General features: G+C 42.9%; 3 protein-coding genes across 3 annotated transcripts; all 3 read left to right on the top strand.

Moving 5' to 3' along the window:
• Positions 1-1,595: 1,595 nt before the first annotated feature.
• LOC138367752 (uncharacterized) lies at positions 1,596-35,374 on the top strand. Its single transcript, XM_069329703.1, has 5 exons — positions 1,596-1,619; positions 3,872-4,189; positions 4,407-4,536; positions 28,265-28,401; positions 35,291-35,374. Exons 1-5 carry the CDS (start codon positions 1,596-1,598, stop codon positions 35,372-35,374), a joined length of 693 nt encoding a protein of 230 aa, XP_069185804.1.
• A 6,223-nt stretch (positions 35,375-41,597) lies between these two features.
• On the top strand, positions 41,598-42,134 carry LOC138367753 (antifreeze protein Maxi-like). The gene has a single exon (XM_069329704.1). The coding sequence runs from the start codon at positions 41,598-41,600 to the stop codon at positions 42,132-42,134; it is 537 nt and encodes a 178-aa protein (XP_069185805.1).
• A 3,121-nt stretch (positions 42,135-45,255) lies between these two features.
• Positions 45,256-45,765, top strand: LOC138367754 (SUMO-specific isopeptidase USPL1-like). Its single transcript, XM_069329705.1, has one exon. The coding sequence runs from the start codon at positions 45,256-45,258 to the stop codon at positions 45,763-45,765; it is 510 nt and encodes a 169-aa protein (XP_069185806.1).
• Positions 45,766-72,089: the final 26,324 nt, after the last annotated feature.

Raw genomic sequence — 72,089 nt, forward strand, 5'->3', positions numbered from 1 at the left:
ACACGGATTTCAATTTAGAGTTCGAATATTTCGGGGCTGGCTAAATTGCTGGAGTATTTGGTGAAGATTTCCGCCTGCAGGAGCTTCTTTGACACCGACCTTCATAAAGGCATTACTAGACGCCCCTAGAGACCCGCATTAACCCTCGACGAATACCAATTAAGGGCAAGTCTAAAGAGCGGAAGCCATAGGAGTCCCCTGAGGAGGAAAGGAGAGGGGGGGGAGAGAGAGAGAGAGAGAGAGAGAGAGAGAGAGAGAGAGAGAGAGAGAGAGAGAGAGAGAGAGAGAGAGAGAGAGAGAGAGAGAGAGAGAGAGAGAGAGAGAGAGAGGTGCAAGAACCGGGTAAGAAAACTTACTTCTAGTCTTGACCAAGTCTAGGTAGGCCAGTTTAAACATCAGAACCTCCAACACCGTCGAGATGTTAGTGGTCTTACAGTTAAGTACAAGGCCAACGTTCTTAAAGTTCCGCACCTGGCTCTACTTAGTGGACAACCAGTAGTCGGTAACCGAAACACAAGGCTCTCAGGCATCAATGGCCTCATGATGGTAATGCCTTTCTCAGTAACATAACTATATGAGCGATTATTCATTCCTACGCTGACTCGCATCTGGAACATGTTCGCTCAACATGTTGGCACACTGGAGATCAGGGGCCAGATTCACGAAAGCACTTACGCAAACACTTACGAGCCTGTACATCTTTTCTCAATCTTTGGCGGCTTTGTTTACAAATATTAAACAGTTTATGAGCTCCAAAGCACCAGGAAGCTGTTTATAACAATAACAATAGTTGATTCGGAAGTTTTCATGCTTGTAAACTGTTTAATTATTGTAACCAAAGCCGTCAAAGATTGAAGAAAGATGTACACGTTCGTAAGTACTTACGTAACTGCTTCGTGAATCTGGCCCCAGGTCATTTGATCACGCAATGGTTCTGGCACACAGTTGGCTACGGGCTCATCCTGTTCGTTATATAATTATTACTTAGCGTTAAGCTAGTTTATTCCTACTGGATACAAGTATTAATCTTACGAAAAAAGTAAGTCTCTAGAGGCTGGCTTCAGATGAGCTGATGATAATACCTGCTGCTTGGACCTTCACTAGGAACCTCAATGACATGCCTAGTGAACTTTAGACAATTAAAGAAAAGGTTAGGAGTTAAAGAGTCAATAGAGGAAAAACAGGTAAATGTGTCCCGCAGACAAACCGAACACAAATGAAAATGAATAATTGTGTTTTTAATCCAAAGCATAAAATTACGTGTGATACATGATGCTTACCTCTCTTGTCCAACTGGGCAGGCGGGAGTTGAGCTCCAGCTCCTCAACTGGCTTGTCATATCTCCTTTTTACTCCGTGCTTTGAGTCTGACTCAACTACCTCCCTCGTTGACTCGTTACTCATGGTTCATGTGAGTACTAAGTTTAACTTAGCTCTCTCGTCCTGATCCCTGATCGTAATCTCATCTATCGATGATATTGAAGATCTTGTACAACGTGATCATGTCTCCTCTCGCTCTTCTCTCTTTTTTTTCAGCAACGTGTGGTTAAGTATTTTTAGTATTCCCTTATATATATCTTCTTTCAGTTGCAGGCGATGAGTCACAATAACGTGGCTAAAGTATGTTGACTAGAGTATGCTAAAGTATGTTCTTTCAGTTGAGTGGCAAGTCTGGTGACGAACCTCTCAGTACAACAAGGCAGCGTCCAGCGGGACTGGGCAGGATAAAAACTTGTAGAAGGAGGGATGCAAATTGAAAAACTTTCTAAGAGTGTTTCACCTCTTTGTCAACACTAACATTGCTCACTGAGAGAGCCAGGTTCTGGAATTTGGATTTTTTAAACAGGAGGAGGAGGAGGAGCGGGAGAAGGGTAAGAAGGGGGCGAGACATGGGGTTCAGATGGGGAAGAGGGAAATGGGTAATAAAGCTGCGAGAGAGAAAGGAAGAAAGGGGATAAGTGAGAGGCAATAATAAGTCATTATGATTACCAAGTGACTCCTACCGACGACAGTGTTCATGTACACACTGTTCCCAAAACCTGTGTTTTCACTACACCTGCTCTAGAATGACAATTGATATGTGCTTCACAACAAGCAAGTGTTTTACTTGTCAAAACACAATATATATATATATATATATATATATATATATATATATATATATATATATATATATATATATATATATATATATATATATAATCATACGCAACATTTCATAATTATTTATTGCTGTGGCTAATAGCTGGTTCAATTACCGAGATAAGCAATATTTTTTTTTTTAGCAAAAGGTAGTGCTCAATTTAGAGTTTAGAGCGGCACCAGGTAACGCTCCTGAGATTGAGAAGAACATTTTCTGACGCAGTCAACTCTCTGACCTTTCGAGTCCAATTGAGCTCCTCTGAGCTCAACTCTAAAGACGAGAACTCTCATATGATGTTTGCTTGCGTCGTACTGATACATAATAAATTATATATACAATTTCTCAACTTTCCACCAATAAGAAATGGGACTAGTAACGTGAATTATGAATTCAGCCCAAGGTAATGTTTCTCAAAAGGGGGGAGATGTCAAGAATGCTAGTGGCTTCATCACACTGTTCACTATGCTGTCAAGTTGTGGTTGATGCCATGTTGAAGGTAGCTTCCATGAACATAACCCAGATTTTAGAATTATAAACGTTAATCTTGACTTATGCAAGTCATGATAACGAAGGCTAAACTAAACAGGTGTATGTCAGTCAAAATCAAACACGTATTTGGCACAAATTGAGTAAAATATATTTTACATGATGTTATGTAAATATGAACACCCATTTTGAACAATTTACAGTAACGGATTCTGACGGTATCGCGAATGAAAATCACTCCAAACACAGCAAAAGACACCAAGATGACCTGGATAAACTGAAGGAATAGTATAACAAATGGCTATTAGAGTTTAACTCAAATAAGTGTAAAGTAATGAAAATAGGTGTCGGGAGCAGGAGGCCGAATACCAGGTACCAATTGGGAGATGAAATCTATCAGGAATCAGGAAGAGAGAAAGATCTGGGGTTGATATCACGTTGGACCTGTTCCATGAAGTCCATATCTAAAGAATATCATCAACGGCATATGAGAGGCTGACAACCGTTAATATCTTTAGAAACTATTGCATGGAGTCATTCAGAGTCTTGAATATCTCATATGCTATATCAAACCTAAAGTATGCACTTTCATCGTTGGATTCCGTATCAAATCAAACACAAAATGAAGCTAGAAAAAGTTCAGAGGTATGCCACCAGACAAGTACCCGAGCTGAGAGGCATGAGTTACGAGGAAAGACTACCGGGGTTAACCCTCATGACATTGAAAGAAGAGTTAAGAGAGACATGATTACCACCTACAAAATTTTCAAAGAAATTGACAGAGGAGATAAAGACCAATTATTTATCACGGGTGGTGCACGAACAAGGGGGACACAGAGGGAACTTCGTACTCAGATGAACCACACAGACATTATAAATAATTTGTTCATTATCATAACAAATGGAATGCTTTAGTTAGTGATGTGGTGGAGGAAAACTCCATACACAGTTTCAAAGGAAGATATGATAGAGTCCAATTGACGATGGAAATTGTACACCAGTTGGTTGACACGTGAGAGGCGGGACCATAGAGCCGAAACTTAAACCCAGCAAGCACAACTAGGCGAGTACTAGGCATTTGCTTATTAACATGTTTCTATGAAGGTGTAGGCGTGTTCAACGGAGCCACAGCTGACAACCTCAATAAGTGACCAAGGGAATATATAACAGCAAGCATTGGCGAGGGATGTTAGTGGCCCTGGAGAGTGTGAATGAACACAAGAGCTGAGTAGTGAAGATACAGTCTTCTGTAGAGGAAATACAGTCTGCTGTAGAGGAAATACAGTCTGCTGTAGAGGAAATACAGTCTGCTGTAGAGGAAATACAGTCTGCTGTAGAGGAAATACAGTCTGCTGTAGAGGAAATACAGTCTGCTGTAGAGGAAATACAGTCTGCTGCAGGGGAAATACAGTCTGCTGTAGAGGAAATACAGTCTGCTGTAGAGGAAATACAGTCTGCTGTAGAGGAAATACAGTCTGCTGTAGAGGAAATACAGTCTGCTGCAGGGGAGACGCAGCCCCTGGAATACCACCTGAGGGGCTGCTCTCACCAAAGCAATACCGTAAATAAACGTATTGTACTCCACATGTTACATCAGAACATGAGAATAAAGGGAACTGTATTATTAACCCTATTGGCCTATACGAGACAGTTTTATTGATGTCCACCTAAACTCCTCCATGTGGCTAACGCTGCTGTCATACAGCAGATGGTTACAACATAAATTAATATAAAACATAAAGATGTGGTAAACTTAAGATCTGGTAAAATCTAAGAAGCTTATTAGACAATCAGATTACGAGATAATTAAGAAAGTCCCAGATGCATCAGAGCTGAAGAGAAAGGATTCATCAAGCCAGTTTCTTTCTAGTGAAGAACCTGTTTTATACCGGTATTTAAAACAGTACGGTATATACACTGTATGCGCGACGCTGATCAATGAACCCGCCCCTTGAGAACAATTTGTAAACATACAAAAATATTAAATCAATATATTCATTTCACTAAAAAGATTGGAGAACAAATTCAGTACAAATTAGAGATATGAATTAGTAACTAGGTCTAGAACTAAATACAGATTATGTTAACTTATCCACTCATATCAACACCATTACTCACTATCCTCGCCCTCACCATTACTATCGCCACTTTCACCATTACTACTGGCACCCTCGTCACTATCCACCCATACTACTGACGTTATCATCAGAATCATCTCCCTTACGACCTGAACAGCTCTTTAGCCAGGCTGGTACTCACACGGGTCGACGCTGGGGAGACAACACCATTGATGACAATAACCTGCAAGTCAATCACCTGTTTTCTCCAATTTCCCACCATCATCCTTCCCTTTTATCCACCCCTCCACTCTCATCAGTTTTACATCCATCAGCCAGCCTCCACCACCTTCATCCTCAATCCTTCCATTAGCCATCCCCCTCCCACCCAATGCCCTTCCCCCCATCCCAGAGGTGAAATACACAAGACGTCGTTGATTGAACAAATTCCAACTTTTTCTCAAGAAGTTACTCTTACAGTCCAATGGATAGTTGTTGTCTTCAAGGGTTCGATAAACGGACACAAGAGTCATGGAGGAACTGGCCCTTTCCATCTTTATGTTCGGAAAGTCTGTGTGTAGTCACGTAATTGTGCTTGCTGGGGTTGAGCTCTGGCTCTTTGGTCCCCGGTCCCTTTGGTCCCCGGTCCCTTTGGTCCCTGGTCCCTTTGGTCCCTGGTCCCTTTGGTCCCTGATCCCTTTGGTCCCTGTGAAGTCACCTAAGGATGGCTTCGTGCTTTATCCTGACCTTACCTCGCCTAGTTGCGATTACCGGCTCGAACAATAGCTGCCTAAATGAGCCAGGTCAGTTAATACGATGACTTTCATTCCCATTGTTCATCGTCGTAATTCGCTTTAATGCTGACTATGGAACTTGCTTCAATGATAGCCTCTTCTAATCCGATTTTATTTACTTGTGACCCAGACAAAGGAATTTTTTCCGTACGTCTCTCTGGTTTGTGTGTCTCTCCAGCTTCTACCTTTTCCTCTCTTGTCCTCCTGTTTCTCATTCTGAACGTTGCCTCTTTTATCCACCCCTTAATGTTTCTTACGTTATCATATTCCCTGTGATTGCCCTTTCGTCCAATGTGAGTTTGAGGTCATTCAGCCTTTTACTGTAGGTCAGTTCTCTCAGGTATGGGGCAAGTGTAGTTGTATATATGTACTTCTACGTCTTCATTTCATGATTCTTCACGTGTGGACTCCATACCACTGTTGCTTAAGGTCTATCCAACGTTGGCTGGAAATATGTAGCATTCTGAACGCCTCTCTGATGACAATTTAAATTTTATATATAATACTAGATCCTATCTAGCGACTCCATCTTACTCCTCGCCACTTGAGTCGTCTCTTCTACATTCCCTCAGTCATTCGTTGGGAAGGTTCCGTTGCTCCATTTACACTGAATGTGACTCGTTTACAAATGATTCCTGTAAAATTTTCTAACATTTTTCACATACTTTAAATTTTGTGTGTAAATGCCCATTAGTGTGATTATCTGCTTATTCACCGGTAAAATTCTCCTTTTGTGACTGAGCGTATGTTTGGGTTAATTGGTCCACTGCCTTAAATACTGTACCAGTTTCTTACTGCTGCTGCTTTGTTTAACTCTTCGTCTCGCCTAGATGTTGTAGAATTCTTCTATTTTATTCTCTAATCTCTCCATTCCGGAACTCTTATCTGGTGTTCCCTTATCTGGGTCACGAAGGTATTAAATTAGATGACAGACGAACGTTTATGGATTCAGTGGTCTAAACGTGAGATTAAATTGCATTAATTTAAACAGGAAACATGATAACAACGATAATAATAACAAACATCAAAATTTTAATATATTAAATAGTATTATTTCATATAATGTTGAGCCTTATTACCAGTTCTAAACTTCTACATTATCACAACATAAAAGCTTATCTTACATTAATTTTGCTCACCGGCGCTTGCCTTCCGTAATATACATCCTGATTAATAACGAATAGTTATTACCAATGTTTTCATTCGCGAAAGAATATAAAAATTGTGTCAAAATTGAATCTTAAAATGATTGGATATTTGTTATTTTATTATCAAACAAATTAAATCATATCAAGTAAAGATCTTCAGCACGCCAATATAAGCGAATTCTATAAACAATATCTAATTCACGACTCTAAATAAAACAAATATATTTTTTTCATTCTGGACTTCATTGCATGTTATGGCAGGTTTTGGCAAATTTTCGACCTCTTAATCAAGTGTGCGGCCAGGGATCGTATGTATGAACAATAACATTGTGGTGTTCTATCAGGAATCGTATATGTATGAAGGATAAAACATACACACACGCGCGCACAAACACAGGATCATAAACATCAGTTGATTGACAGTTGAGAGGCGGGACAAAGAGCCAGAGCTCAGCCCCCGCAAGCACAACTAGGTTAGTACAACTAAGTGTGTACAGGAGTTAACTGCTCGATCATGCAGGCACGAATAGTAAACACACACACACACACACACACACACACACACACTCACACACACACACACACACACACACACACACACACACACAGGCTGATGCATAAGCTGGAGAAACAGGCAGGAATAACTGATAGGGTGCTCAAGTGGATAAGGGCGTACCTAAGCAATAGGAAGCAGAGAGTTACAGTGAGGAGTGAGACTTCAGATTGGCGTGAAGTCACCAATGGAGTCCCACAGAGCTCTCGAACCTATCCTGTTTCTTATATACGTAAATGATCTCCCAGAGGGCATAGACTCATTCTTCTCAATGTTTGCTGACGACGCCAAAATTATGAGACGGATTAAGACAGAGGAGGACAGTTTGAGGCTTCAAGAAGACCTGGATAAGCTGCAGGAATGATCGAAGAAATGGTTGTTAGAGTTTAACCCAAGCAAATGTAATGTAATGAAGATAGGTATAGGAAGCAGACCAGATACAAGGTATCATTTGTGAGATGAAATTCTTCAAGAGTCAGAGAAAGAGATTGACTTGGCGATTGATATGACGGCAGACCTGCCCCCTGAAGCCCAAATCAAGAGGATAACAATTCAATTTATTTCCTTATTATGCACCCCATACCCATCCCGTGTGTGGTGGTATAAAGGATTACAGAGGCACATAATCGGTTCAGGAACTGAACCCAGAGAATAACATCTGCGGCATATGCCAGGTTGGCTAACATAAGAACAGCCTTTAGAAACTTGTGTAAGAAATCATTCAGAAATTTGTATACAACATATGTCAGACCAATCCTGGAGTATGCGGCTCCAGCATGGAGTCCATATCTAGTCAAGCATAAGACTACCAGACTAGTACTCGAACTGAGGGGTATGAGCTACGAGGAGAGACTACGGGAATTAAACCTCACGTCACTGGGAGACAGAAGATTTAGAGGGGACATGATCACCACATACAAGATTCTCAGAGGAATTAATAGCGTAGATGAAGACAGACTATTTAACACAAGGGGCATACGCACTAGGGGACACAGGTGGAAATTGAATGCCTAAATGAGCCATACAGACGTTAGAAAGATTTTTTCAGAGTCAGAGTAGTAGACAAATGGAATGCATTAGGAAGTGATGTGTTGGAGGCTGACTCCATAGACAATTTCAAATGTAGATATCATAGAGCCCAGTAGGCTCAGGAACCTGTACATTAGTTGGTTAACAGTTGAGAGGCGGGCCAAAATAGCTAGAGCTCAACCTCCGCAAGCAAGCAGAAAAAAGAGTAATAGTAGTTAGTATCAGTTGATTACTAGGTGAGTACATACACATACACACAGATACACACTGGACACGTGATCCTGTGGCCAGGGTTCGATTCACGGCGCCTGCGAGAAACGATGGGCAGAGTTTCTTTCACCCTGATTTACCTGTTACCTAGCAGTAAATAGGTACCTGGGAGTTAGTTAGCTGTCACTGGCTGTTTCCTGGGGTTTGTGTGTGGGCGAAAAAAAATAGTAGTTAGTAACAGTTGATTGACAGTTGAGAGGCAGGCCGAAAGAGCAGAGATCAACACCAGCAAGCACAATTTGGTGAATACAACTATGTGAATACACACACACACATACACAGGAAAATCGAATTTCCCTCTGCCTATTAACAAAATGAATTCAATTTTCAATAATTGCATTCATTTACAACTTCATCCAATAAAAAATATATTCTGCCAAATGCAATAGCATGTCCGCCAGCATCAAAGAAAATATCATACAACTTTAGCAACAATATTAATGCTTAAAGTTCCGAGATATGACTTTACTATTTCCTTATCAAAGTAAAGGATAATGATTTTAGAAAAACGAGTATAAATATATATATATATATCCATTCCTTATATCCAGAGCTACATATATATATATATATACACACCGTACCAATGATCATTGGTGCGGTGGTCACGGTACTGTGTACGTTTAGGGGTGATCCTGGACGGCATGGGTTCGAATCCTGGCCGGGTCAAAGAGTTCTTTGTGATATATAAATATATATATATATATATATATATATATATATATATATATATAAATATATATATATATATATATATATATATATATATATATATATATATATATATATATATATATATATATATATTTATATATATATATATATATATACATATATATATATACATATATATATATACATATATATATATATACATATATATATATATATATATATATATATATATATATATATATATATATATATATATATATATATACGGAAAAACCTCATGTGAAAAATAAAGAATGCTTAACGCGTTTTCGGCTTAATTCGCCTTCATCAGAGTAAAGTTGAATGATGGATCCTTCATTCTACTGTCCTAATGTGCGTCTTAAAGGGAAGGATATTATGCACTCAAGACGTTCACTCTGTGAAGAATTATCTTCGTTTGGTATTAACGTTTATATGAATGTGAAAAAGTCTGCTTGTGGCAGGATTGTCCTGGTGTATATCTCAGTGACGTATTACAGCCATTTTCCATCGCCAGTAGCACATACCTATTCCTTATATCCAGAGCTACATATCCATTCCCTATCGCCAGTAGTTCATACCCATTCCCTATTGCCAGAGCTACATATCCATTCCCCATCGCCATTTACATAGTCCCCTCAGGCATTTCCCTTTTTTTTAAATACAAACCAAAAGTGCAAGAAGCCTCCATTGCACACACAACCCTACACTGCTCACCAGAACCGGGGAGTAAGTTTTTTGTTTTTCATTTTTCGAGAAAATATAAAATAATACTATCAAAGGAAACTTGAGTTACTGCGCGGAAGCTAAAATTTAACGCAGTGACGGTCGGACTAAACGCCAGGGGGAGACGAGGACACACACACACGCACACCAAACAGTCTGTTTGGTCCGTGTATGTATTCACCTTTTTTTGTGGATTGCGTTCCGGCGGCCAGACCCAAGCAATTTTGAACAATCGGTCTAGACGCCACTGTACCTCTAAATAGTAATGTAATCCGCCTTCCTTTATGAACAGAACAGAGTATAGCAGTTTCATGCTATACTCTATCTCATCTGAACTTTATGTTTCAACTTGGTATCTCGTGTTATACCCTCTCGTCTGAGCTTGTCTATACTGTCAACATTAGTAAATATCTCTAATATAGTAATCATGATGCCTTCTCTCGTTTTCTGTTCAAATGTGTAATTTTATTATTGTTGCTGCCTCTCGTATCTCTGGTCCCTCAATTCCGGGATCAATTGTGTCAAGTTTCAGGCATTGTTAGTTTTTAGAATACACTTGGGGGGAGAGAGAGAGAGAGAGAGAGACAGAGACAGACAGAGACAGAGAGAGAGAGAGAGAGAGAGAGAGAGAGAGAGAGAGAGAGAAAGAGAGAGAGAGAGAGAGAGAGAGAGAGAGAGAGAGAGAGAGAGAGAGAGAGAGAGAGAGAGAGAGAGAGAGAGAGAGAGAGAGAGAGAGAAAGAGAGAGAGAGAGAGAGAGAGAGAGAGAGAGAGAGAGAGAGAGAGAGAGAGAGAGAGAGAGAGAGAGAGAGAGAGAGAGAGAGAGTCCAAGTTCATATCTCAATAAAATGTGAGTCTCGCATATTGGGTGTTCAGTGTTGTGAGTTATTCACCTCAAAATAGACAGTTCTTTCATTTGCCAGATTTGCTTTACAATTGTATAAGTTGCCTGTCTGTCATGTGGAAAGCTTACTCTGGTCTCCTTTACACTGTTCACATCCTCATAACATTGCATTTGCTTGAAACGAATTCTCGTAGCAATATATTTGATCAACGTTTTAGATTTTAAACTTGGCGTGTAATAATCTGGTGTCCTTTTCACCCCGTGACTCTCGCCAATCTGAAATCCTTAACATAAAATATTAATTACGACCTGCAATACGCAAGGCCGCTCGTTTACTTATTGCAGGAACGGTACTTGCCCGAGACTAGTCATTGCGGGACTCCGCTTGTTACTTTCTCCCAATCCCGGTAAATGACCATTACTGTGGCTGCCTTCTGTGCATGGTTATCTTGAGGTTATCTTGAGATGATTTCGGGGTTTATCGTCCCCGCGGCCCGGTCCTCGACCCGGCCTCCTTTTGTTACACACCCACCAGCCCGTAGCAGCTGTTTAAGTCCCAGGTACCTATTTACTGCTAGGTAACAGGGGCATAAGGGAAAAAGAAACATTTTGCTCATTTATCTCCGCCTCCACCGGGGATCGAACCCAGAACCTCAGGACTACGAATCCGGAGCGCTGTCCACCCAGCTGTCAGGCGCCCGGTGCACGTTGGTTCGCGTTGTTATCTCACGTCTCTTCCATCGATTTAACCAATATTGTTCATGTGTTCACATGTCACCAGTGTCGAGGTCTTTCTTGTAGGCTATATGTATGCAACCCGTTCTCGCACATGCTTATATTCAATATTTGGCATATGAATAAGTGCATATATGATATACTAATTTATTATGAATATTTGAGTTTACCTTAAAATGCTGAATACAAAACACCAACCTAACCTAACCTTCTTAGTATGTTAAGATATTACAATTAGTACTGAACCTATACCTGTATTTATATTACAGTTTTATAAAAATAATAAAACAAAACTAAAATATTTAAATAAATTGTAAAGTAACTCAGGATATTGTCAAATTTTGTATATATCTCTATTGTTTAATAAAACTGAGAGGAAGAGTTAGTGCCTTGAAAAAAATATGGTTTGGAATATTTCACATATGTACTTATTTATAAGCGAAATAGTGACTATTAGCAATAAGTCATATATGTGCTGTCTTGTGCGAGAGCAGGTGGCAACATGCGGTCAATCCAAAATTTTCCTTCTCTGAATCTATGCGAATGCTTATAGTAAAGATATTGAGTAAGTGAATGGTATGTGTGTGTTTTCACCTAGTTGTATTCAACCAGTTGTGCTTGCGGAGGTAGAGTTCTGCTCTTTCGGCCCGCCTCTCAACTGTCATTCAACTGATACTAACTACTAATTATAATTTTTTGTACACTCACACATATACCCAGGAAGCAGCCTGTAACCGCAGTCTGTCAGGTACTTATTTACTGTTAGGTAACAGGGGAATCAGAGTGAAAGAAACTCTGCCCATTTTGTTTCTGCCATAACCGGGGACCGAACCCGGACCCCTAGGATTACGAGACCAGAGCGTTGTCTACTCATCTGTCAGGCCTCCCTTTGTGTGTGTGTGTGTGTGTGTGTCGCGAGTGCTGAGAGAGACAGAGACAAAGTGACATTCTCCCAAGAATGTCTTACCATCCTCCCTACCAAGCAAGCTCAGCATCTCTTCCTCAGCTTGAGACGCGTTCGGATTAGAGGGGGAAGGTGTCTTTAATATGTTTGGGAAGGGTGGTTAGCGAGGCGGCCCAGGCAGGCGGAACGCGGTGAAAATGACGTGAAAATGAAGGAAAGGCGATGTGAAGATGACGTCCTTCACGCCCCGCTCACGATCCTCACATATTCACCCGGCATCAGCCGGGTTCATCTCATTAGCATCGCTCGATTTTTAGCGTGTTGCCAATTTTCAGGCAGCCAGCGCCACCTGGAGTCTAGAGAGGGAGTAGTGGTGGTGATATAAGGGTATGGATGGTTATGGGGAGGGAGATAGTGGTGAGGTAGGATAGTAGTGGGTTTGTTATAGGTGGAATAATCGTGGCTTGTAGTAGCGGCTACTAAACAGGGCCAATACTTAGCTAAGAAGATAAGGGGGAAGAAGCAAGGTTGCTTATACATACTTGTGCTTACTTCTCAGTTACGCAGTTATGGTATAGTTGTGGGACTGTTGAGAGTAGTTGTAGTTACGGAGACTGTACGGAGTGGGGTGTGATAGGGAAGATGATGGTGATATTACTGTTTGGTTTTGCCTCCCTTACCACAAATGGGACGATTCGGATATAATTCTAACCAACATATACACATTTGTATCTCTCCTCCATTGTTAGGGATAGAGAGATCTGTTAAACCACATGACACTGTGGTCAGTGATATCACTATGGGCTCGCCATAGCCCGTGCTACTTGGAACTTTGTTCCAGGTACCGAATCTTAAACAACAGCAACAATGTGGCGAGTGATTGATTCGCTATGCTAAATAGACAATGCCACAGAGGCTCTACAGTATATGTTGAGCCACAGAACACTCAGCGACAGAAAGTGATTAAAGTGCCTCTATAAATGATTCTCTAATCACATGAGTGTTGCATTACATACACAATCTCTGCCACAGGTCCAGCATGTGTCAAAATCCTCATACAACACTGACATATCACCACATTCATCACATAGTGGGATCTAAAGTCAGATACCGTGTTGGGTGTGTGATAACATGAATAGTGAGAGAAAATACAACAAAAGAAGAACAAACAAATCTAAGCAAATAAGTAACATCAGGAATGTAAATACAAACGAGAATACAATTCTAACAAACCAAACGCAATAAACAAAAAACAATTCCAAACAAGAAGTCATTGGTGACGCGGAACGCGTACACAGGCGGGAAGGTGATAATCAACACTGAAAGGAAAACAGGAAAGGCAAGAGGAGAAGAAATGTGCAAGTAATAACATTAAGGCAGAAAGATGAACGGTGAGGGGAGCCAATAGTGTGAGGGGAGCCAATAGTGTGAGGGTAGCCAATAGTGTGAGGGGAGCCAATAGTGTGAGGGGAGCCAATAGTGTGAGGGGAGCCAATAGTGTGAGGGAAGCGAATAGTGTGAGGGGAGCCAATAGTGTGAGGGGAGCCAATAGTGTGAGGGGAGCCAATAGTGTGAGGGGGAGCCAATAGTGTGAGGGGGATCCAAGGGTGTGAGGGTAACCAACAGTAAGCTGGAAAAAGTTCAGAGGTATGCCACTAGGGTAGTCCCAGAACCAAGAGGCATGAGTTACGAGGCAAGGCCACTTCACGTCGCTGGAAGACAGGAGAGCTCGGGGAGACATGATCACTGCCTTTAAAATTCTAAAAAAAATCGACTGGGTAGATATAGATAAATAGTTTCGCAAACGAACAAGGGGACACAGGTGGAAACTGAATACCCAAATGAGCCACATGGACGTAAGAAAAAACATTTTCAGTGTCAGAGTAGTTAATAAATGGAATGTATTAGGCAGTGATGTGGTGGAGGCTGACTCCATACACAGTTTCAAATTTAGATATGATAGAGCCCAGTAGGCTCAGGAATCTGTATACCAGTTGACTAACAGTTGAGAGGCGAGACCAAAGAGCCAAACCTCAACCCCAGCAACCACAACTATTTGAGTACAACTAAGTGAGTACACGGGGTCCAGGAGCTAGAGCTCGATCCTGCAGGCACAAATTGGTGAGTACACACCCAGTAGATTCCCCGTTCATTAATACACAACAATATCCGCTCTACCCCTTTAAAGCCGCTGGAAAGTTTTCATTATTAATCTTTGTATTTTTGTGTACACAAATTATTGAGGAAGTCTTCAATATCAGGGTCGACATTCCCATTCATACTCTGAACACACGGCTTGAATTCCTCATTAGACATTGCAATACAACTCTCCATGCCATTAACCAAGTCGTTACTAAGTAATTGATTCATCAATGTATTATTCTCCCACTTCCGAACACTGAACGTAATCTAACGTTATACCTTAGGAATAGCAATGAACGCAGTCAAATGATATTTTAGGGTGAACGAATGACTATATTGTCCTTGGTAGGCTAGATGCGGGCGGAGTGAAGAGATTAGGACGTCACTCTACCGACGAGCTCCAATGAATGGATTAAAGAACAGTGTTCAGTTAGTGGTATGAATATTCTGTGAGCGTCATAACTTACTTTCTTCCTTGTGCTGAACAAGACATCACAGCATATAGCACAATGCTGTGTTATAGAACATAGCATGTGCTATGTTTTATAACAATGAGATGAGCTACATTTTTTTTCTCTATTTGCAGATGATAAGTCACAATAACGCAGCGGCAGATATGATAACCATTCCACGCCTCTGAAAAGCTAGAAACAGGCGACGTTTCGACCCATCCAGGACTTGATAATGGTCCAGGATGAACCGAAACGTCGTCGTCTCTGCATTATTTCAGATATGACGTTTGGTCAGCATTCGGTTATTTCCTTCGAAGCGTCATAGTAACGAAGACCAACACCCTTAAAAACAAGGTCAAAATCCGAATAACGAATGCCAACGTGCCAAATAACGAAGGGCCAACATTCCAGTAACGAAGGTCAACATCTCAGTTAATGAAGACCTTGCTGTAATAAAGCATGTTGGGGTAGAAATATATGTTTTAAAACAGTGACATCAGTTGCATTTATGTTGCTCTACTAAAGTGAATACCCGGCTGCGCCCAGGTCTCTCCCCGCCTCTCCCCCCCCCCCCCCCTTGTTTCATCTCCACTATCTCTAGACCCTTCTCCCTCCCTCTACCACTCCTCCTCTTTCTCATAAAAAATATTTAACGAACTACTAAAATTGTTTAACGGTAGTGTGTTTGACATGCCGATATTTCATATAGTGTGGCACTGGAGACGACTTCAACTGGCCAGTGACATGTGCTTCGTGTGTGAAAGTTTAGTGGAGTTAGACCCCCAAGTATTTGTCTCCAGCTTTAACACAATATATTTTTTCTTATCGATATAAATTCCCATCGCAGAATCCTAGTAACGAAGACAAACACCTTAAACTACAAGGGTTGACATCCTTATAACTTTGATCAACATTCAAAATAACAGAGAACAACATTCCCATAACGAAGACCAAATTGCTACTAACTTGTTCCCTTAATCCCAAGAACTGAAGCAGAAATAAAACTATCTCGACCACTGACAAAAATCTTCGAGTTCAATTGCCCTCAATTGTCTACTCCATTGCCTTCTTCCTTCCCATCTTGAAGAAGACGAAGGATAGGTCTTCGAAACATTTCGCCCGGGGTTCCTATTGTTTCCTCTCCCTGGAGCCTCAGTGAATTAACAGCTTCAAAGGCTTCAGAGGAATTAACAGAAGCATTATCGTCAACACTTTTGGCTCATTCATGTTTTAAAGTTCACTTTTTTACTACAATAGATCCTAATTTCAGTGCCAAGAAATCTTAGAAGTGTTATGAGTTTCTTGTCTTTGGTGAGCCAGAATAATTAGCGTTAATATTTTGTTTTCTAAATATTGTAGGTGGAAATATTGCCTATTACAACGTTGCAGTTAGCAAACCGGCAGGGGGACAATCTTGCAGGGGAGACAATCTTGTAGGTGTAATGTGACCCCATAGTAGTCTGAGGGGAAAGAAAACAATTTGTGACCTCATTTTACCTTCACAGAAAGATTCCAGTGAGTGCTGAACTTTCTCACCTTTAATTCGTGTTTTATCTATATTTAACTTTAAATTATATTAACTTTTATCATTCATAAAAATTACCAAAAGTTACAAAGGCGTTAACTTTTTCAGGGTTTGCTAAATCATAAATTAACTCAATTTTAATCCCAACCACCCAATGAATTATTAACATGGGGATGTTGAACTCTTGCATTTAACTGTAGGTTAAGTGAAAATGCAACACATCCACCTTCTCAGTCTTGTCTTCAGTGTTGGGTCGAATGGATTGTGAGGACAATATAGGAGAATGTGGCGGCGGTTATCATTCACTGTCGTACCCTGAAACTTCTCGCGGCCTGGTCGACGACCGGGCCGCGGGAACGCTAAGCGCCGGAAGCACCTTAAGGTAACCTCTCGTTGACCTCAGTGTGTTCTGACCTCCTCTCGTCGACGTGTAAGTATAATCTCGACACTCGTGTATTCTGGTAAGTATATTCATTGTCGTGTAACAATATTTTCGTCGTCATGGGTTGCGTGCCAGCTGTGGCCGGCAGGGTATGCTCTGTGGATGTCAGGGTATGCTCTGGGGATCTCTGAGAATGGCAGGGTATACTCTGGGGATATACTCCGTCAGTAGCAGGCGTGACAAGGGCCGCCGGAGCCAAACTGCCCAACAATACCCCATTGTGCGGTGTTTGCTCCACCACAACGAGCGCTGGCGGCAGCGACTCGCTTGATTGTAAGAACGACAGTAAACGAGTAATGGTCGTCCGCGTGGGTGTTGACTGCTTTATGGTCCCCCGCCCCCCCTTCAACCCCCACCCCCACACACCCTGCCCTCCACCCCCAACCCCCTCATCTACACCTCCCTCCCCCTCCACCTTCCAGAAGTCGCCTCTAATATATCAAACGTGGAAAATTTGGCGCAGCATATTTTCACAACCCAGTAAGTTCCGCAGGATGTTATATGTTGACGCAGACGTTGTCTGGGGTGAGCGTCCAGGTGTGCCGCTGAGCCATGACCTGCCACACCATCCCCAGGCTACTACGAGGGAAGGCAACCATCAGCGGAAAGCGCCAATCCATCACGTCTATATAGCACTAGGTAGGGGCCAGGATAAGGACTTAGGATGGGACGGGGGAAAGGAATGCGGTGTTCAAGCAACCACTTGGAAGGTCGGGGATTGAACGCTGACCTGCATGAAGCGAGACCGTTGCTCTACCGTCCAGCCCAAGTGGTAAAAGAATAAAGCGCGGGGTTAAGTTTATTTTTTCATGGTAATAGTTCCAACCCTTCCAGTTAATGACTAGCTCGCCGTTTAACTACAGGTAAACAGGTGGTATGACACGTCGCCCTCACAACAGTTCATGAGAAAAAATTATTTTAATTTTGCTGTGTAAGACGTGTTTATTGGCCGGCGTCTCCCATCCTGTAAGTGAATACCCACAATCTAAAATTGATTATATCTATAAATACATATTGTGTGTGTGTGTGTGTGTGTGTGTGTGTGTGTGTGTGTGTGTGTGTGAGTGTGTGTGTGTGTGTGTGTGTGTGTGTGTGTGTGTGTGTGTGTGTGTGTGTGTATGTGTGTGTGTGTGTGTGTGTGTGTGTGTGTGTGTGTGAGTGTGTGTGTGTGTGTGTGTGTGTGTGTGTGTGTGTGTAAATCACGAAGAAATTAACACGTGATGAACAATGTGACAATGTCAGACCACGAAGGATTAAGACAGGAATTTCCTAACGTACTTTCATACATAATAATACATCTTCAGCACTCTCAAAGGAAACAAAGGATCAAAGGGAACTCCTTCTGAAGATGTCTTATTAAATACGAAAGTACTTAAGGAAATTCCTATCTTAATCTTTCCTTCGTGGTCTGACACTGTCATAAATAAATATATACATATATTATATGTATATATTTGGTGTTATATATATATATATATATATATATATATATATATATATATATATATATATATATATATATATATATAAAACACCATTCAGGCTGGTTGGCAATATATTATATATATATATATATATATATATATATATATATATATATATATATATATATATATATATATATATATGTCGTACCTAGTAGCCAGAACGCAGTTTTTGGCCTACTATGCAAGGCCCGATTTGCCTAATAAGCCAAGTTTTCCTGAATTAATATATTTTCTCTAATTTTTTTCTTATGAAATGATAAAGCTACCCATTTCATTATGTATGAGGTCAATTTTTTTTATTGGAGTTCAAATTAACGTAGATATATGACCGAACCTAACCAACCCTACCTAACCTAACCTAACCTATCTTTATAGGTTAGGTTAGGTTAGGTAGCCGAAAAAGGTAGGTTAGGTTAGGTTAGGTAGGTTAGGTAGTCGAAAAACAATTATTTCATGAAAACTTGGCTTATTAGGCAAATCGGGCCTTGCATAGTAGGATGAGAAGTGCGTTCTGGCTACTAGGTACGACATATATATATATATATATATATATATATATATATATATATATATATATATATATATATATATATATATATATATATACATATATATATATATATATATATATATACATATATATATATATATATATATATATATATATATATATATATATATATATATATATATATATACATACATCTGGGACTATAGTGTGTGAATGTGTGTATACCTACGTAGTTGTACTCACCTAGTTGTGCTTGCGGGGGTTGAGCTCTGGTTCTTTGGTCCCGCCTCTCAAATGTCAATCAACTGATGTACAGATTATTTTTAGCCTATTGGGCTCTATCATATCTACACTTGAAACTGTGTATGGAGTCAGCCTCCACCACATTATTGCCTAATGCATTCCATTAATTAACTACTCTGACACTGAAAAAGTTCTTTCTAACGTCCCTGTGGCTCATGTGGGTACTCAATCTCCACCGGTCCCCCCTTGTTCGTGTACCACCAATGTTAAAAAGTTTATCCTTATCTGCCCTGTCAATTCATCTGATAATTTTGTAGGTCGTGATCATGTCTGCCGTTACTCATCGCCCTTCCAGTGTCATGAGGTGCATATCACGCAGCCTTTCCTCGTAGATCATACCTCTTAGTTCTGGGACTAGCCTAGTGGCATACCGCTGAACTTTTTCCAGCTTCATCTTGTGCTTGACAGAGTACGGGCTCCATACTGGGGCCGCATATTCCAGGACTGAAATTTAAATTTAAATTGAAATAAGTTTATTGAGGTAAAATACACACAAAGGGATGAGGTAGCTCAAGGTATTCCCACCCCGTTCAGTACAACGTGTTCATACAATTCCAGGATTGGTCTTACATATGTGGTGTACAAGATTCTGAATGATTCCTTACCCAGGTTCCTGAAGGCTGTTATGATGATAGCCAGCCTTGCGTATGCCGCAGATGTAATTCTTTTAATGTGGGCTTCAGGAAACAGGTTTGGTGTGATATCAACTCTTACATCTTTCGCTGTGTCCGTTGCATGAAGTACTTCATCTCGCATTCGGTATCCTGTGTCTGGCCTCCTCTTTTCACCACCTAGTTTCATTACATTGCATTTAATCGGGTTGAACTTTATATAGTATTGATTTGTTGGACCATTCATTCAGTCTGCCCAGGTCATCTTGTAGCCTCCTACTATCATCCTCTGGTTTAATCCTCCTCATAATTTTTGCATCATCAGCAAACAATGAGAGGAACCATTCTATACTCCATGGGAGATCATTTACATATATCAGAAACAGTATAGGTCAAAGGACTGACCCCTGCGGGACTCCACTTGTAACGTCTCGCCAATCTGTGACCTCGCCCCTCACAGTGACTCGCTGTCTTCTGATGCTTAGGTACTCCCTTATCCAATGAAGTACCTTCCCTTTCACTCCAGCCTGCATCTCCAGCTTTTTCACTAGCCTCTTGTGTGGTACTGTGTCAAAGGCTTTCTGGCAATCCAAAAATATGCAGTCTGCCTACCCCTCTCTTTCTTGCCTAGTCGTAGAATTCAATTAATCCTGTGAAGCAGGACTTGCTATCCCTGAACCCATGTTGATGCTGTGTTATAAAGTTCTTTCGCGCCAGATGGTCCACTAGCTTTTTTGGCACAATCTTTCCCATCAACTTGCATGGTATGCAAGTTTGGGACACTGGCCTGTAGTTCAATGTCTCCTGTCTATCCCTCTTCTTGTATATCGGGTCTACATTAGTAGTATTGCAAATTTTTAGCAGTTCCCCTGTTACCATTGATTTGTTATACTCAAGAGTGGCAGGCACAGTGCTTCTTTTCCTTCTTATAGTATCAATGGGGAGATTCCATCTGGGCCTTTAACCTTTGTCACATCCAACTCTAGCAAAAGCTTCCTTACTTCCCCCCTGGTAATCTCAAACTCTTCCAGTGGTTCCTGGTAAACTATTCCCTCTCTTATCTCTTGTGATTTCTTCACAAAAAAAAATCACTCAATGGCGTGGTATATCAATGAGAAAATTATTTTGGGGTTATGAGATATCTGGAACCGGGGTTCAGGTGATTCCCAGACCTATTTAGACCTCTAAACCTATTCAGCCAACATAGGAAACAAGGATATGAACCCGGAACTCTATAGATTTCAATGGGAGGGTCTGGACGCCCGGAGTGCTGCCCAGACAGGATTTGACAATAGGTCTACATTCTGGCCTACGGGTAAGGGTGTAAGCACCATTTAACACGATTAACAAGGGCGAACTATATCGACCCTCCCCAGGATGCCACGCTGCAGTATAGTTGCCTAAATACTTCCTGGTACCTATTTGATTCTAGGTGAACAGATGTATTAGGTGGCAGGACACGTGCCTAGACATTTCTGTCTTGCACGGAAGTCGAATCCGGATGATCCCCGATAGTGTGTCGAGAACGAAGCCCACTGTGAGAGAACGGTAATGTTACAGCCTTAGCATATGTCTTAATGATTCATAACTACTTCCTAGTATCTGTGAGCAAATACTTCATCACGGTAATGTGGACTTTTGTATCGTATAAGAACTGTGTACACATGCTTACATGGGCTGTACATGTGTACTGTCCACATGTATGTACACTTTACACTGTGCCTGTATACTATGTGCACACAAAACCTGCCACTAAAAACCGGGGACACACAAAAAAGAATAAAACCCCCCAAAAAACACATACATCAAAGTATTTTACTTCTCGCCTGGCCTGAGTTTCCCGTCAACCTGTCACCCCTTCCCCCTCCTCCTCTCCTCCCCTCCCCCCTCCTCTGTTCCCCTCCCATTCCCTTTCCTTCTCACTCAAACAAAACCCGTCCCTTCACCCTCACCTTTCGCCCCCCCCCCTCCAACCCTCTGTCATCGCTGCCTGTTAGGTTTTGTCCTCCCCACTGTCAACCTCTGTCAGTGACTGTCACACACAGCCATTCACTTCCTGTCATGGTTCCTGTACCGACGCCGACCGCTGTCATCTTTTGTCACCTCGCTTCACCTGCACCAGCGTCTCCCTGCACCTTCTGCTCCCCTGAGACCATGGAGCTGTCTGAGGGCGTCCCTGAGACCATGGAGCTGTTTGAGGGCGTCCCTGAGACCATGGAGCTATCTTAGGTCGTCCCTTAGATCATGGAGCTGTCTGAGGGCGTCCCTCGTCCCTATTTGGGGGTGTTCCTGGAGACCAGGGGCCAAATTCACGAAGCAGTTACGCAAGTACTTACGAACGTGTTCATCTTTCCTCTATCTCTGACGGCTTTGTTTACATATATTAAACAGTTTATAAACATGAAAACTTCCCAATCAACTGTTGTTATTGTTATAAACAGCCCCCTGGTGCTTCGGAGCTCATTAACTGTTTAATAATTGTAAACAAAGCCGTCAATGGTTGAGGAAAGATTTACACGTTCGTAAGTACTTGCGTAACTGCTTCGTGAATCTGGCCCCAGAAGAGCGTAAAGGCTTCCAAGAGGGCCAGTGGAGTGCATGAGATATTCCCCTAGACCAGAGAGCTCTATATAGAGGCTTGGCAGAGACCAGGAGAGCTGCGTGCAGGTCTCTGCCTCCTCCCGCGGCTTCAGGAGAAAAGCCCTCGGTGTTTACCGCCGGTGTTTAAGACCACTTTAAGCTTCTCTACCACCATGAAATTTTGATGAGTGGGACGGCGCTGGGGGGTATAATCTTAGCCTCAAACAGTGGAGTACTGAACGGCGCCGAGACACACACACACACACACACACACACACACACACACACACACACACACACACACACACACACACACACACACACACACACACACACACAAACACACACACACACCTCTAGATATTAGAAAGAACTTTTTTAGTGTCAGAGTGGTTGACAAATGGAATGCATTAGGGAGTGATGTGGTGGAGGCTGACTCCATACACAGTTTCAAGTGTAGATATGATAGAGCCCAATAGGCTCAGGAACCTGTACACCAGTTGATTGACGGTTGAGAGGCGGGACCAAAGAGCTAAAGCTCAACCCCCGCAAGCACAACTGGGTGAGTACACACACACACACACACACACACGGGGGCCTGGTAGCCTGGTAGATAGCGCGCAGCTCTCGTAATTCTGTGGCACGGGTTCGATTTCCGCAGCAGGCAGAAACAAATAGGCAAAGTTTCTTTCACCCTGAGTGTCCCTGTTACCTAGCCGTATATAGGTACATGGGAGTTAGTCAGCTGTCACGGGCTGCTTCCTAGGGTGTGTGTGTGTGGTGTGGGGGAAAAAAAGTAGTTAGTAAACAGTTGATTGACAGTTGAGAGGCGGCCGAAAGAGCAAAGCTCAACCCCCCGCAAACACAACTAGGTGAATACAACTAGGTGAATACACCAGGGCGCCTGTTAGCTGAGTGGACAGCACTCAGTACTCGTAATCCTAGGGACCGCGGTTCGATCCCCGGCGATGGCGGAAAACAAATGGGCAGAGTTTCGTTCACCCATTTGTCCCTGTTACCTTGCAGTGAATAGGTACCTGGGAGTTAGACAGCTGTCACAGGTTGCTTCCTGGTGTGTGTGTGTGTGTGTAATTACCTAAGTGTAGTTACAGGATGAGAGCTACGCTCGTGGTGTCCCGTCTTCCCAGCATTCTTTGTCATATGAACGTGTATACTCACCTAATTGTGCTTGCGGGGGTTGAGCTCTGGCTCTTTGGTCCCGCCTCTCTACCGTCAATCGACAGGTGTACAGGTTCCTGAGTTGCACTAATTGCTAGCCTCGAGTACTAGCCCACTACCTGCTAGCCTCGAGTGGTAGCCCACTACCTGCTAGCCTCGAGCCTATTCGCCACTTGTCTGTCCCCGAGCCGGCTAGGTCCGGGTCACGTCGTCAGCCTGGCACCTGCGAGCCAGCAAGACCAGTTAATTGAATTGTTTACCGTCCCGTCTGCCTGACATGGTAAGAAATCTTGTCTTCCGTCCACCTCGTTCACCTGCTGACGCTCTGTCTCTTCTGATCTACATCTTCTTTATTTCTTAGGGGGATTTACGGCGTTATAAAAGAACACTCGATGATTTAATATTAATATAAATGGGTTTGAAACGATGTGTTTGAAGCTCTTAAAATACACAAAATGCAGGTTATTCAGTACGCAGTTGACCACAAAAATGGAGCTGTTGATGTTTAGTTTTAATCTAGTCAAGAGCCAAGCAAACTAGTCAGATACTAGAATGAAACATGTGTAACTTGTATGCCAAATAGCTTGCATTTCCTTGCATGTAACAAGCCACATTCTAGTGACGCTTAACCCATTTGCAATAATGTTGTTATTGCCATTATTCTTTCACTTTTGTTGCACATTTATGGCCGATAATATTTAGAGTAAAAACATGAAATATTTCGTAAGAGAATTACCGGGAGAGGATTACAGCTGCTCAAAGGGCAGTAATTCTGAAATTCAAATTTAATAATCCACACTCCGCGTTTTTAGAGCCAATCTAACTCACTTACTGGGGGCTGGACAGAGGACTAATTAAACTTGTGGTTTGACTTAGAGGCAGCTAATCAAGGGGGGAACATTTTGGAAGCAGAATACCCCACTTCCGTTTCATGTAGGAATTAAATTATTGAAATCTTCTGTGAAAGGACCACGCAACATAAAATGTTTGGGTCGTGTGTTGACTACTGACGGGTGATGATTAAGAGACTTTTTGTTTCAATTTTTATGAAAGAGTGTTAAATGAGCGCATACAACAGCGGGTTTTGTTGGAGACGAGAGACGGGAGACATGTCCCGTCACGCAGGGTGCAGTCGCACCTCCACAGATCTCCAGTAACATCTGTTGATACTGGTAATGGCTCAAATGGGGCCACCACTTACGGGCTATTCATGCCCGTGCCACCTTTTGGGTGGCTTAATCTTCATCAATCAATCAATCGGAGACGAGAATACACCTGAGGACTCTGTACATGGTCTTCCTGAGTGTAGAACAAATTAATAACAAGCAAGTTCCGTCCTTGTTTTCATTTTTGCAGCTGCTGGAGGTTTCCTGCAAAAATATTGTACCTGTATTTGCTGCTGCTGTTCCTATTGTTGCAGAAGTTAATGGGTGCTACAGAAATTTCAGCTTTAGCTGCTGGCATTGTTTTACCTTCTTCTGCTTTTGACAGGGAGGTAGCAGCCCGGATGGGGATTAGGTGACAGATAGCAGTTGGGATAGCGTGAGAGATATCAATGGAAGGGGAGATAAGATAGAGTTGATAACAAGTACATGCGTGAGGCTGTGAAGGGAATGTTCTGGTGTTAATTGTGGTAAGATAGGAACAGAACGATGGTGGTGTTATTAGTGGGGTAAGCAATTGTAGTAGGAAGTGGTCAAATCCACAAGGGCCGTGACGAGGATTCGAACCTGCGTCCGGGACTATTCCAGACATTGCCTTAATCGACTGAGCTACGACATGGCAAAAAGAATTGAAACCAGAAGTTCTACTGAACTTACTTGGGGCCTCTCCTGCAGCCTCTCCGAGTCACAAACCAGGGTCTTACACAACTTCCCTATGCACTCGAGCTATGTTAATAGGCCGTTCTACCTCTTCGCCCTTACTTCATTACACACAAAAATCACAATAGCGTGATGCATCAAATGAACAAATACACAAGGGTTTGTGGATTTGTTCCTTTGATGCATCAAACTATTGTGATTTCTGTGTGTTGTGGGGAATGGTCTTAGCGACTGGGGATAGGAATAGGTGATGGTAGGCCTGGCTGAACATGGGATGAGTGGCAATGTTATCAACCTGAATTTACTTGGAATTGGGAATATGAATGAACATGAGAATAGGTGAGAGTGACGGTAATGGGAAGGGTCTTGGGAATGGGTCGTGAGTAAGGAGAAAGACGTTGTCCAACAGGCGTTTCCTCGCGCTTGTGTGTGTTTTTAAGGAAGGTAATAGAATTTGGCAGCGGGAATTGAATTGTATCCTCAACAGGGGCCAGTGGCGAGGCCCCCCTGTGATTTGGAATAATGCTGTTGGTGGTTGTGATGGTGCTGCTGGTGGCGTTGATAGTGTTGATGATAGCGGCATTGATAGTGTTGATGATGGTGGCGTTGATAGTGTTGATGATGGTGGCGTTGATAGTGTTGATGGTGGTGACGTTGATAGTGTTGATGGTGGTGGCTTTGATAGTGTTGATGGTGGTGGCGTTGATAGTGTTGATGGTGGTGGCGTTGATAGTGTTGATGGTGGTGGTGGTGGCGATCGTAGGTAACGGTGGCGAGACTTCTAAATTATGAACAAGTCATAGTTAGGGTTGTTGGTGACTGTGATCATCAAAAGATAAGGGCGATGGAATTGACTGATTAATAATTGTCAACACCACAACGAAATCATTGGTTTGTGATAAATACTAAAATATAATATATATATATATATATATATATATATATATATATATATATATATATATATATATATATATATATACATATACATATATATATATATATATATATATATATATATATATATATATATATATATATTTATTATATATATATATATATATATATATAAACGTACATTACCAAATCAAATAGAAACTAAATTTAGTAATTATCAATAATAAAAATTAGACTGATGAAACTAACAAAGTCCTTATAATTAACACTTTAAACCCCAACTCTGCCGCCAGAGGACACTACTTGGGCGAAGCCTGTGTCAAAACAAGCGACACCATCCGTGGATGAGCGTGAAATTGTGTCAACCCAAAGAGAGGCGAGTTACTCCCCTGATGGTCATCACAGAATGGGAGGGAATGCCTTGAGGCACCCAAGGTGGGTCAGGCATTCTTGACCACTGTAAGCTTGCCCTTTATCAGATACATTTATATGTAGTAGGTCAATTGCGGCAGGTTTTTTTTCGACTGCCGTGCCTCTTAGGTAAGAATTATTATAATATCTATAGAAAATAAGAGGATGTTTCGAGTTAGGTTCAACAGGCTTGAGTACTCTTGTGTTCTATTACAATTTAATATAAGTTGGCTTCAAGTGTTTTAAACTGCTTTAAGAACACGCTGGATAGCTCAGCTCTACAGTAAAATGTTGTGCTCCTATATTGATCCTGCAACAGCAAGTAAAAGTTGGAATAATGCTCTAAATCAGCTGTCAGCATCAGATTTAGAGCTGTGAGTGAAAACTTGAGTAGAGCCCTCATGGGAAAATTATCGTGTTGGAAGTAAATATGTGAAAAGCTACATAGTGAATGTCTACTTTAGCACCACCGAGGGTAATAGTCAGGTAATTATTAGGAGAGAGTACAAAACCAGTATGACTATGTAACACATGGAAGAGATATGACGATACGGAGCTACGACAGACCTGAAGGAAGGAATAGTGATCACTCACTTGGACCATCGAGGATCGAACGACGATCTGCAAGGATCGACATCGTCGCTGTATCAACTCAAGTGGTTGGTACCTGGCATCACCAAAGTACCTACAGTACAATACCCTATGAAAACAAGACCTCGAAATGTTATACTCAACTTACAGAAAAGCATAATAAAGAAGGGCGGCTTAAAATAGAAATCATAAATTTCCCTGGAGCAAGACCGTCGTACAAAACGAGATATCACTTTAATTTTTCTACAAAAAAATGCATCTATAAATCTTGTTTCCGATTCAAATGAGGAAAATCAACTGTGTCTCCATAAGATATATTAATAAATATGTTGATTTTACGTATATAGTCATGAAAATACATGTGTAAAACACCCCATAATAGGCCTGAAACTGTAGCAACTTGTCCAAGTCGATGAACGTTTGTATATGGAACAGAACAGTACCTTTTGTCATGACGTGTGTAGCTGCTTTTGTTTGTTTAATTTCTTGTGAAGGCTGCTGCTGAAGTTTTTTTTTTTTTAATTAGCATTTTTTTCCAATTTGATTGAAGAATTAAGGCTGGCAATCTGCACAATCTTTACAACATTAACACGCATTGCCTAATTGAAAGACAAACTCATTATCAAACTGAAAATGCACTAAAAATTGGGTAATTTTGATATCGATAGCGATGCCGACCCTACAAAACAAAATATATATATTACTCGTTTGTGGAAAAAGTTACAAAAATCGCATTTTGTGTGCATAAATTTACAATTCAAAACGACATCAAAAGAAATTAAAATTAGTGGTGGGATATTTATAATTTGACGGTAATATATACGAAGATATTAATATCCAAACTCATTCATATATACCAAATATGAGCTGCCTCGTAAGGGCTCATAGATCTCATGTAGTATCCTATATTATCATGTGCCACTTTATTTAGCATTAGTCTTTGATGCTATTGCTGTTGCTAGTAGAAGCAGCATTATCAAGAACAGTAACTGCAATAGTAGCAAGAAAGTATTAGCAGCAGCTGCAGTAGCAGCAGCTGCAGTAGCAATAATAGTAATTGCAGCAGAAGTAGAAGTAGCAGCAGTTGTTTAGGTAGTATTACTCCAAGCAGTAGTAGAAATATTAAAATATTATTAGTACTAATAGCTAGAGCAGGACGTGTTTTAACATTTAATATTTTTTTGCAACTATTTGCTCTAAATATTTTAGCAATAAAGCGATGCGTTATAAAGTCATCATTTTTTAAAAAACAAATACGACGAAAATTTTAACCTTCAACAAGAATACATGATATCTAAACGCCCTATACAACTAACCTATACATTTAAGTGAACTTGTTAATAAATTTCAAGCACAGCTTAGGGTCAACGTGTCCGAGCTGGAGTAAGCGCACACAGCACTCACCGTACCTTGCAGAAGCTTAGGTCAACGAGTGCTTATTACTAGTAAGCGCGCACAGTAGTCACAGTAGTGATAGTGATCTCTAAAATAAACGGAAACACAGTCGATCTGAGCTCACCACGATCTCAACTTTGAAATCGCAATTAATTAAATGCAACTGGTGATTCAAATTGTAATTAAGTAGATATTACCATGTTGCTTGATGTTGCAATGTTCAAGATACATCATTTTATCATCCGGTCGGTCGAGCTGTAGCTCATGGTCACCCAAAAAGACATGCACCCACGACTACACACACGCACACACACACACACGCGCGCATGCACACACTTGAGCGCAAAGAACACCCATGCACTAACTGGCTATTCCTTAATGGAATGTCAGGATTAAGTTGCAGTTTTCAGTTTCTTCGGGCTCCCATCCACGTACTGGACCTGGCTTGGCTAAGGGCCAGCCAGGGTTGAAGTGCAGTTCGCGGAACACCAATGAAGGGTTTTGTTACGTCACTATTAAGTATTCCTGCCACTTGCACCTCAAAAAAACAGCCCCTCTCCTGTGTCAGGTAAGTCCACTACGGGCTCACCATAACGAGTGCTACTTGGAAACTTTTTGTTCCAAGTAGCGAATCTTAAACGAAAAAAGCATTGCACCCCAACGCCTCCATTCCTTAGCTAAGAAACGTCACTGTCATATGACCCGACTTCCTCTTGTTTCTCTCTTTATTTATCTCTAGTCAAGTGTGTGTGTAATTTCCTTAACTACCTAAGTGTAGTTACCCAAGTGTAGTTACAGGATGAGAGCTACGCTTGTGGTGTCCCGTCTTCTCAGTACTCTTTGTCATATGACGCTCTGAAACTACTGAAGGTTTTGGCCTCCATAACTTTCTTAACTTGTTTCAACCGTCTACCACTCTGTTTGCAGAAGTGAATCTTCTAAAAAAAAAATTCAGCAGCTTTGCTTACTTGTGTGTGTGTGTGTGTGTGTGTGTGTGTGTGTATGTGTGTGTGTGTGTGTGTGTGTGTGTGTGTGTGTGTGTGTGTGTGTACTCACCTAATTGTGCTTGCGGGGGTTGAGCTCTGGCTCTTTGGTCCCGCCTCTCAACCGTCAATCAACTGGTGTACAGATTCCTGAGCCTATTGGGCTCTATCATATCTACATTTGAAACTGTGAATGGAGTCAGCCTCCACCACATCACTTCCTAATGCATTCCATTTGCTAACTACTCTGACACTGAAAAAGTTCTTTCTAACGTCTCTGTGGCTCATTTGGGTACTCAGCTTCCACCTGTGTCCCCTTGTTCGCGTCCCACCAGTGTTGAAAAGTTCGTCCTTGTTTACCCGGTCGATTCCCCTGAGGATTTTGTAGGTTGTGATCATGTCTCCCCTTACTCTTCTGTCTTCCAGTGTCGTGAGGTGCATTTCCCGCAGCCTTTCCTCATAACTCATGCCTCTTAGTTCTGGGACTAGTCTAGTAGCATACCTTTGGACTTTTTCCAGCTTCGTCTTGTGCTTGACAAGGTACGGGCTCCATGCTGGGGCCGCATACTCCAGGATTGGTCTTACATATGTGGTGTACAAGATTCTGAATGATTCCTTACACAGGTTCCTGAACGCCGTTCTGATGTTAGCCAGCCTCGCATATGCCGCAGACGTTATTCTCTTTATGTGGGGTTCAGGAGACAGGTTTGGTGTGATATCAACTCCTAGATCTTTCTCTCTGTCTGTTTCATTAAGTACTTCATCTCCTATTCTGTATCCTGTGCCTGGCCTCCTGTTTCCACTGCCTAGTTTCATTACTTTGCATTTACTCGGGTTGAACTTCAACAGCCATTTGTTGGACCATTCACTCAGTCTATCCAGGTCATCTTGTAGCCTCCTACTATCATCCTCTGTTTCAATCCTCCTCATAATTTTTGCATCGTCGGCAAACATTGAGAGGAACGAATCTATACCCTCTGGGAGATCATTTACATATACCAGAAACAGTATAGGTCCGAGGACTGACCCCTGCGGGACTCCACTTGTGACGTCTCGCCAATCTGAGACTTCACCCCTCACACAGACTCGTTGTCTCCTGTTGCTTAGGTATTCCTCTATCCACCGGAGTACCTTCCCTCTCACTCCAGCCTGCATCTCCAACTTTCGCACTAGCCTCTTGTGTGGCACTGTATCAAAGGCTTTCTGACAATCCAAAAATATGCAGTCTGCCCACCCTTCTCTTTCTTGCCTTATTTTTGTTGCCTGGTCGTAGAATTCAAGTAACCCTGTGAGGCAGGACCTGCCATCCCTGAACCCATGTTGATGCTGTGTTACAAAGTTCCTTCGCTCCAGATGCTCCACTAGTTTTTTTCGCACAATCTTCTCCATCAGCTTGCATGGTATGCAGGTTAGGGACACTGGCCTGTAGTTCAGTGCCTCCTGTCTATCCCCTTTCTTGTATATCGGGACTACGTTAGCTGCTTTCCAAATATCTGGCAGTTCCCCTGTTGCCAGTGATTTGTTATACACTATGGAGAGTGGTAGGCTCAGTTCTCTTGCTCCTTCCTTTAGAACCCAAGGGGAGATTCCATCTGGGCCTATAGCCTTCGTCACGTCCAACTCTAGTAAACACTTCCTTACTTCCCCACTGGTAATCTCAAACTCTTCCAGTGGTTCCTGGTTAGCTATTCCCTCACTTACCTCTGGAATTTCTCCTTGTTCTAAGGTGAAGACCTCCTGGAATTTCTTATTCAATTCCTCACACACTTCCTTGTCATTTGTAGTGAATCCTTCCGCCCCTATCCTTAATCTCATAACCTGTTCCTTTACTGTTGTTTTTCTCCTAATGTGGCTATGCAACAATTTAGGCTGAGTCTTTGCCTTGCTTGCGATGTCATTTTCGTATTGTCTTTCTGCCTCTCTTCTCATCCTGACATATTCATTCCTGGCATTCTGGTATCTTTCTCTGCTCTCCAGTGTCCTGTTATTCCTATAGTTTCTCCATGCCCTTTTACTTTGCTGCTTAGCTAGCCTACATCTTTGATTAAACCATGGGTTTCTCATCTTCATTTCTCTGTTTTCCTTTTGGACTGGGACAAACTTGTTTGCTGCGTCCTTGCACTTCTGCGTGATGTACTCCATCATATCTTGGGCCGTCTTTCCCCTGAGCTCTGTTTCCCATGCTATATCTGTTAGGAATTTTCTTATCCCCTCATAGTTTCCCTTTCGGTATGCTAACCTTTTGGTTTCGGTATCCCTCCTCGAGTTCAATAACCCTTCTTCAATCAAGTACTCAAACACCAGTACACTGTGGTCGCTCATTCCTACTGGGTCCTCAAAACCGATTTCTCTTATGTCGGAGTCGTTCAGAGTGAAGACTAGGTCGAGTCTCGCTGGTTCGTCATTTCCTCTCATCCTTGTGGGTTCTCCGACATGCTGCGTTAAAAAGTTGCTTGTCACCACCTCCAATAGTTTGGCTCTCCACGTATCCTCGCCTCCATGCGGTTCCTTGTTCTCCCAGTCAATCTTTCCGTGATTGAAGTCGCCCATGATGAGCAGGTGGGATCTATTTCTACAGGCAGCAGAGGCTGCCCTCTCAATTATAGTGTTAACTGCCTTGTTGTTGTTTTCATACTCTTGACTGGGTCTCCTGTCATTTGGTGGAGGGTTGTATATTACTGCTACTACTATTCTTGGTCCTCCCATTGTTATGGTGCCTGCTATGTAGTCTCTGAACTCCTCACAGCCCGGGATGGCCATCTCCTTAAAACTCCATTCCCTTCTCATGAGTAGGGCCACTCCGCCTCCTCCTCTACCTTCCCTCTCTTTCCTTATTACTGTATACTCCTGGGGAAACACGGCATTCGTTATGATTCCAGAGAGTTTTGTTTCAGTGAGTCCGATTACATCTGGGTTAACTTCTTGTGCTCTTTCCCTTAGTTCACTTGTCTTGCTTGTGATCCCATCTATGTTTGAGTACATCACCCTGAAACTGACTCTCTTCTGCTTCTTTTCTGGGGGGGACCTTTGGGATCTGGGGTGAGTGGGAGCTGGGGGGACCTGGCACGGGGGGATTGGTGGAGGAGGGAGGGCTTGGGGTGGTGGGGGAGAGGGGGAGGGTACAGGGGGTGGATAAGAGGGGGAGGGTACAGGGGGTGGATAAGAGGGGGAGGGTACAGGGGGTGGATAAGAGGGGGAGGGTACAGGGGGTGGGTAAGAGAGGGAGGGTTGGGGAAGCATGGGGGGAGGAGAGGCTGTGGGGGATAGGGGAGATGGGGGGGCTTGGGGGGAGAGAAAAGGGTGGAGGGCTTGGGGGGCGTGGGGGAAAAGGGAGGGCTGAGGTGGGTGAGGAAGAGGGGAGGGTTTAGGGGAGTGGGGGAGAGGGGAAGACTTAGGTGGGGTGGGGGAGAGTGGGGGGCTTAGGGGGGAGGGGGAGAAGGGAGGGCATGGGGGTGGGAGAGACGGGAAGGCATGTGGGAGAAGGGAGGGCATGGGGGATGGGGGAGAAGGGAGGTCCTGGGGAGAGGGGTGAGGGGGAGAAGGGGGGTGAGTGGGGGGAGGGGGGTGGGTGGGGGGAGGGTGCCCTAGGTGGGTACTTAGTGGGGGGCTGACAGGGGATGGGGCAGGTTGGGTGTCTGTTGGGTAGAATTTGGGGGTGGTGCCCCAATCCCTGTGGCTGTTGCACTGTTTGAGGACGGTTCTCCACTTCCCTCTGGGATTGTAGGGTTCTGGGTTGTGGTACTCTGATTTCCTTCTCTCTCCCTGCGCTCCTTCCTCGCGTCTGCTGTCCGTATTCTCTCTTCCCTTGTCATATCCCTCTGCAGGAATATTTTCTTGAACTTCTCTACACCTTTTAGACAACACTTCCTTGCTAGCAGTTCCTCTTTCGCGATTTCGCTCATGAAAACCACCTTTATCATTCGGTCTCTGTCCTTGTTGTACTTTCCAAGCCTGAAAACCTTTTCAACATTTCGCTCAGCTCCCTCCATCCTTACCTCTTTAAGGATCTCTTTAATCATGTTTTTGTCCTTGTCTCTCCGCTCCTTTGGTCTGGTCCCTGTTTGTTCTTCAATGCCTGCTACTACTACTGCTCTATTTCTCTCTATCAGCCGGCTAGTACATCTAGCTGCTTCCTGAGAGGAAGCCACTTCCATGGCAACTTCCTTAACCGCAGACCTAGCTTCAGGGCTCTTTTTAAGCATTTCAGCAAATGAGATCTGGGTTGTGGTGGTCCCCTCCACAGTAGCATTCCCATCTCCCTGGGGTACGGTTTGTGCCTGGTATTGTGGAAGAGTCTCCTTTAGGTATCTTATCTCCTCCTTTGCTGCCCTTAAATCATCATTTGCTGTGTGTGTGTGTGTGTGTGTATGTGTGTGTGTGTGTGTGTGTGTGTGTGTTTACTAGTTGTGTTTTTACGGGGGTTGAGCTTTGCTCTTTCGGCCCGCCTCTCAACTGTCAATCAACTGTTTACTAACTACCATTTTTTTTTTTTTTTTTTTTTTTTTTTTTCCCCAGGAAGCAGCCCGTGACAGCTGACTAACTCCCAGGTACCTATTTACTGCTAGGTAACAGGGGCACTTAGGTTGAAAGAAACTTTGCCCATTTGTTTCTGCCTCGTGCGGGAATCGAACCCGCGCCACAGAATTACGAGTCCTGCGCGCTATCCACCAGGCTACGAGGCCCTCGTAGTGTGTGTGTGTGTGTGTGTGTGTGTGTGTGTGTGTGTGTGTGTGTGTGTGTGTGTGTGTGTGTGTGTGTGTGTGTGTGTGTGTGTGTGTGTGTTTGTGTGTGTGTGTACTCCTCTCAGTACTCCTCTCAGCTAAACAGTATTTTACTAATCTCTCCTTCTCTCTCCCCTTTTTTTAACTTTCTCTCTCCCCTCTTTTATCTTTCTCACTCCCTTTATCTCTCTCTCTCTCTCCCTTTTTTCTCTCTTCCCTTCATATCTTTCGCTCCTCTTATTTTTCTTTAAACTTTCTCCTCCTCCTCTTTCTCCCCCCCCCCCTCCTCTTTATATCCCCCCCCCACCCTCGTCTTTCTCTTTGTTGCTCTTCCATCTCTTGTTCCTCTATTTTATTGTTGTACTAACTCGCTCTTGCTGCAAGTCATGTGCCTGAAAACACACACACAAGAGCAGGCTGGAGATTAATGCAAGGGGTAACCCCAGCTTAGCAAGGGGGGAAGATGGTAAGGGGCAAGGGGGAAGGGGGTCGGACTTGAGGGAAGAAAAGCAATACATTTATTGCTAGTGGCAGAAGATTTTTGAGTAACTCAAGCGAAACGACTTCTAGCGTCCCAAGAGCTACAGCTCAACAAAATGACACACACACAAACCCAGTCACCAAATGAGTGACCGACAATCACAAACAACAGTTGAGCCGAGAGCTTGCGTCAGGTTAAGGCCAGTAACTGGAGAGTTAATCAAGGGGATAAGAGCTCTATAGCTATCAGTTTGAGAGCTTTGTAACATGCATTCAGGCAATGCCATGCAAAATCAAGGTAAATAACAAGCTACAAACTGGATGTTGGATAGCAGCATCATCCAAATTGCAATATAAATTTAAGTATTCTATTTGCAGGAAATAGCTGCAAAGTATCCTATGGAAATATCAATGACCATCTGTAAATATAAGAATGAAGAAATGGAAAAGAAAATTGAGTAAACTGTGCAAGATAAAGTTTAAAGAAACATGGAGTGTGTGTGTGTGTGGGAGTAGGTTGAAGAGGCAAGAGTGCCACATAGAGCAGCAGGAGTCGTCAGGTGGAAGATGATAGTGAGGAGCCGAGGACACGAGCACAGCTGCTGGGTGTAGTGAAACAATAATAGCCTCTTCTCGCCTCTCCAAGCGATGCTGTGCAGGGGGGACTCAACATGGAAATTTTATGCGAACTGGGGAATACCAAGACTCGTCCCACTTGAAGGAACTTTCCCTTCGAGACCTCGCATTTTCTACACGACAGGGAAAACGTCTGTAAAATGTATCAGATAAATGCAGGAATAAAAAGAGATCACAGAGAAATAAGGGTTGTAACAACGATTGGGGGTTGTAACAACAATAGAGCTTGGTATTTGTAGGGGTTGGTAATGATAAGAGTTGGTAACGATTGATGTTGGTAAGAGCAATAGAGGTTGGTAACAACGACACGGGTTAGTAAGTATGTTAAGGGCTTGAACTACTAATCGGTGTTTCTGTACCCATTGACTTACATGTTTTCAGTAAAAAAATAAAAGCAAAGTTACACTTCTTCCTTACCTAATTGAGCTCAATTTTTAATTGTGATTTGTGTTTATCACCTTTTATCATTTTTTACTACTGTTCACATTCTTCCTCTTCTTTTTTGTAACTAGTTTTATTCTCCTTTTTACTCTTTCCTTCCTCCTCCCTCTCTCCCTCGGCACCTTCCTGCGAGGTAGCAACGAACACAATGTTCTAAAAGCTTTCTCGATTTCCTGGTACTGATGAGTCGGCGTGATCGAAGAAACTGTTGACATAAGCTGGGGACAATAATGAGACCTGTGTCGTCTCGTTCTCACTTGAGAAGTCTTTTTCTAAATTGGGAAGTTGTATATGTCGTCTCGTTCTCACATGGGAAGGTTAGGTTAGTCTCGTTCTCACTTGGGAAGGTTAGGTTAGTCTCGTTCTCACATGGGAAGGTTAGGTTAGTCTCGTTCTCACATGGGAAGTCATTTTCTAACTTGGGAAGCTGTCTGTGTCGTCTCGTTCTCACATGGGAAGTCATTTTCTAACTTGGGAAGCTGTCTGTGTCGTCTCGTTCTCACATGGGAAGGTTAGGTTAGTCTCGTTGTCACTTGGGAAGTCTTTTTCTAAATTGGGAAGCTGTCTGTGTTGTCTCGTTCTCACATGGGAAGGTTAGGTTAGTCTCGTTCTCACATGGGAAGGTTAGGTTAGTCTCGTTCTCACATGGGAAGTCATTTTCTAACTTGGGAAGCTGTCTGTGTCGTCTCGTTCTCTCGGAAGATTCTTGAGTCTTGTTTTCAAGTTGGCTGCCTCTCGGGATGTTTGTGGTAGCCCTGGTTGCATATGCTTGGCTTGTGATGACAATATCACTTTCTCCTTGTATTCTCCCGGCTATCGTTGTTACCAACCAATGTAGTTGGTACCAACTCCTGTCGTTATTACCAACTCCTATTCTTGGTAACCACCAACCAAATGGTTACCAACTCCCTGAAAAGGTACAAACGTCTATTAAAAACGTACCCTATAAAAAATGGTAATATATTTACCGGTTTGCATCACACTAAAGAGCTCTCTGCTTCCCGCTCTCGTATAAACCTAACATTTTCCCAGCATTACAAGAGCATTTAATGCACCCATTGAGCTGTTCTGGATGGGTAATGTGTTATATGAAGGCCTATATCAACCTTTGGAGAGTTATTAAGGCCACAACGCCAGTATACATTATACTTTGAATCCATGAATAAAGTAAACTATCATTATAACAACCCCTATATATATATGGTTGGTATACCTCTCTCAGTGTATCTATCTTGTGGTGATTTTTAGGTGACCATCAAAGTCTTAACTCTAATTTCAGTGTTTTTTTTTGGGGGGGGGGGGGAGGGGAGGGTTTGTTTCCCTCCCGCAATCTTCTCTCTCCCCCTCCCTCTCCTCTTCCCCCACAACCTCTACTTCAACATTTTAACTGAGGTTCGTAGCCTTTGACGCGCCCGCCTAAGGAATATGATAACTGTACCGAGTCACTCGTTAAGAAAATCCATAATCTGATTTTCCAGAGAAAATTAACAAGCATTGGTTATGGTGTATAGGGTCCAAGTAGCTCAGGTACGAAGATATACACCTCACTTATTCTCTCTCTCTCTCTCTCTCTCTCTCTCTCTCTCTCTCTCTCTCTCTCTCTCTCTCTCTCTCTCTCTCTCTCTCTCTCTCTCTCTCTCTCTCTCTCTCTCTCTCTCCTTCTCTCTCTTTCTCTCTCTCTCTCTCTCTCTCTCTCTCTCTTAATATATAATCGTTAATATATATTAATATATATCTCTCTCGTTAATATATATATATATATATATATATTAACATTTTGCTGTATTTACGAATCAGTGAGAGTAGCAATTTCAAAATTGATATCTTGCCACATTTTCTCGGACATAATTTCCCGTTCAGAAAAATAATTTAGGCATATTTTTCCTGGTCATTGCTACCATTATTACCATTAACTCGCTGTGGAAAATTTATGTTAAGGTAACATGCAAACTACGGTTCGAAATAACATTTCGAGAATTTTTACTGGCCCAATGGATATTTTGGGGGGGAAAAGTACGAGAATATGCAATTAATACAAGTTTCGTGCGAGCACTCGCACGAAACACTATGAAACAAATCCACAAGGGCCGCGATGGTCACAATGAAATATTTTATAACTTACAAGTGAGTCCATAGGCCGTGAAAATTTTATCTAAGTGCAAACATGTCGGAAGTGATAACCTGAGAGATAAGAAAGCGAGCAGGTTGCGGAAATTCTATGCCCTCGTGTACCTGGTAAAGGCCAAGTCATCTCACATCGTATGTGAGTATACACGCCTCAGAAGCACCGTTACAGTGAACATTAGTGTGTGTAGATCCATTTCGACCACCGAAGATGGTAATTACATTTTTATTTTAGCCGTGAGATAGATTTCATAGGAATGTGAGAGCCAGACTGTATTGCTACAATTCCATCCAGATGTTTGAAAAAATACATATCTATATACATAAGAGAATATCTGTCCGAGGATGGAGTCAAAATGCTTGGGGCTTGTCTCACCCAACTTCGCAGGAGGACTGGACTGAGGTACGGGACGGACATAGGCCAGTCGGGTTCTGTCCTGTTGATCCTACTAAGGGTTATGGGGCAGGCATAAGAGTGACCCCCCCTCCTCCCCATGTAATCGGTGAAAGGTGCAGATAAAGTCCTTAGATTTCCCGATAAATAAATAAATTGCAATGTCTTTCTGCACAAGATTGGAGGCGAGAAGCGAAAGAGGTTTGAAGAAGGATGGAGAGAAAGAGGAAAATAGCGAGAAGTTTAGAGGATAGGGAAGAGTGATGGGGAAAGAAAACGAGTAAGAAATGAGGTAATAGTGGAAACAAAATTGGGGTTGAGATAGAAATGATAGGAGGAGGAGAGGAAAAGGGTGGATTGGGAAGGAGGGAGGAGGGGAGAAACAGATTATCTCGGGCACCGCCAGGAATTCATTCTAGTATTATATATATATATATATATATATGTATATATATATATATATATATATATATATATATATATATATATATATAATATCAGCTAGAAATAATTCTGGATCATTTATTGTATTTGTTCAACTCTTAGGTACGCTACCAAAATACGTATAAACACTAAAAAATTATAGACATTTATTTAGAGCATTACAATACTAGATAAAATGGTGGAATACACTGCCAAAAAATCACCTTAACTATTGCTACATTTCAAGCTTTAATGTTAAACCATAACATACTGAAGAGATTTTCTACAGATTTGTTTCTAATAATGTTTAACTAAACAGAGGCAAAACTCTCTCGCTTCCTCCTCACGTCTATTCTTTACCATTTTACTTGACCTTTGTCAATAAACGCTCCCAAACAACTTTAACTGAACAAATTATCAGCTTTCCTTTGTAAGTTTATATAATGGTAATTTACAGTGCCGTCCAAAAATGCAATATGTGTTAAGAATTTATAAATGTGATGTGCCAGAATTTCAATACCAGCAACACAGTCAACTACTCTGTCTATTTAGAGTTTTAAAAGCATCCCAGCATTTGAAACTGTCTAACAAAGGGAAGCATTAAGGTCAGATTTAAAGATAATTTATCACACTAAATTACCTTTTTGTTTACAAAGCATAAGCTGCATAATACAACCGGGTTCGCCCTTCATGAATTGTACATCTGTTGGACACCAAACTTGATTTATACTGAAAGATAATCATTAAAATGCTAATATTTTCGCCACTCACAAAGCACATTATAATATCACCGGGGCGGGAGTTATGCTAAGGGATCTACCTGCCGTTTGTATCACTGAAAACAACAGTAAACTTTATTTATATAGAACTAAAACGTTTGATATAAAAACAAAGGGACTGTAAATTGTTAATGATGTAATGCGCAAAGATGTTATGGTTGATATTAATATTCTTGTGTTAAAGTGCATTTTATTGTGTTATGTATGGCCCTGTTGTATGTTGTATTTTATGATACTTTTGTATCATATAGTACATTTGAATGTAGTATTGTATGGCATTGGTTGTAATGGATGGCACTGTTGTATGGTACATTGCACGTTGAACATAGATGTGGCTGTATGTTATATTTAATTGCATTGTATTGTGTTTTATTGTATATCACTCTGTAGTGTTGTATTGTTTAGCATTATATTTTTTGTATTCTATAGCACTTTATTGTATATTATTGTATAGCACTGTTATTGTACAGAGCTGAATAGCATAAAAATTGTACTGAATTGTACATTAAATTAGGTTTTATTTGAAAGTTTTGCTCTGTATTATATATCATTGTATTATGTTGCATAACATTTTATTCAGATGTATTGTACAGCTCTCATTGTTTCGTACTGAATAGCATCATAAGGCGTTGAATTGCATAATTGTGTTGAAATGAAGAATTTCACAGCGAGAAGCAATGCCTCGTCTGAGCCCAATGCATTCAAGTTGTTTTTATAGATTCAGCTACTCGGAACAAGTTCCAAGTAGCACGGGCTATGGTGAGCCCGTAGCTAGCCTGGCAAAGGAACGGGGCAAGTAGCACGGGCTATGGTGAGCCCGTAGTGGAGTTATCTGGCAAAGGAGCGGTGCGTGCATTCAAGATTATGTATTTTATATCTCCGCGAAGAGTCGTCAGATGGATAAGTTTCTTTATCCCAGGAGACACTCTTGACCTTTGACTTGGAAGCTGTTTCTCGCTAAAAAAAAAAACTGCATTGTGTTATCCCAATAAGAAAAAAAAATCGGATCTCTCCTACGTTTCGTTAAATACTTAAGGGAATCCCACAGCAAAACCTCAATATAATTAAAACTGGAATTATAAATTAGAAAATCTTAGTAGTCTAACGGCGGGATCGAACCCTAGTGTCCTGGGCCACCCTCCAGACGCGCACCATATACCCATGAACCATAATATATGCTACATTTTACATACCACTGAGACCCCCCCAGAAACCCTTGAGAATTTGAAGGGCCATAGGTGGTAACCCAATCTTATTTGACCATTACACACAGAAATCACAATAACATGATGCATCAAAAGAACACATCCACAGGGGCCGTGACGAGGATTCGAACCTCCGTCCGGGAGCATCCCAGACGCTGCCTTAATCGACTGAGCTACGACATGGTAAAAAAGAGTTGAAACCGAAGTTCTACTGAACTTACTGGAATCCTCGTCACGGCCCTTGTGGATTTGTTCATATTTGACCATGTAACCTGCTTACTTCACTAATAGGCAAAGACGATGCCATATGGGAGAGAGAACTCCCGATCAGTCTGGAAAGGAAAGAGTGGGAGGGAAGGCAGGGAACTATCAGGGGGGGGGGGGAAATGCCAACCCATCACGTCCATATAGCACTTGGAAGGGATCAGGATAAGGATTTGGGATAGGACGTTAGGAAGGAATGGTGCCCAACCTCTCGGGGATTGAACGTCGACCTGCATGAAGCGAGACCGTCACTCTACCGTCCAGCCCAAGTGGAGGGCATGAAAGAGTGGGAGGAATCCAATGTTCCTGGGACGAGGAATCAAACACTATCACTCGTAGTTTGATGGTCCTATCTCTCTTTATGATTGTGTTATGAGCCCGGGTGATGCATGGATGACACATGTTAGGGAGAAGCTGCAATGGTCACAACAGGCCGAGCATCCGCTGTAGCAGCAGCTGCATCACCGCAGGTAACAGTAGTAGCAGCTGCATCACCGCAGGTAACAATAGTAGCAGCTGCATCACCGCAGGTAACAGTAGTAGCAGCTGCATCACCGCAGGTAACAGTAGTAGCAGCTGCATCACCGCAGGTAACAGTAGTAGCAGCTGCATCACCGCAGGTAACAGTAGTAGCAGCTGCATCACCGCAGGTAACAGTAGTAGCAGCTGCATCACCGCAGGTAACAGTAGTAGCAGCTGCATCACCGCAGGTAACAGTAGCAGCAGCAGCTGCATCACCGCAGGTAACAGTAGTAGCAGCTGCATCACCGCAGGTAACAGTAGCAGCAGCAGCTGCATCACCGCAGGTAACAGCAGCAGCAGCAGCTGCATCACCAATAACAGCAGCAGCAGCAGCAGCTGCATCACCAATAACAGCAGCAGCAACAACCTCTAAGGCAATGGTCAACAATAATAACAGCAGTGAGAGACTGGCCGTTACTCGGCGTCACTGGTGACTTATTTTCGTGTTATCTTTCTCCTCCTCTGACAGGAAGTGTATGAAGGCCTCTGATTTACCGTCATCTGCAAGGTATAAACACGAACGTCGAATGGCGCCGATGGCTTGCGCTGAGAAATAGAAAGACAAGTAGATCCAGAGACCCAGAACCCAGTTATGAAGCCTGTTGCCTCACATTCTCCTCATCACTGCCTCATCGTTCATTACTAACTAGCTCTCCACCTCCCCCCCCCCCACACACACACCTACTCTCTCCTGCGTCCCATCAACCACTCTTTTTCACTCCTCATCTTCACTGTCACTTTCTCTTCTTCTGTCTCTATGTCTCCCTCGGTCTCACTAGACAGTAGCGAAGGGTAGAAGTAAAAAGTGGGAGAGAAACTGTGGTCAGGGGAGGCAGACGGCATCTGTGAAGGGAGGATTTGAGGAAGCTTAGCGGAAGGAAAAAGTGATGAGAGAGAGAGAGAGAGAGAGAGAGAGAGAGAGAGAGAGAGAGAGAGAGAGAGAGAGAGAGAGAGAGAGAGAGAGAGAGAGAGAGAGGTGAGGGAGAGGGGGTGAAGGGAGCAGTGCCAACAGCTGAATGGCCCCCATGGGTAATCATTATACAGAGGAGCCACCGTGCCTTTTATGCATTAATTCCGGTAGGTCGTCCCAGGGTGTGTGAAGAGCTGGTGGGTTTTGCGGGTGAGGTCTCTCTCTGTCTCTCTCTCTCTCTCTGTCTTTCTCTCTCTCTCTCTCTCTCTCTCTCTCTTTTCTCTCTCACTGACTCACACAAACACAACTAAATTTGACTCTTAAACAAACAAATGAAAAAAATAAACTCTTAATTCACCTTCACCTGAATCATTAAAGCTGAAACATGAAAGAACACAATGACAGCCACACACCAAACAAAAAAACGAAAAACAAAAAAATATGAATGAAATATTCGCGGTCCACACGCGGTCCACCAGCACTTACACGCAACTCTAACAATTTCCCAGCATAAAAAAACAAAGACACACAAAATGCTGTAACAAGTTGCGGAAGTCTGACTAAAAAAAAATATTATGCTACCCATTCTCCCTCCGCGCGCGCCAGCACGCACGCACGCACGCACTCTCGCTACATGCTGCTGAATGTGACATCTTACGAGAGCTCAAACTGGAAGACATCTTACGAGAGCAAATGCAGGAACACTTGAGACCAGAAGGCATGGCAGGATGTGCAGAATACCCCCGTTGGGAAGCAGAGGTGCAACTGGTACTCTGAGAGAGAACTCTATCAACATCATAGGCCCCGAGACTGTTCAACACGCTTCCACTACACATAAGGTGCATAACTGGCCGACCCTCACAGTGTTCAAGAGAGAACTTGATAAACACCTCCAAAAGATACCTGATCAACCAGGCTGTGACCTATACGTCAGGCTGCGAGCAGCCGCGTCCAGCAACCTGATTGAGCAGTCCAGCAACGAGGAGGTCTGGTCAACGACCGGGCCGCGGGGTCGCTAAGCCCCGAAATCACCTTAAGGTAACCTCAAGATGACATCTTTCGAGAGCTCAAACTGGAAGACATCTCTCGAGAGCTCAGTCTAGAAGACATCCTTTCTCTAATCAACGCAAATCAAATAAAATAACATCCACGTTCCTATTTCAACAATTAAGAATAAAAAAGTTCTGAAATCACATCCGAATACTTTTCCATAAGCCTGTAACAATCTGAAAAGATTTATAATAATCACCTGCGAATCAAGGCTTCGAAATCTAACAATTCTTCCATCAGCATAAGCGTGACAATTCCAACATTTCCTAAGAATAAAATGTATCAAATTACCTTCAACTATTAATAACACAGCTTCACAATCTTTGAATAAACATTGTGTATTAAAAAAAATGAACAAATCGTCTCTAATCACCCTCAGAGTTGTTCAAAGAATAAATCTTTTAGCAAGTTCAACATACCGGAGCGAGTTGGCAGCGGCTCGTAGTCAGTAATATACGTCGTGGGGCAACTCGAGCATCCAATTACGAAAGGGGAAGTTTGAGACAGGAAATAAGAAGAGAGTAAATATGTGTTCTGAGTTTCTTTTGTCCCAGTGCCACGACCAGAGGAGAGAAGGCCAACCAGCAGTGAGGGAGGGTGGAATGGGGGGGGGGGGAATGGGGAGATAAGGGAGGGATGGTGAGATGGGGGGGGCGGGTGTGGAGGGAAGGACGGAATTGTCAGGAGAAAGTGCCAAGACATTACGACTCTATAGCACTTGGAAGGGATAATGATATAAGGATTTGGGATGGGACTGGGGGGGGGGGAGGGGTAAGGAATGGTGCCCAACCACTTGGGCGGTCTGGGATTGAACGCCGATCTGCATGAAGCGAGACCGATGCTCTACCGTCCAGCCCTAGTGATTGGGATGAGCGTGGGTGGGGATGGAGAGAGGATAATGGAGAAATTGGAAGCACTCAACCCGTCTTTCCTAATAGAACATCCCATTTTGACGTATACTTTCCAAGAAATCGAGATAAATATATTATCCACGTACTCGCAATAGTCTCTTAGTGGCTCCCCAAAATAATGCCCAGTATCCCAGGATCTGTGTCAAATATTCCCCAAGACCCTCCAGATGTCCCTAAGACACTCACCAGCAATCACCTTCAGACGCTCTCAAGTCCCCTTCAGATATCCTTAAATATTGCAAACGGAGACTTTGCCAGATAGTCCCATATCTTCCTAAAGATTTGCCAAGTCGACTCAGAAATGGCGTATAAAAGATCTCGGCTTCGCCCTAGAGTTCCTTTATTGCTGGTTTATGTCACAGTGAAGCTGAACTGGGATATTGCGTTTCTAGGAGTTGAATTGAGGAGAAGGCTTTCTAAAATTGCAATGGCTTTGGTTTTCTAGAAGAAATTAATGAGGAGTTGGGTTTCTAGGAGATGTAATGGGAAAGGTACTTAGGAGTAGTTGGGTAGTTACAAGTTGTAAGAAAACTCGTAAAATAAGTTTCTTTAGAGAAGATGCGGAACAGTTTCTTTCTGAAACGAATAATAGCTAATATGTCGAGACAGATTAATCCTTCACCGAGTCGCGTAGTGAAGCTCTGATGAAATGTCTTAAAATCCACTATTATCATGTGTTAAGCAATGGTGGTATTGCCCGGAGGACTTCCCAGTTGGTTATCATGGCCGGAGGACTTCCCAGTTGGGTTAACATGGCTGGAGGACTTCCCAGTTGGGTTATCATGGCCGAAGGACTTCCCAGTTGGGTTATCATGGCCGAAGGACTTCCCAGTTGGGTTATCATGGCCGGTGGACTTCCCAGTTGGGTTATCATGGCCGAAGGACTTCCCAGTTGGGTTATCATGGCCGGAGGACTTCCCAGTTGGGTTATCATGGCCGGAGGACTTCCCAGTTGGGTTATCATGGCCGGAGGACTTCCCAGTTGGGTTATCATGGCTGGAGGACTTCCCAGTTGGGTTATCATGGCCGAAGGACTTCCCAGTTGGGTTATCATGGCCGGAGGACTTCCCAGTTGGGTTATCATGGCCGGAGGACTTCCCAGTTGGGTTATCATGGCCGGAGGACTTCTCAGTTGTGTTATCAAAGCCGGTTCATTTCCCAGTTGTGTTAATTTACAATAGAAGTTTACAATAAACGGCGGTTAATCCGTAATCGTAGATGGTCAATGGTCTGTTATCTTCCCATCTCTTTTCCTCCATTGATCCATTTAACTTATCGTCTAACTCCTGCCTTTGCTCCTCCAAATCCTCTCTCTCTCTCTCTCTCTCTCTCTCTTTCTCTCTCTCTCTCTCTCTCTCTCTCTCTCTCTCTCTCTCTCTCTCTCTCTCTCTCTCTCTCTCTCTCTCTCTCTCTCTCTCTCTCTCCCTCCCTCGCCCTTCCTCCCTCTCTTTCACCTTTTTCCTTTCTTTTTACCCTACTCTCCTCTATCCTCGTCCGTGACTAATCCCATCCTCACCCTGATTTCCGTCCTTCTCTATCTCCTCCAAAAACCATCCACTTCGTTCCTTTTCCACCCATTCCATCCTTCACACAACGTACCACCTCATATTTACATGGCTAAATAATTCCCAAACTTGCGGTTTTTAAATTACACTTTATGTCCAACACCCACACTGGGTGTACCGGTGGGGGAGCGTGGGTGTACCAGTAGGGGAGCGTGGGTGTACCAGTAGGGGAGCGTGGGTGTACCAGTAGGGGAGCGTGGGTGTACCGGTAAGGGAGCGTGGGTGTACCGGTAAGGGAGCGTGGGTGTACCGGTAAGGGAGCGTGGGTGAACCGGTAGGGGAGCTTGGGTATACCGGTAGGAGTTGCGTGGGTATACCGCTAAAGATACCATAAATCATCAACCATACCCCGGCAGCACCTTCACCGCGTTGCGTGGGCTGTTGGTGCCAGCATAAACTATGCACATTGCCCCATGCTCGACTCTGATTGTGGCACTCAAGAGCTAGTTGGATACTGTTATCCTCGTATTGACCCAGCCTCAAAACGGTCAATAACACCGCACAAGTCTCCATAACGGGGCTCATCCCCACCTGGCCATAACCCAACCACAACAAAGACATCTCCGCCAGTACCCTCAGAGTAGTCGCAATCACTTGTTAACCTAAGAGTAATTTATGGTGATTAATGCTCATGGGATTTATTATTGATCTTCCACATTCTTAATTCGGACGTTGATCTGACTTTTTTCACGTATGTTGTATTCCAAAATTTATTGCGTCTATCAGATCACATGGATAAATAATTTTCTTTACGTATCATTACTGACAAAACTAGATTTATTTTACAGTATATCTTAAAAGTTCTTTGTTACTTACTGTCTTAATGGTCCATATAAGGATTGAATGATCGTTCATTAACGATAAATCGACTTTCTTTGATATATCGTTCCTTATCAACTTGAGATCATATACAGATGATAGTTATAGTTATATTTATTATGCAGTTATAGACCAAACTTCAGATCGGTGCTACTAACGTATCCCTTTCAGGACAGTAGACTAACTGGAGGCTAATAAGAAGCAGGTTAATAGAGCACGTGAACCAGCTAACAACCTAAGACCTGCTAGTATAAAATAAATTAAAATTCTGATTGGCAAACTTGCTGAAGATTCAAAATAAAATGACCAATATCAAGCGAGAGAAAGAGAGAGAGAGAGAGACAGAGAGAGACAGAGAGAGAGAGACAGAGAGAGAAAGAGAGAGAGAGAGAGAGAGAGAGAGAGAGAGAGAGAGAGAGAGAGAGAGAGAGAGAGAGAGAGAGAGAGAGAGAGAGAGAGAGAGAGAGAGAGAGGAGGAGTAGGATGGGAAGCCGGCATAATCCTTGACTGTCAGAGATCACTAGATATTCTCCCGCACAGGAGACGTCTACTCAACTTGATAAACAGGTACAAGTGCATCAGAAACAGTCCTATAAGAATGACAGGAATACCACTCAAGAAGGAAATAGAAGGTTAGAGTGAGAGCGGAGATAAGAGATTAGAGAGTTACAAATAGAGTATCAGGAAGATCGGTGTTAAAGTCCATATAGTTTCTAATAAATGTCAACAACCTGATAAAGGTAATTCACTACATCAAAAGAAGAGTCAGGACAGGGCGAATCTGTCACTCTCGTTCCTGAACCAGAGAGTTTGAGCTGCGAGAAAAGACTGAGGGAAGCGAACTTCATCGTATTGGCACACTGGAGATGGAGATAGAGGGTACATGTTAACGAAATCTAAAAATCTAATGGAACTGAGAAAGTAGAAGAAGTAATTTTAGTGTAAGTTAAGGTGGACACTAGACACAAATGAGTCACAGACTAGTGAGAAAACTTTCTAAGCATTAAGCCGTCAATAAGAAGAATTGGTTAAACGAAGATTTTTGGAAGCAAACTCGATACAAAATTTGCAATATGAATATAAGAAAATCATCGGAACAAATCCACTGCATTAATCTAGCAACGTTTGAAAGGCCGGGCCAGGAACGGAGTTCGGCCAAGCAAACACTTCTATGTACGTATGCATATTCAGGTATGAAAGGCTAGCGCGCGCACACACACACACACACACGCATGCACACATACACAAACACACACATACACACACACACACACACACACACACACACACACACATACACACACACACACACACACACACACACACACACATACACACACACACACACACACACACACACACACACACACACACACACACACACACACACACACACACGCATCAACCCCTGTATAAAAATGATAAAACGTATTGGGCTAATAATGCAACACATCAGTTCATTAATTATCTGGTACAATGTTATGAACATATGGGGTCGCTTTTCTCTCAGGCTCGAACAATATGCAGATTGCTTAATTTGGCAGCAGTTGAGTAATTGTACATTTACCTGGCATGTTCCTCACTCGAGGAAATTACCACATCAGGCAACCTTACACGAAAGAAAGTTGCCTCATCTGAGATAACTAGTGCATTCATGTATACACTGTATAAAATGATAGAAAATACAAATATTTAGGGAAAATAGGAATGAACTTTCATATATTTAATTAGATTTAATACATGTGATATTTTTGCATAATATTTTTTGATAATCAGGGAAATCCCAGCCACTGTAAAAAAGGTGAGCATCATGTACCGAGACGAAATCTAAGCTCCATATAATAACCCTTTTAAAAATTCTGTAATTCTATTAATTGCACTATACACAAAATGACTGACGATAATATTACTTTGTTTCCCCATCGCTGGACCATGACGGTCAAAGACCAGGTAATTCCGCTGTGTAGCGTGAATATATATACTCTGACAACCTTTAAACATGGAAAGCCGAAACATATTGTTTGTATATCTTACACAAGCTCTCTCTCTCTTCCATGGGTACAGTTACCTGGTACAGCGTCGTCTGTAACATACACCTCTGTACTTGGTCCCATTCCAAAGAACCGCCGAGATGGTATGTCTTTTGACAGCTATAGATATATAGACATAAACACACTATAAAACAAAGTATTTGACTATATATACTCACTGACTTTCTAGCTGATGAATTAATTATTTATGCTTCAATTTGCAAACAAAATTGATTACCCAACAACGTTCTCCCGGCAGACGATGAGTCACAATAACGTGGCTGAAGATATAATGACCAAACAACGCATCAGAACATGAAGACTCAGTTCCTAAAGTAGTATATCTACTGAGTTCCGAAGTTAAAATCACAAAAAATAACTATTTCAAACCTGAATTGAGACAAGTATCATCATATTAATCGGTAACGCTGTTGTAAATATCACATTATTCACTTACAGGTATGTAAACATCACTTTATTCAGTAAAAGGTTTGTATACATCACATTATTCACTAACAAGGATATAGTTTAAGTTTAGGTGGACACCAAAGACAAATGAGTCAAACATCACAATATGCACTGACAGGTTTGTAAAAATTCCATTATCCATTAACAGGTTTGGAAACATCACAATATTCACTAACAGGTTTATAAACATCACATTATTCACTAACAGGTTTATAAACATCACATTATTCACTAACAGGTTTGTAAACATCACATTATTCACTAACAGGTTTGTAAACATCACATTATTCACTAACAGGTTTGTAAACATCACATTATTCACTAACAGGTTTGTAAACATCACATTATTCACTAACAGGTTTGTAAACATCACATTATTCACTAACAGGTCTTTAAACATCACATTATTCACTAACAGGTCTGTAAACATCACATTATTCACTAACAGGTCTGTAAACATCACTTTATTCACTAACAGGTCAGTAAACATCACATTAATTAATATGTGTTATATTATGATACTCTAGATACCAACTGTAATACCAATATGAGCATAATTACCCAGGTAATCAAACCAAATGGCTTCATGATCAAGCACAAGAATCGAAAGTAAAACTCCACACGCCAAACGCCAAGGACCATTCAGCCTTTATACCCCGCATGAAGTTCCTCCGGAAATATTTCATATTTCTCCTCCAACACAGCACCTTGGACGTAATTACATTTGCATGCGATTACCTCGCCTCCTCCCCGGCTTCTCAAACTCTCTCATTTCCTCCCGAAGGTCTTAAACCTGGTCTTCCATCAGCAATTTCTAACCCTATCAGAACATCGAGTGTTGCTTCTCTCGTTTACACAGAGCTATACGTCACTGCAATGCGTATTCTCTTTCAGTCAACAGCAACTTTGGTCAGACCCCCAACTGGAACCTAAGAACTCACTTCAATCTCCGGCCAGAATTATTGGTTGATAAGCTTGTATAGCTCTGTTGGTTGTGCATCTGTTTTTGACGGTTCCGCCCATACAGGACGGAAGCCCTGTATGGGCCCCACGCGCGCGCGCGCACACACACACGCACACACACACACACACACACACACACACACACACACACACACACACACACACACACACACACACACACACACACTCGCTTCACGTTATCTTTGCTAGCGAGATGCAGCCTCACCTTCCCTCTTAAACGACCTTGCCTACCCTCCTTCAACTACATCTCGTACCACAATCGCAAAAATGATAAAAATTACCACATCTTTCATCACTCAAATGTATCTCTCGCCATTTTCAGTACAGACAAGCAACGTCTTCCTTTATACCAACACTAGCTATACCCGGCCACGCGTTGCTATGGCTCAGCAACGCGTTTGCGTTGCTGAGCCACTGCAACCCTCCCCTGTCCCCCTGCCCTCATCACCATTCTCCCCTCCACCGTCCCCTCGTCCTCCCCACTATTCCCCACTCCTCCATCCTCTTGTCCTCCACCACCATCCCCAACTCCTCTGTCCTCTTGTCCTCCCCCACCATTTTCCACCCCGTCCCCGGTCTCCTCGTCCTCCCCACTATTTCACTCTCTCTTGTCCCCTCGTCCACCCCACCATCCCCAACTCCTGTCCCCCTTTATCCTCCCCACCATTCGCCCACTCCCTCGTCCAATGCGTTCCCAAATGACCTGATGTTCCCATCAGAAGAATGGGAACATCAAATGATCTAATGTTTCCATAACTAAAAAATATAAACAGGAAAAAAAGATGAAAAAAATGAAAAAATAACAAAATAAACATTTCTCACGAAATGAACAGTATGATAAACACCACAACTCAATTCGAACGCAAAGTCACACAAAATAATTAAATCAAAATGAAAGTAATCCGAAATCTATGAAAATTTCATTTATCAATGCAATCGGAACTATTGAAATGGAATCGTAGCATATTTAGTATAACGTGTGTTGCTTGTACATGCAACAGATGTCGCAGTTAAAAAAAAAAAAATGTTTTTACCTGTCACAGGTGTGGAATATTAATTATAGTAGGTATATAAAAACACGCGTGTATTCGAATGCAACGTTGTGTCAAAATTTCAAAGCAATCGGTAAAGAGGTTTCGGAGATTTCCTTCACATGAAAACTCACATGAAAAAAACAGGTTTCCAAAAAAGAATATTTATACCTGTCACATACGTGAAATCTATATAGTAGATATATAAAAACACGCTCAAATTCGAATGGAACGTCGTGTCAAAATTTCAAAGCAATCGGTGAAGAACTTTCGAAGATTAGCGATTTTGAACAAGCGAACATATACATTTTTATTTATATGGATAAAAACGTAATAAATTTTGGGCCTTTGTAAACACACTCAAACTCTCAAACACATACACACAAACTCACACAGAAATACGCAAACAAGTACAAATACACACGCAAATATACACACATACACACAACTGCAAACATGCACACACAAATCCCCTGTGATGATGATAATGAGAGGCCATAGAGGGTTAAAGAGAGTATCAGCTGCAGGGAGCATATACAGGTATTAACGAAGTCCATCAACATAATTAGCAAACTGTGTCCTAAAGCGCTCACCAACCCCCCACCCCACCCTACACACGCACACACACACACACACACACACACACACACACACACACACACACACACACACACACACACACACACACACACACACACACACAATAGGAGGGATAGGTTTGAGAGATAAATGGGGTAAGAGGAAGAAATCGTACTAAGGTAGGTAGACACAAAAGAAGGGGAAAAAAGTAGATAGGGAGAGCGGGGAGAATGAGAGACGGCGAGGAGGGAGGGAGAGTGGGAGGAAGAGAGAGAGAGAGAGAGAGAGAGAGAGAGAGAGAGAGAGAGAGAGAGAGAGAGAGAGAGAGAGAGAGAGAGAGAGAGAGAGAGAGAGAGAGAGAGAGAGAGAGAGAGAAGAAGAAGAGGGAGAGAGAGAGAAGAAGCGAGAGAAGAAGCGATAAAATGAAAAAGAGAAAAGGAAAGAGACAAATAGAGAGAGAAGAGAAAAGGAACGAGAAAGAGAGAAACATGAGAGAGAAGAGAAAACGAAAGAGAGAGAGAAGAACCGAAAGAAAGAGTGAAAAGTAGAGAAGGAAGAAGAGAGAAAAGGAATGAGAGAATTAGAGAGAAAGAAGATGAGAAGGAACGAGAGAGCAAGTTGAGAAAGAGAGAAAAGGAATGAGAGAATTAGAGAGAAAGAAGATGAGAAGGAACGAGAGAGCAAGTTGAGAAAGAGAGAACGAAGGAAGACAGAAAGTGAATGGAAGACGGGGGGGGAGGGAGGGAGGTAGGTTGGGAAGAGAGCGAGAGAGAGAGAGAGAGAGAGAGAGAGAGAGAGAGAGAGAGAGAGAGAGAGAGAGAGAGAGAGAGGAGGGGGTAAGAGAGCGAGAGAATAAAAATATAAAACAGTGGACGTCATAAGAGGGGGGAAAGAAACATACGATGCTAGGATGAAAAAAAGTCAAAGACATAACTAAATCACCCTTCAGAAGGTAGTGGTCTAGCACCTCTCCCTTACATGGTGCAATGCTCACCACATCTCTTTTCTCCCGAAAAAACTACCTCTCCTAATGACGTATCAGTTGTGATTAGCTTAACAGGGGGAGAAAAAATCTCCTCTAATGATAGGGAGGCAATATAATTGGGGATGGGATCTTCTACGAGGGAAGGGTAGGAGAGAATAGAATGAGAGAGCTGAGAATGGGTCATAAGAATAATAAAGGAATTAAGAGGACCCAGAGGAGAAGGGAAAGATCTAACAATAATAAAGAAAAAATAGTTTCCGATTGATAAAATTAATTAAGGAAAAGGAACTGATTAAATTAGTTAAAAAAAGTTTTAAACTCATTACTAAAACGTAACAAATAACACCAACATATTTAACAGAGTAGTAAGATAAATAAAAACTGAAATAAAGAGGGACGGTTCGCAGCTCGGGTCTACTAAGAGTCCCGGTGAATGAAATGTAAAGTACCTGTCCGAACATGAAAACTATAATGTCTTACCTTTACACCGACGATGTAGAAAAGAGGATAACGATACAGAAATACAGCGAACAATCACAGACAAGCTAGACAAATTTGGGTAGACATGCGTGCCTTCAAAAGCAAAATTCCAATAACCATAAGGGAATGAGAATAGGAGTGGAGAGAGAGGGCAAAATGTCTATATATCCCCTAAAGTGGGGACAGATGCAAGAAGGGGAGAGAGAAAAGAACACCTGTGTTTGAGCACCACAGCTGTGTTTGAGCACCACACCTGTGTTTGAGCACCACTCGTGTGTTTGAGCACCACTCGTGTGTTTGAGCACCACACGTATGTTTGAGCACCACACCTGTGTTTCCACACGTATGTTTGAGCACCACACCTGTGTTTCCACACCTGTGTTTGAGCAACACACCTGTGTTTGAGCACCACACCTGTGTTTCAACACCACACCTGTGTTTGAGTACCACACCTGTAATTGAGCACCATACCTGTGTTTGAACACCACACCTGTGTTTGAGCACCACACCTGTGTTTGAGCACCACACCTGTGTTTGAGCACCACACCTGTGTTTGAGCGCCACACACAGGGTCCTCGCCTATAAGACCAGCAGAGTCGCCAAAACAGTAAGATAAGCAGATATTCGAAGCTGGCAAAACATATGGGCAGCTTTTCAGAACTTAGACGAATTATGAATTACGCAAAGCGCTCTGTACAACCTATGTCAGACTCAGTCTAAGAATATGCACCGAAATTTAACACAGAGCAAAACAAGAAAAAAAAGTACTAATAAATGATATTCAACGAAATATTCTAGAGTAACTCAGAGCGTCGAGAATGTTAGTGAGACACAAGGTACAATAAATGAGGTAGTACTGTACTATAAGCACTACAGCAGGGCAGTACTGTACTATAAGCACTACAGCAGGGCAGTACTGTACTACAAGCACTACAGCAGGGCAGTACTGTACTATAAGCACTACAGCAGGGCAGTACTGTACTACAAGCACTACAGCAGGGCAGTACTGTACTACAAGCATTACAGCAGGGCAGTACTGTACTACAAGCACTACATCAGAGTACTATTGTACTACAAGAACTACAGCAGGGCAGTACTGTACTACAAGCTCTACAACAGGGCAGTACTGTACTACAAGCACTACAACAGGGCAGTACTGTACTACAAGCACTACAGCAGGGCAGTACTGTACTACAAGCACTACAACAGGGCAGTACTGTACTACAAGCACTACAACAGGGAAGTACTATAGTGTAGCATCGGGGAGGAGGAGCTCGTGGCCACTATAACGTCAGGTTGTGATCTCCACCAACTCAGTATAAGGCAGCCAGTCAACCATAGTGGAGCCAGGAAGCTAGTCAACCATAGTGGAGCCAGGAAGCTAGGAAGCTAGTCAACCAGAATTGAGCCCAGGTAGGCAGTCATCCAGTCAACCAGAATGCCGTCAGAGTGCAACAGTATTATAACGTAAGGATCTAAAGATTGAAAATATTCCACCTGAGACCCGAGGTCCAAACCCAGGTGAGGCTCGGGCAGCACCTCTCTCTCTCTCCCTTCACTGTTCTGTCTGAAGGTACGTGGGCGTGGCCTAAGCTCTTACCTGTCCATCTGATTAGCAGAACTTACACCAGCACTCACGGTCCTCCAACAACCTTACACCAGCACTCCCTTCAACAGGCTAACTCTCTCTCCCCCAAACACACTTTCACCGTCACTCTTCAACACTAGGCACGACCCCTGGTAAGCAACCACGTCTCGGACCATAGCAAACACGACGTTATACCTAGCCGTAAACACTGCGTCAACCTGGAGGTGGTGACCCGCTTCCCCCATTTTTTCTCCTATAATCACTCGGGGAAAACTTCCACTCACATCTATCTGTTCCCACACTAATCCTTTTCCTCAATTCTTCCTGTTTTCCTTCCTTACTAGACACTGCTCAATTCGCTTTACTGGCAGTTCTCTCTCTCTAGTCATCAGTCTTTCCTCCCTCCATCCTTCCGTTTACCTCCATTTTCTCCATCCTCACCTTTTTCTCCTGCCTACTCCATCCTCCCCTTTTCCTCCTTCCCTCTCCATCCTCCGCCTTCGTCTCTCCTTCCCCCAACCGTTCGTTCATTCCCTCTCCTCATTAACTGCACCTCCCCCCATGGGGCCAACATACCGCCCTCTTTCCACTAAGTAGCTGAGGCCGGCGGCAACGAGGGGTCAAATCTTGCTGCAGCTACGACAAAAACGACAATGACAAACACAACAAAAGCAGTAATACTCTGGAAACAACAACAAACATCTATGTAAATAAAGGTCGAGCGTAAAAAGCTCGGATATACGAGCAGACAGGAATATTTTCCAGAATGAGACGGAAATTGGACAGAACAACTGGCCAAAACTCGCTGCAGCGGAGAGATGTGGGATTGGAAGGGATGTTTGTGGGGTAAAGATTATACGCTCTACAGATCCGGATGTGAAGGGGGTCGATGAGATGGCAGATGCGCTGCACTAAGTGAAAATTGATGCTGCGTAAACAAATATATTTTCAAGGTCCAAAGAGAAGCTAGACTTTTGGTAACAGTTTTATCCACTTCAAGTTAAAATAATATATTTATTAAAATATATTATTTATTATAAAATTATAAATATATTAAATAAAATAAATAAATATATTATAAAATATATATATATATATATATATATATATATATATATATATATATATATATACAATCATTTTGTATATATATACAATCATTTTGTATATATATACAATCATTTGCACAAATACATATACACATTTACCAAAGAGTCAAAGCTCAACCCAGGCAAGCACAAATAGGCGAGTACACCGATAATCCTCTGTATCACAAGTGATTCAACAAGAGGCTCACTACAGTCACTATGTCAAGCACAACGAATAACATCACATTTTCTAGTGTAGTGCTGCCAGTGGAAATCCTTATTATTGGGACATTTTCATACATTTCAATACTGCTAAATGAAGATCTTCAGGCATTTTCTAGTGATTCTAAATCAGAAGTATTAATTGAATTATTTTGCCTAAAGTTTATTAATATTTAAATTTTTGCAAATCTCGTGGGTCTGCAAGACGTGTTTTCCAGCTTCATCATGGGATGGAAGTCACACAAATGTATCGAAAAAGTTTCCATCGTCAGTGTTAAGAAAATGTTACTTGTTATGGGAAGGTGGTGTTGAGAGGGCCTAAGGGAAAACCTAGGAATTCCTAAAATCAGTGGAGATCAGATAGGCCCGGCCCCCAATAAGAACATAAAACGTATTAAATTGTTGGCTTTAAAATAAATACATCAGTCTAGCGGTTGATCACTGCTCCACTTCACAGGAAGAATGTATACTCCTTTAATAGTACTTATTTATTAAACCCTCTAACAACCCCCCATATACATTACTATAATAACAACACTTTACCACACTATCTTACGTTAACTACCTTGGTCCACATAGGCAGGATACAAGACTTACACTTGGACAAAACTAGGGTAAAGCCTACTTGAACAAAGCACTCAAAGGCTTTTAGCAGCTAGGGCATCTAAAGACCCACGTGGTACACTACTCACTATGGAGTACTTAGTGATGCCAAAGCACTGGCTTAGACTACTCAATAACTACAACTTTTGTCAGAGACTGGTACACAGGTTTATACTTAGAGAATCACTGTGGACTAAGGTAAGGGAAAGGGAGAAGGAGGAGGATGGAGACACAGACACACAGGGAAGATGTTGCCACAAGCACAACCAGACCAGAGAAGACCGACCTAGAGCCCTGCTACCTCTTACTCTGATCGCTGCCGGCCGGATACTCAGCTGATCGTACAGCAGCCATCATTCCAAGTTTACTTAGACATTCTTTACTAGTTAGCTTAATCATTTCTAAACATAGCTGATAACTAGTTAAATATTATATTTAATAATCAACAAGCACTGAGTCTTAATGCTCTGTGAGAAACAAGATTCGTCTTACGTCTGGCAAGGAAGACGTGAACAAAGGTATGAAAAGCTCCAAGTATAAGCGTTATGTTAACTAACTATCCTTCTCACAAGATTATTTGTAACTCAGTTTGACCTCTGGTTTCCACTAAGAACCAAGGGTCGTGACAGTCAGCAACATTCAAGTTTCGTTAATAATACATACTACTTCGGACACTCTGTTGGGAATGAGACAATATGTATTGACTTTGATTCACAATGACAAACTGCGAGACGAAGCAACAGTTCGAAAATCACGAGGCAACAGTTCGAATATCAGGAAGCAACAGTTCGAAAATCCCGAGGCAATATTTGAAGCAACCATAGAAGAGCAGTAACTTACGTGAGTCAAATAGATTCCTGGAGAGATACCTCTAAGACTGATGGCAATACTTTTGGCAAGGTAGATTGGTAGATGATTACCTACAACTATTTGTGAGTGCAGCTCTCTGATGAGCTAATATAAATTAAAAGAATGGATTTAAGGGCTTGAAGAAAATAGCAATTCTCTTAGCAATTGTTGAGAAGTAAGGCTTCCAGGACAGATTGAATGTGATTGCGAAACCTGGAATATTGACAGAGAACTTGAGATTCCAGACAAGAGTTCAAAATATTGAAGTCGATGAGAGTTTGTTTTAATACTCTTGACAATAAATGTGTTGATGGAAGTATATTGAACAAAATTTCAAGTTCGCAAAAAATCAGTGTAATTTAACTTAAACATAAGAGAACATAAATTCAAAGAGGCAACAGCCAGTAGAAGGACCGCAGGTGGAGTATGAGGACCAGGGTTAGTGTACGAGGACCATGACTACAGTATGAGGCCCATGGCTGATGTATAAGGACAGTGGCTGGTGCATCAAAAAATGGTGCTAAGTGGAGTCATCACAAGAATGAGTGAATTTATTTTTATATTTTATTAACAAAGAGACTACAGCATGCGACAGAACACAGCCTTGTAGATCACTACAATTAATAAAGTGGAAAGACAGAGTTTTACAGCGCCATCAGGGATGAAGTGACCAAAGAGGTGGCAGTGGATAAGGACAGCCTGACCATGACAGCCTGACCATGACAGCCTGGCCATGACAGCCTGACCATGACAGCCTGGCCATGACAGCCTGGCCATGACAGCCTGGCCATGACAGCCTGGCCATGACAGCCTGGCCATGACAGCTTGACCATGACAGCTTGACGTTCTATCGGTTGACCGTTATTATCGTGTACATACGCTCTCAGGCCCGAGGCCGGCTTCCTTCAAGACCAAGCAGAAGAAAGAGTGATAACTATTAAATACAGCAATCATTATCAAAATAATATATATATATATATATATATATATATATATATATATATATATATATATATATATATATATATATATATATACCTGAAAACTCACACCCCTGAAGTGACTCGAACCCAAACTGCCAAGAGCACAATGCAACTGGTATGTACAGGACACCTTAATCCACTCGACTATCACTACCGGTCAAAAGGTGATGGTAGCCGAGGCTTTTTTTCCCCATCAGCCCGCCGGCACTTTGATGGGCAAAACCGGTCATGATGGTCGAATGGATTAAGGTGTCCTGTACACACCAGTTGCATTGTGCTCCTGGCAGTATGGGTTCGAGTCACTTCTGGGGTGTGAGTTGTCAGCTGCATATAGTCCTGGGGACCATTCAGGCGTGTTCGCATATTATATATATATATATATATATATATATATATATATATATATATATATATATATATATATACATATATATATATATATATATATATATATATATATATATATATATATACATATATATATATATATATATATATATATATATATATATATATATATATATATATATATATATATATATATATATATATAATTTAAAGCTTGACAAAAAACACTCAAACAGCAACAAAACAAATACTATATTAATTCACATTTGAGAAAATTACATACAAAAGCAAACAATGAACCCCCAAAAAAAGGTTGTCCAAAACCATAAATATAAATTGACAATGTTAAAAAATGACGAGAGACAAATGCTCCAGCCGATCCGAAAAAAATATATTTTTGGCTATAAATTCAAAGTTCGCGGCGGACAGCGAGGGAGTGAATTTCGCGGTGGACAGCTGAGAAGCGAATTTCGCGCTGGTCATCAAGGAAGTTAATTTCGCGGTGGACAGCAAAGAAACCGCGGGACTAGACTATCTATTACGAAGTAAGGAAGGGAACTATCAGGGGGAAAGCGCAAAGCCATTACAACTATATAGCACTTGGAAAGGGTCGGGCTAAGCATTTGGGATGGGGGGGGGGGGGGGGAAGGAATGGTGCCCAACCATTTGGACGGTCGGGGATTAAACGCCGACCTGCATGAAGCGAGACCGTCGCTCTACCGTCCGACCCTAGTGGTTGGAGATGGGAGTGAATTTCTCTTATGGGGGTGTATTTTACCTCAATAAACTTATTTCAATTTCAATTTCATTTCAATTTCTTATGGGGGAGTGGGAGTGGGGGGGGGGGTGAATGGTAAGGTCAGGGGGTGAGGGAAGGGAAAGGTCAGGGGGTGAGGGAAGGGAAAGGTCAGGGGTGAGGTACAGGTAAGGTCAAACCTTCAATCAACTGGTACACATTTTGGTGAACCTTTTATACTCATTCACTCTCCCTCTTCACACACACACACACACACACACACACACACACACACACACACACACACACACACACACACACACACACACACACACCCACATACACACACACACACACTCACACACACTGCGGCATATGCGAGGCTGGCTATCATCAGAACGGCGTTCAGGAACCTGTGTAAGGAATCATTCAGAATCTTGTACACCACATATGTAAGACCAATCTTGGAGTATGCGACTTCAGCATGGAGCCCGTACCTTGTCAAGCACAAGACGAAACTGGAAAAAGTTCAGAGGTATGCCACTAGGCTAGTTCCAGAACTAAGAGGCATGAGTTACGAGGAAAGGCTGCGCGAGATGCACTTCACGTCACAGGAAGACAGAAGAGTAAGGAGAGACATGATCACAACCTTCAAATCTCAGAGGAATTGGCAGAGTAGATAAGGATAAACTTTTTAACACGGGTGGTACGCGAAAGAGGTGCACAGGTGGAGATTCAGTACCCACATGAGCCACAGGGACGTTAGAAAGAACTTTTTCAGTGTCAAAGTAGGTAATAGATGGAATGCATTAGGCAGTGATGTGGTGGAGGCTGAATCCATACACAGTTTCAAATGTAGATATGATAGAGCCCAGTAGGCTCAGGAATCTGTACACCAGTTGATTGACGGTTGAGAGGCGGGACCAAAGAGCCAGAGCTCAACCCCCGCAAGCAGAACTAGGTGAGTACAACTAGGTGAGTATACACGCACACAGTCATGAAGGCTAGAGTGAACAATAATACCTATCTCACCCCTGACCATATCCCTTCTTCTCACCCATTATCCCTCCTGTCTCCATTCCCTCTACTCCTTCACGTTGAATGTGGTGAAGATATAATGAGACATCAGGAAACAGTCAACCGTTAAGTGCTCCAGACCTTCAAGAGTTGCTCATTTCCTTTCCACCCCTTCATCCCCCTCTCCTCTTCCATTCACCTATTCATCACCCTTTCCTCTCACTCACCTATTTGTCGCTCTCTCCCCCACATTTGACCCTATCCTTTTCAAACACTCATTCAACCCTCTCTCCTTCGCCCTCTAATTCCTTCCATATATTTATTGAGTAAAAGCATATATTGTGATTGATTCTCTTCCGCTGCTCCTCGCTCAACTCAACTGGTCCTCCGCTCATTCTTAAGCTTCTCCAAGTAAGCTTACCAGTACTGCCCCGCTAACAGCGGAGCCTTGGTCCTCTCCGGCTGAGAAGTGACCCAGACCTGCCATCACTCACCTCTGACAGACAATGCTGCATGTTGACAGATTTGATTGACGTATCTTCCATATTTCTAGATTGGAGTAGTCCTACTCATTGATTTGGGGATCAGGGATAAGGTGTAGAGGGGGGCCGTAGAAGTAAATACTCCAGAATAAGAGTCAACGCGTGGTTCCTTGTTCGAGGTGGCTATCAAGTGAGTAGTTTGAGACGCTGCTCCATTAAGGACCACTCGCAGAATCCGTCCTTGATGGTAGTTAACTGATTAACTGTTTAACAGGAACATGAGAATCCTTGTACTTGCTGGTGGTTTGTTTGGGATCCATAGTGTCAGAGGCTGTAGTGATCATATGTGCACTGTTGCCTCACCTAGGATGTGTGCGAGGTCCTTTTGTGGGGCGACGGGGCAAGTTGGTACTTGCACAATGGATCCCTAACACAGCACTATAGTGTCCCCCTCTGGCTGCTATACTGGAGGCACCACCTGACACCTCATACCACCGTGCCAGACACTAGACTAATCTCGCTCCATCTTTTTATCCTCATAACTCTACTGAAGTACTGATCACTATAATATGAGACAAGAAGAGCTGGAACGCAATAGAAGATTTAGATGAAGCACTAATTACAGGTTAGAAGAAAACTGAGAAGGATTCCTGCTTTAGCATTCCCCCTCCAGAACCACCCATCCCCCTTATACAGTACTCCAGCAGACCAAACGAAACCCCCAATGAGAGAGAAAAACTAAATCTGTCCATAACTCCTAGTCATTCTGTGATTGTTAGACCACTCCTTCACTACAACCATCATCCTTCGAGTTCTCCTCAATGAATTCCTTGACGCCTCCACCTACTACTACTATTACTACTACTACTACTACTACTAGTACTACATCTACTGTCACTACAACTGTTATTACTATCGTTCGTTGTATCGGAGGCCTCGATCATCCACCTATACCGAAGGAGAAGACGTAGGAGCAGAATATGGCGGGAAATGGAAGGATGAAGGAACTTGGGAGAAGACGGAGGTAGGAATGATGACGGGAATAAATGAGCACAAATCGGGAGAAGAACAAGAGAAAGAGAGATACAGAAAAAGAGAGGGAGAGGAAAGACAGGCATGAATGAATAGAGAGAGAGAGAGAGAGAGAGAGAGAGAGAGAGAGAGAGAGAGAGAGAGAGAGAGAGAGAGAGACAGAGAGAGAGAGAGAGAGAGAGAGAGAGAGAGAGAGAGAGAGAGAGAGAGAGAGAGAGAGAGAGAGAGAGAGAGAGAGAGACAGAGAGAGAGAGAGAGAGAGAGAGAGAGAGAGAGAGAGAGAGAGAGAGAGAGAGAGAGAGAGAGAGAGAGAGAGAGAGAGAGAGAGAGCGAGAGAGAGGGAGCGAGCAAGCGAGTGAGAGAGAGAGAGGGGGGGGGGGAAAGAGAGGGAGGTAAAAGATAAATGGAAAATATTAAGAGTTGAAGAATGGTGCAGAGCAGTATGTGAAGGAAGGAAAGAGTGAAGGAAGGAAAGAAAAGGAGAGGTGAAAAGTGCCCCAAGTGATTGGTGGAAATTGCAGAAGGAAAATGAGCGTGTGTTTACACAGCGAACAGTATATTGATGAGGACCCAAGCCCGCCCCGCCCCTCTCTCCGCTACCTGCAGCCTCCCCCTCTCACACCACCCACTCCACTACCTGACGCAACTAACCAGCCCCTCTCTCCGCTGCCTGCAGGCTCGCCTATTCCTTCTCTCCTCACTGACACGCCTGTTGCTTTCAATCACAGATTGCTTGAATGATCAATAAACACTAGCACAAAAGGGAAGGTTTCTCGTGTTATATCAGTCACGGAGTGCTCTGAATTCCTCCCGTATCAGAGCACAGAATGTGGCGTAGATGTCAGGAAGATATTTCGAGAGTAAACACAATAGTTGAATCCTTAAGGGGCATGCTTGGAGAATCTCGTATATACTCGTATATATTCTGAGGTGAAAATCCCTCCTAGGAGTTATGCTTCCCTGCCCGCAAGCAATAATAAGCAAGCACTCATACTCACGCTAAGAGAATAACGCTTAACAAATATATAATCGTACATATGTATTCATACATATAGATACAAGTAACACACAACACAATTCACACACACACACACACACACACACACACACACACACACACACACACACACACACACACACACACACACACACACACACAGCATGCATACAAAACACACATACGCCCAAAGAAACTCAGAAGATTCAGAGGTATGCCACTTGACAATTCCCGGAACTGAGAGGTATGAGCTACGAGGAAAGGCTACGGGAGCTAAACCTCACGTCCCTGGAAGACAGAAGAGTAAGGGGGAGACATGATATTCACCTGCAAAATTCTCAGGGGAATTGACAGAGAGGACAAAGACAAACTGTTTAGCATGGGTAGAACACAAACAAAGTGACACAGATGGAAACATAGTACCCAAATGAGCCACAGAAATGCTTGTTTCAGTGTCAAAGTAACAAATGGAATGCATTAGACAGTGATATAGTGGAGGCTGACTCCATACACAGTTTCAAATGAATATTTGATAGTGCTCAATAGGCTCCAGAATCTGAACAACAGTTGATTGACAGTTGAGAGGCGAGACCAAATAGCCAAATCTCCACCCCCGCAAGCACAACTAGGTGAGTACACGCGAGAACAACCAAACTCGCAAACACAGCCCAGAGAATCAAGAACCTGAGAAAAGGCATGGCTAAAAGTGTCTAAACAACCAAAGCCTTCTTCCTTCACGCCTGCCTCCCCTCCGTCAAGGGACGGACAACTCCCCAGGGAGAGGAGGGATGGGGAACCAGGTGCAGGTGGCGGGGAGGGGAAGCCAGGTGTTGGTGGAAGGGAGGGGTGGGGAGGGGGCGGGGCCTCTAACACCCCGATAAAACCAACAGGTATTTTCTTGTTAACTCTCTGGAAACACGAGGTGTGGTTAGCTAAGGATGGGGGGATGGGGTGTGGAAGGGGCTCGGGAGTGGGGATTAGAGAAGAGTGTTGCAGAGTGGGAAGTGAGAGGAGGTGAGGTGCAGATAGGGGAAGGGCAGTGATCAGAGGATGTCACACATAGCACGAGGAAATCACACTAACGTGAATCCTCCTTATGGCCTCCTACTGAATTTCTCAGCATGTAAAACAAATTACATCCTGAGGTAACAGGTTCTGTTACTCTGACGTTATGTCCTCAACCCCCCCCCCCCCTTCCTCCTTTCCCTTTCCTCTCCCATAATTTTTCTCATCTCCCTCTCTTCCAGGAGCGCCTCTGTTCTTCCGTAATGCAGCCAGAGACTAGGACTGAAGGACTCGGAGTATGTGTGAGGGATGGAGTGTACAGTGGGATTGCAAACCCAGACACATTTCCAGTCCCAATGCCGTAAAAAAAAAGTTCCCTGTTGCCTAATTCAACAGCTTAACTCCCCGCATGTATAGTATTGAATTGTCATTTGAAGTTGTGTATAGAGCTAGATCCTACAGTATCCTCCTTTAATCGATTTCGTTTGTTAACCCTGTCTCTGAAAACATTTTTTTACGTCAGTGTCTACTTAAAATAGCAATAATAACCATGGATTTAAAGTATCGGAAATCGTTAGTTGTTTAATAAACGTAAACAAAGCTGACATGATTAAGTAAAGATCTGGGTCCTGACCCAGAACAAAATGGGGGGATACAAAAATTTCCAACTCACAAAATATGTGCAGGAGATCAAGAAATTCTCTGAAGAAATTCCAAATCGACTTCATAAAATTTAATTTGTCTCCTCAGTTTTTTCAATAATATTTTCTCATTATGAAAGTACGCTTCTCTGCGGGTCGACGTTTCCCGACCGGTCAAGTGGTTGGGCACCATTCCTTTCCTCCATCCTATCCATTATCCTCATATTTCTTCCAAGAGCTATATAGTCCTAATAGCTTAGTGCTTTCTCCTGATAATTACCATACCTTTGATAGCAACCAGCCCAGAACATCTGAAAATGAAGAATCGATGATGTTTCGTTCCGTCCTGCACCAATATCATGTCGTGTAATGGTCCAGTACGGAACGAAACGTTGTCGTTTCTTAAAGTTCATATATGTGGGTTGGGTGTGACCTTTTCAGCCCTGTTATTGCCACCCGTCTTCTCCCATTGTTTTATTTCCTGTTAATACACAAAGAATCCCGTCCAATGATTGATGTGTAAACACAGGAAATTAATCCCGTCCAATGATTGATGTGTAAACACAGGCAAAGAATCCCGTCCAATGATTGATGTGAAAACACAGGCAAAGAATCCCGTTCAATAATTGATGTGTAAACAGAGGCAAAGAATCCCGTCCAATAATTGATGTGTAAACAGAAGCAAAGAATCCCGTCCAATGATTGATGTGTAAACACAGGCAAAGAATCCCGTCCAATGATTGATGTGTAAACACAGGCAATTAATCCCGTCCAATGATTGATGTGTAAACAGAGGCAAAGAATCCCGTTCAATAATTGATGTGAAAACAGAGGCAAAGAATCCCGTCCATTGATTGATATGTAAACAGAGGCAAAGTATCCCGTCTTTTGTGTAGACTGTTGTGTAGACTGTTGTGTAGACTGAGGAACGGAATCCCGTCACGTATTCACTGGTGTCTTACTTCACACATCTGGGCGCAGATAACAGTTCTTTAAGTCTAATTACAGATTTATCACCTACAGTTTAAGTGTTCTGCTTGCACTAACTGCTAATAAGACATAATGTAAATATTTATGTATTAAATTATTCGTGACGACACATGGACTGACGCAACAAAACGTGTAAAAACACATAATTAATTAATTTGGGCTAACTAATTTTTATAATTTATCTAATTAATTAATCACTACTGCCTCATTTCAAACGAATATACTTACAAATATCTTTACGATAAACGTATTAATGTAATCGTTTTTAAAACTAAATTCTGGCTGGAATCATTTTAAAAATATAAGATACACGTATGTAATTAGTTTAAATTTTAAAATTAACAAATTTACTGCATAAGCATACAATACCGCCATCTTTGGCTCATTACTTTTACTCAATTTACTTACACTAAATACACATTTCCTTACATCACTTTGGTTCATCTGTCTCTAGCTTCCCTCACTGACTTAAAGTTGCAGGCTGTTTTTTTTCCTCTTTACTGCAATTCCGTCTTGTGTACTTTGCAATACCTCTGACGACTTTATACGTCTCCGACATTTCTCCTCTTTGCCTATGTCTGTCAAGTGTAGACGAACAATAAGTGGATTACCAAATATTAAAAAAAGTGTCAATTATGACGAAAAAAGACAAATACTTAGTCCTCAATAAACAATAGCAATTATTCATAACGAAGAAATGAATTCAACAACAGACGATAACGACAAACAAATAGTATAGCAAACACAGACCTATTATACATTACACGCACAAAGTAAATGTATAATTACAGACAGACGTTTATACACACACACACAACGGCAGACATAATGACATACGGGCAGAACCAGTCATTATAATTTGTACAAAGAGGTGTGTCTCTTGGCAGAGGAGTGAAGTGGCCGGCCTAAATCCTCCGTCCGACTCTCATCTCTCATTGTTAAGTGAATTAACAGATGGAAAAAGGGAAGAGGAGACTAAAGCAGAAGAGAGAGAGAGAGAGAGAGAGAGAGAGAGAGAGAGAGAGAGAGAGAGAGAGAGAGAGAGAGAGAGAGAGAGAGAGAGAGAGAGAGAGAGAGAGAGAGCGAGAGAGAGAGAGAGAGAGAAAGAGAGAGAGAGAGAGAGAGAGAGAGAGAGAGAGAGAGAGAGAGAGAGAGAGAGAGAGAGAGAGAGAGAGAGAGAGAGAGAGAGAGAGAGAGAGAGAGAGAGAGAGAGAGAGCGAGAGAGAGAGAGAGAGAGAGAGAGAGAGAGAGAGAGAGAGAGAGAGAGAGAGAGAGAGAGAGAGAGAGAGAGAGAGAGAGAGAGTGAGAGAGAGAGAGAGAGAGAGAGAGAGAGAGACAGACAGACAGAGAGAGCGAGAGAGAGAGAGAGACAGACAGACAGACAGACAGAGAGAGAGAGAGAGAGAGAGAGAGAGAGAGAGAGAGAGAGAGAGAGAGAGAGAGAGAGAGAGAGAGAGAGAGAGACAGACAGACAGAGAGAGAGACAGACAGACAGACAGACAGAGAGAGAGAGAGAGAGAGACAGACAGACAGAGAGACAGACAGACAGACAGACAGAGAGAGAGAGAGAGAGAGAGAGAGAGAGAGAGAGAGAGAGAGAGAGAGAGAGAGAGAGAGAGAGAGAGAGAGAGCGCTTAGAGGACTGAAAGAGACGGGAAGGAGAGAAGATGAGGAGAAGGAAAATGAATCATGAATAGGACAGAAGGGGATAAGCGAGCAGAGGGAAATAAAAAAATTCTATGAGAAAAATGACATTAAAGAAGGATAAGAGTAGAGAGAGAGAGAATGAAGAGGTTATATAACAAGGATAAGAGGGAGGGTGTAAAAGCAGGATAGAAAAAGAGAAAGGAGAAAGAGCGATAAAATTGACGGATAAGAATAAGAATAGAGAATGAGTGGTTAAGAGAATCAAGGAGAAAATAAAAGTAGTCAAGATGGAGAGAAAGACTAATTTGAGAACAGAACCGAACTATCAGGAGAAAGCGCAAAGCCATTACGACTATACAGCATTTGGAAGGGGTCAGGATAAGGATTTGGGATGGGATAGGGGGAAAGGAATGGTATCCAGCCACTAGGACGGTCGGGGAGTGAGCGCCGACCTACATGAAGCGAGACCGACGCTCTACCGTCCAGCCCAAGTAGTTGGTAATTTGAGAAGAGAATACTAGGGAAGGGAGTGGGAGAAAACAAGGGATAAATATAGGAAATGAGAAAAAATTGGTTTGGGAGGAAAGTACAAGAGCCCACGAGATATGGGGAGTAGAGAGAGGGACTGCAAGTGCCCTTTCCCCTACTCTCCCAGATTAGCCTTTCCTCCCCCTCCTTTCCCCAAGTCTATCCCCAAGATTCCAATTCCCCCCCCCCCCCCCCACCACCAACCTCTACCAGCTACGTTGTTTCCCTTCATTCCAAGGGAAAACGCATTTTTATTTTTGGCATCAACACTGAAAATTGCGTTGTTAACCTTTTTCCTGCAGCGAGATCCGTCTAACTCAGTACGCAGTGGTGGCATGAGAGTGGGAGGAGAGTCCCGTCCTCCTAATATAACGTCGCATTAAGACGTATACTACTCTACATAAGGACAAAAATCGTCGTACTGTAAAATGGTAGCGGCTCGCGAAATTGACATGTACATACTCTCCCGTTTTCTGTTTTGGATCCTCTGGTAGGTTAGGATAAGTGCACCTAAGTACGACAGTTTTTTGACGTTGGGAAACCTTAGGAGGATAGGCTGAGTCGTGAGGCGGCAAACTTACAGTTACTGTATGACATGTATATATCAGGAAGGGCTGCAGACAGCTTCCAAGACAAATAAAGCCTATGTCTTAGCTGTGCAAGGCCCTCATTCTGGTGATTTTCTATTAGCTGTTTATAAATTCTCCCTTGGGCACCCGCCTCGATCCACAGACCCTAAATGTGTGTGTGTGTGTGTGTGTGTTTGTGTGTGTGTGTGTGTGTGTGTTCCTCCATTCGCCCCTATCTTCTCTGAACACAGGAATATGTGTGCTAATGTGTCGTCAGACCATAACTGCCAATAAGTTACTACCTGCCACCAATTAGAAGGAAAGAGGGGTAGGTTTTAAGCAGGTAATGACATCGTTAAGAGAAGCGTGACTACGGTGACATGTTCATAACAAGAGGAACCCCAGAGGTGCAGACCTGACGGCAGACTGAAGCAGTCGAATGAGGTCACCTTGCCACGCTGGAGTGATGGTAAGCAAGTTGTTTGGGATAAAACATTTGTATCTATGTATGTGGAAGCCAATCAACAATAAGTGTTTAAGGGCGCGGGGGGGGGGGGGGTGGCTGCTACAGATGCCTGGAACAGTTTTAAGGGTTTGTGGGTTTGTGTTAATAGATCCAGAGACAATAGGTTAATAGGTCCAGAGAACTAAACAACTTCGATATAATGGACACACACAACGACAGTATAACGATAAACAATGCAGAAGCACTTCATATAAAACACTCGTTTAAACTTACGTTTAAGTAGATCTTACAATCACTATACACAATAAATTCTAAAAAAAAAAAATAACAATTACTACCAATCTCCGTGTCATCGAGATTAATTGCGATTAGGAATTTTTGATGAATAATTATTTTCGATGTTATAATACAGAGATTGGTATAACCTGTTCTGCATGCCTGTTAGGGTGTTATGTGGGTGGTGGGGTGTTATGGGTGTGCTATGAGGCAACGCCATGAGGATGGTGTTGAGGCGGTGTGTCATGACACTCCCTCATGACACTGTGTCATGAGGGAGTGAAGAGTTGGAAACATCGAATGTGAGTGCAGGAGACTGCGTGAAGACCAGGCAGTCAACAGGATGCTTGAAGTATGCAATAATCAGTCACAAGTTTTGGCAATAGCACAACAGGTTGGCAGGTCCGGACGGCCCACCTTGGCAGGTCCGGACGGCCCACCTTGGCAGGTCCGGACGGCCCACCTTGGCAGGTCCGGACGGCCCACCTTGGCAGGTCCGGACGGCCCACCTTGGCAGGTCCGGACGGCCCACCTTGGCAGGTCCGGACGGCTCACCTGGGCAGGTCTGGACGGCTCACCTTGGCAGGTCCGGACGACCCACCTGGGCAGGTCCAGACGGCCCACCTGGGCAGGTCTGGACGGCTCACCTTGGCAGGTCCGGACGACCCACCAGGGCAGGTCCAGACGGCCCACCTGGGCAGGTCCGGACGGCCCACCTAGACAGGTCTGGACGGCCCACCTCGGCAGGTCTGGACGGCCCACCTCAGTAGGTCTGGACTGCACACCTCGGCAGGTCCGGACGGCCCACCTCGGCAGGTCTGGACGGCCCACCTCGGCAGGTCGATACGTCCCACCTCTCCAGGTCCGGACGGCCCACCTCGGCAGGTCCGGACGGCCCATCTTGGCAAGTCGGGATGGCCCATCTTGGCAAGTCGGGACAGCCCACCGCGGAATATCGTCTCAACAACCTGTCCTCTCACATAACATCTCATACATAAAAGAATGAACCAAACCATCAAATATTATCAGGTGGTTTTAGTACAAATGAAACTCTGAAATAATGACATTTTCGGAGTAACGGGTCCCAATAGATTAGACGGCTGCTAAGGTCTGAACTATTCCGTTTAGATAAAACAAAGGCATTTTAGTGTCAAGTCGTGAGGACGGGTATGCAGCAGAGGAGAGCCGAGGGGCTCACCCGCCTGATCCACCTCTCTGGCTGCTTTCCGGCCACACAATGGCAGCTGGTGATTGATGACTCGCCGCCGTCAGACACCTGCCGTCCACGAGATCAACCAGGATGCATTAATCTGGATTATCTCGCCGCGTGTCGCTAGCGGTTCCTTCCCGGTCGCTGGAGGTAGCAGCATCATCATCTTGCTCATCTCTCAACCCCAGCCTCCCCTCCACAGAGGGCATTAACTGAGCGCTAACTGAAAGGCAATGCCCGGTCATTTGCCTCCGCAACAATCGTGGCCAAGCGCCTTACAATCGATCGGCAGGCGAGGAGTCACAATAACGTGGCTGAAAAATGTTGACCAGACCACACACTAGAAAGTGAAGGGACGACGACGTTTCGGTCCTTCCTGGACCATTCTCAAGTCGATTGTGTGAGAATTCAACTCAATGCACTCAATTTACACAATCGACATGAGATTGGTACAGGACGGACCGAAATATCGTCGTCCCTTCACTTTTTATTGTGTGTGGTTTGATCAACACTTTATTTCGATCATTTGAAGAACCTGAGGAAAGCCGTCCTCGCGAGATGGAGACAAGCAGGAGAAAAGAGGCTGGCATGAAATGAAACCTCCCGTTTTATACTTAAAATTCAATTGCTGTTGAAATTGAGGGTTGACGAACACGTGAATGGTCTCTGTTGTTCGACTTCTTGATATACAAGAAAATACGTTGCTTGACTTTTTCTTGTGTAAAGTTTTCTCGTGTAAAGTTTTATTTATAAGGAAGCAACTGAGAGCGTCTCGTGTGCCTCTTTTACCCATAATCGACTTCATAAGTTACAAAAGTTACTTATTTGGGGTAATGTGTCGGGCCAAATAATTTCATTCAAGATAAAGAAGATAAATTTAAGGCGATAACAAATGACAGGGAAACGTCCAGGAGAGAGTCATGAGAAGATGAAAACTTTATAAAGTAAACGGCGATAGAGACCCTGGACCAAGGGAGAGAGACTGGACGGAGGGAGAGAGACTGGACGGAGGGAGAGAGACTGGACGGAGGGAGAGAGACTGGACGGAGGGAGAGAGACTGAACGGAGGGAGAGAGACTGGACGGAGAGAGAGAGACTGGGCGGAGAGAGAGAGACTGGACGGAGAGAGAGAGACTGGACGGAGGGAGAGAGACTGGACGGAGGGAGAGAGACTGGACGGAGAGAGAGAGACTGGACGGAGGGAGAGAGACTGGACGGAGGGAGAGAGAGACTGGACGGAGGGAGAGAGAGACTGGACGGAGAGAGAGAGACTGGACGGAGGGAGAGAGAGACTGGACGG

Source organism: Procambarus clarkii, chromosome 23, assembly GCF_040958095.1.
Source record: "Procambarus clarkii isolate CNS0578487 chromosome 23, FALCON_Pclarkii_2.0, whole genome shotgun sequence".
In the NCBI taxonomy this organism is placed as follows: domain Eukaryota; kingdom Metazoa; phylum Arthropoda; class Malacostraca; order Decapoda; family Cambaridae; genus Procambarus; species Procambarus clarkii.

What these genes read in the sequence shown, in the direction of transcription:
- LOC138367752 (XM_069329703.1), top strand. Translation starts at nt 1,596, where the DNA reads ATGAGTCACAATAACGTGGCTAAA. An exon ending in GTCACAATAACGTGGCTAAA is followed by an intron (nt 1,620 to 3,871) that starts GTATGTTGACTA and finishes GTGAAGATACAG; the next exon opens with TCTTCTGTAGAGGAAATACA. An exon ending in CCGGTATTTAAAACAGTACG is followed by an intron (nt 4,537 to 28,264) that starts GTATATACACTG and finishes CACTTTATTTAG; the next exon opens with CATTAGTCTTTGATGCTATT.
- LOC138367753 (XM_069329704.1), top strand. Translation starts at nt 41,598, where the DNA reads ATGGTCACAACAGGCCGAGCATCCGCTGTAGCAGCAGCTGCATCACCG.
- LOC138367754 (XM_069329705.1), top strand. Translation starts at nt 45,256, where the DNA reads ATGGTGGTATTGCCCGGAGGACTTCCCAGTTGGTTATCATGGCCGGAG.